A 53939-nucleotide genomic window follows, 5' to 3' on the forward strand; every position below is an offset into this window, starting at 1 on the left:
AATAAAGCATTAATTTTATTTTAAAAAGCTCTAGTAGTTATTGTGCGATCATTTTTAATTCATGGTTATTGTAATACATGTTATATATCACATAGTAATACATGTTTAGTTTAAGTTGTATTGTATTGTTTATATGTATTTAGTATATTGTTTAAAAATAGCAATTCATCTCAGAACATTCAAATATAAAAGTAACTCCACTTCCTTTAAAATGTAAGTATTATAGATATATTAATAGTATTCAGTAATGTTTTTTTTTTCTTTTTTAAAGTTAGTACGTGAAGGAATACGTCTCGCGTATACTAAGGTTGTAAAATATAAGCAAATATTAAATTAATTGCTCCAAGCAATTATATCCGTCCTTTCCTCTCTTACAATTTATATAGGAAAGGGATCGAACATACTCGTCTGACATTAAGAATTAAAATAAAAAGCCAAGCCGTGCATTAGATTTTGCATATTTTGTAGTGGTTAGTAGGCATGTTGGCCACAAAAAATATCGATATGTCGAAGGAAAAAATATCCATATTTTTTGCAATAAGTATAAGATATATCGATATTTTACAAAAAAATGTATGTATATTTTTAATTGAAAATAAACGTAGTCAAATATTAGCCTAAAAAATATTTTTTTCTAAAACTCTTAAGGAATAACGGTATTTTTGATAAACCATTAAAATTAAGTACCAGAATTCACTAAACGTTTAAAAGTAAGTTCCGATTTGAAAGTTTTTTTTAATTGTACTTAATCTTCTGAAATTATATCATCTAAAAAATATCGATATATCGACAAAAAAATATCGATATTTTTTCTGCATCCCTAGCGGCTAGTTATTTAAATTTTTGTGTTGATAGTGCTGTATGGAGATAGCTGATACACGATTTTAAAGTTCTTCAAGTCGTAAAAATGTCGAAGAAGCGAAGATCAGTTAGCGGGTCTCAAAAAACCAAATCACAGACTGATCCAGACGTACCGGATCAAAATACAGAAAATATAATCAATGATGTAGTCAGGTACATTATTCTTAAAGCTGACGAAAAGTCATTTTATACCAGATCCGAATTAAATCAAAATGTAATTCACAAAAAGGGCCAATGCGTGGATAGTGTTATACAACAAGCAATTAAGGTTCTGGAAAATGTTGGTATTATTATTGTTATATGGATGTTGTTGATATTGTTTTGCATACATTTTTAGGTATATGGTTACACACTTACTGAATATGATGATGTAAAAATGAAAAAAAAAATTTATTTTTTAATTAGTATGTTGCCTTCTGTAAATTATTCCGATGAAGAGGAAGAATGTGTTTCTAGTTATGAAACTGGTTCAAATGTACCAAATGCTGCTCACAAGATACTGACTCTATTAATTTTATCCCATATATTTATGACAAACGCGCCAGTATCAGACAGTGAGCTCTACGATACCATTCCTTTATTGTTTTTATATTGTTGATTTATTATTTCAGAATCCCTTTATAGTTTCCTGAAGTCCTTGGATATTGATGTAGAAGTTGAGCATCCATTTTTCGGTAAAGTCAAAGAATATATAAGAGAAACCTTGATAAAGAATTATTACCTTCACTGTGAGTTTGATGAGAAAACGAAAATACAAACTTTCCAATGGGGGATTCGAGCTGAAATTGAAATCTCAAAGATGAAGGTTTTACAGTTCGTGTGTGAGGTAACTATTTCAGTTGACTTATAAGCACATTGTCAGGTTATTATTGATTTACAGATGTATGGAAATAAGCAACCAAAAGACTGGCCAGAACATTACAGAGCGGCCGAGAATCAGTTCAAAGAAAGAGAAGAGCTAAAGGAAGAAACAAGGGATGAATCAAGCTAGTCACCGATACTGGTAGAACTACAATATAAAGTTTATTTGTATACAAAAATTGTATCTTCTTAACTAATACAATATAAATAAAAAGATATAGGAAAATGTTAAATCTCATTGGTCCTTACATTGCGTTGTAAGCTGGGCCGCGACCTCCTTCTGGGACCACCCAGTTATTCTGGCTGGGGTCCTTGATGTTGCACGTCTTACGGTGGATGGCCCTCTCCAGAATCGAGTGGCACAAACTCATACACACCAGCGGGACAATAACAATCTTCGAGTCCGTCGAAGATGCCTAAGTTTCGTTTGACAGGATTTTGCGAGTTTAAAGTGTTGCATAACATAATTTGTGTTATACACTATATGTACGCTTTTAGTTGACTTTAAAAGATTCCAGTTGTGTTTTGATGACATTTGGGTGATTATTTTATGAACTTTTAAACAATTCATTAATAAAAAAAACTTATTTTTGTGTAATGCTCTAATTTTTCATTAGGTACAATCCTTTTAACTAACTTTCGGCAAGGTAATAAAACCCGTGGCAAAGCTACTACTAAGCATCCTCCAGGAAAAGTGAGATTGGGGATACTGTGAAAACTGCCGGTGCCCTGGTGAGATCCTATTGCCGTCTTCGAAGTGATGCTTTATGAACGGATGGTGTTTGAACCTGCGAAGAAACGAACATTACCGCATTACCGATCTTTGGATATTCAGTACTTTTGGAATTCCTTGTACGGGCTCAGGTACAGATTGATGTAATCCAAACCCGACGGCGATCAGGGATACCTCGTCGTTAAATGATACAGAAAGGATCCTCCGTAGGTGTTCTTATCCAAGGGCCAGCCGATGGTGTGCTCCGCGCATCCGGTTTATGTTTGAATCATTCGTCGCGATATCTTTAACGCTCCCGTCATCGTTGTACAGGACTTCGGAAGGTGCATAACCCGGGCCCACTGCCTCAGCTTGCTCTCCCAACCACTGAATAACGTGTCCCAGCGGGACGATATAGTTCCCGTGATTAAACATCGGAGTTCCTGACGAAATATCATTTATTCAATATATAAATCGATTTAAGACAAAGAATCCAACCTGGCAGGGCTGGTACCGGAATCCTACCGGTGCTAGTTAATAGACCGAACTTATCCTCCGTTAGGGGAGTGTTCAGAGGCGCGCCCTTCTCTTTCCAGTCCCATTTATGGGGCCTTCTCGACGATGATTACCTAAAAATCTATGTTCCGTATAGACCACCGATCAAGTGTGCTATGACTTCGATTCCACCGACCCTGATTTTCTTCCCTTCCGCGTCCAACAGTTGTTTGGCTCGTATAGTCGCGCTTATTCCAGTTGCACCATCGCCGACTATCAGAATATCAGTTTACATCTAGAATGTGTAATTTAAGAAAAATTAATCCTTTCAAGGTAAGTAATAATTTTAGCATGACATGTCAGACAGAAATTGTGAAGAATATATATTATAAATTTAAATAGTGTAGATACTTAAAGTGGTAGAAAAAAATAGTGTTTTAAGCTGGGCATATATTTTTTCAGACTATTGAAGAAGAATTAACAGACTGTAACAGGAATAAAGCCAAAGCCAAGTCTCTTTGAAACAATTTTTTTGTTTTAATATGGACAAATTCTATGCATATTTATAATCAGACTTATATACAGACAGGTAAAATAATAAAAATGATATCAATAAAATAATTGGTTATATAATGTTTAATTCATAATAATATATATTGTACAATTTTCTTAATATGTCACTCAAATTACCAATATTAATCTACGGGATAACGATGTCTTCTTTTCTTACTTAAATGGTAGTTGTTAAAAATAGAACCTTTTTTATTTATTATTATAGCAATAATATAGAATAAATTATGTTTTAATGAAAAAACAGCTGAATCATAGTGCATTTTATATTAAAATTACCTTTCCATCTTGGATCTTCTTCTCTTGGATGAATGAAATATAGTGTGTTATCTTAGAAAATTGATCCGAATATATTCCTATTTAACCCAACTGCTGGACTAGAAAATATGATTAGTTATATTTAAGAGTTCAAAGTTTACTTCACAATATACTATAAATAAAATAAAGCTCCAGACAATAATTGTATCATTACATATAATCATTTTAAGCTATAAAATTTAAAATATCTTATAAAATTTATTTTCGACAAATTAATTAAATATTCCGAATTAAAATGAAATTTTAGATATTTTCAACGAATTCCCTAAATGCAAACTCATTTTCTTTTATTTTAACAGGGAATTGTATAATTAAAGGTAACAGAAATACCTTACTCAAAAAATCAAAGTCCAACTCAGAGGTTCAAACAAAATATATCAAAATAAACTGAGCTCAGTGCAATTTTTATTTATTAACCTTTGCCAACAAAGTAACTTATATCTATAAATGTAATTTTATGAAAATCGGTCTTATAACATAAATATAATACTAAATAACACATAAAGTCACAGTTCAGAATCCTTTTTCTCATCTTCTATGTTGATTGTCTCCTATATATCAATCTTGGAATAATTCTATGTCCAAAATATTACTACAATATTAAATAAGTGTATTTTCATCTGTAATAAGATTGTGGGAAAATAAAAATGATACGGCAAGACCGATTGTTTAGAAACAGACATTTGACAAGATTGTAGAAATTTGTTTTTTGGGTTGCCGAGCGAATTTAAACCAAATAAAATTACCTGACATCTGTGGAATTTTCGAAAAATTTATCTAGTAATCCTAGTTAATAGAGCACATTCAATCCATATTTAGCTACTAGGTCACGAGAATTTTTGATATTTACGCCTTCACCCAAGCACATCTAAATAATAATGTAAGGAAAAAGGCTTTAAAAAACTCTGTATCAATAATTTCTTACAAAAGCTTATATTGTTCCCAATCATAAGACTGCGTAGTGTTGTTCATTCTCAAGGAACTCAGTATATTGTACTTCTAAGTTTAAAAGGTGACCTAATTTTAAGATTTGTTGGAATTGGCATCATCCTGAAAATAGACTATAAAAATACACTTGATATCATAAAAACTAATTTAAATTACCTCTGACATGCCTTGTACTTTACCAATAAGACCGTTGTCAAAATCTACCACATTGTCAAACATTCTATCAATCATATCGAAAATAGTCTACAATTTTGTTTTCCTATTTTTATTTTTGGACTTTGTTGGTTGCTGGAGAGGAGTTTTAGAGTTTTCTTGCTGTTTGTGTGTTTACCCTTCAATCTCAGGAATATTCACTAAACCAGGTAACATTTTCAGAAGCGATCCTTTTTCGATCTTCCTGATCCAGCGACTTCTAAATCATCAACCGTGCATTTTGTTGTAAATGATTTCTTATGGGCTGGCCCAGACTATCTCCAAGTTAACCTCCAAATTACGTTTTTGAGCAGCTTCATACACAATAAAAATGGGTAATTTTATCATTTGATTTTGTTCTTTGCAATTACCTGAAATAAAGGTAAGTTATCTAATCATCATTTTCTATAATAAATTGTCTACCCATTGCTTCAAATGAGAACTCCTCCTTGTTTTGTTAATATAATTTAGAGCTTGCAATGCAGCTTCATTACGAGCATTTTTTATCGTTTGCGCCTCTCCATAAAATTTGACGTCGTTGACGTTAAAATGGACTTTGAAAGGTCCCTTCGTGTCAGAATCATTTCTTCTAACATGAAGAGTATCATTAAAATGAACCGTGTCATTCATTTTATGCAAATAAGATTTTTTCTCTGAAATGTCTGGTGATGCAGTCTTGCCTTCTATTTGTTCCTAAAAGGCACCTTATTTATATGTCTATATTTAACTAAACAATATTGAATACCAAAATATCATTAATTATAGAGTATTGTACAGACATCCTTACCTTTAATGCTAAATTGTTTAGTAAAGCTACAGGTGTTTCTTCAGGTTCTTTTCACTCTTTTTGATCTTCAAAGAATGATGTTGATATTCTGTATTTTTCAGAGCCCTCTGTGCAGCTTTCCTTTGAGCATTCTTCAAGCTTTTACCATCCACTGCTTAATTTTCATTTCCTAAATAGAAAGCGATGGTAAAAACTGTATTGTGCAGAGGTCAATGAAATTTTTGATATATAATTGCATCTAATAATTTCACATTAATATACCTCTTCGTTAATTAATTCATATGAAAATGTAATATCATTACATTCAGCAATTCGTGACTAGAACTTAATGCGGATTTGTCTTCTGCTGGTTCACTAGTCAAACCTAAAACTCGGTTTGTTTCTGGCACAGAGGGATTATTTTTCCACGTTTCCGAATAAAGATACCACGATGAGGTATCTATTATTCTTCAAAGTTAAAAGCGTCCCAGATATAGATCCTTTTATACCAGTGAATTAACTATAAACATTGCTATTTACCAACAATAGAGTCCCTGTCGCCAAAAATATTTTTATATCATTTAATAACAATCCATAACTTAAGCTTAACAAGGAAAATAATAGTAGTATACAATTAAAGCAAATCATACTCAAATAATATAAAGAGAAAACATATATAACCGGGGAAACACACTAGAACTAACCTTAACATAATAATATAGAGCTGTAGGGGGTAAAAAAAATTCGATATTCTTGATAAAAACTATCGATATTATTAGTAAAAATATAGATAATTTTGGCTAATCTATTGATTTGGTTTATATTGGTTTATTTTTTTTAATACCGTAGTTATTGCACTAAAGATTTCGGTATTTTTTTTCCTCCCATATATTGATTTTTTAAAATTATTTTCTATCGATATGTTTTCTGGCCGCGGACATATTTAAAAATATCAATTAACATATTAAAATACAATAAAATATTTGTGGGGTATTATTCCATTTCATAGAAAAATTCCATTCTTTTTTACAGATCCACAGAACATTCAAATATAAAAGTAATACTACTTCGTTTAAAATTAAATTATAAATTGCATGTTATTGCATGTAATTATTATAATACTATACAGTAATTTTTTTTTCTTGTCTTTTTTAAAGTTAGTTTATTATTAAGCCTACTGACTGGCGAGTGGCCAACTTAGAAATTATCCCAGAAGACATCCCGTCTTACCCAGCCTGGTTACTGGCGTGACTGGGATCATTTTCCTTGTCGGATTTTGTACTCTTACCTAAGGGCATTCACAAACATCACAAATTTACTTACATGCCCCAGCAGAATTCGAACTCGCGACTATCGCAACAGGGGGACCATCCTGTCGCCTTTACTACTGCGGCAACTAAGCCAGCTATTAAATCGTTTATCATGAAAAAATATTTTATAAAATAAATAAACTTTTTTATAACTATTAATTTGTGATATGTATGGTTGCAGAATGTATGAGCAAATTTAAAAAATTCCCTTATTTCTCATATGATTTATCTACCAAATACTTCATTATAATGAATCAAAAATTATGGATAAATGATACAGGGTTTTGTAGAAGGGTCGGGGTCAGGATATAATGAGTCAAGTAATAAGGGGTCAAGTTAATGGTAGGTTTTATCAGGATAAACGATATAAATGTGCATGTATTTTGATTTTGTTGATTTGACATTTAGCATGATTTTTTTATTATTGAAATTCACGCCATTTCCTTTAGCTTGTAGGATTGGTTGCATATATCACTTTAATTCTCAACTCCCCACTCTAAACGTTTTTTCCGCTCTATTCTAGGTTTTATTTGAATTAAATATTGGGTTTATTTTGTGTTATGTCAGTTCTATTGCTGCTTTTTAACGTTATTATTCGGTTTCTTTAATAATAACAGGATAACAGTGCATTTAATTTGATTTGTGCTTTTAATGTGAAGATTTATGGTTTTTATATGAAAAAAATCAAAATACCGTGGGGTAAGGTAATGCTCTAAAACTGATTTTGTTTATAATGTATTTTTAATGTGCAGGAATGGTTGATGGTGAACTGAAATCTTGATTCTTGATGTATTGAAACATTTTCGTACCACCGATCAAATCACCTTCAGAGACAGTAGTGTTGTATATTTTAATTGTTATGATAATATTTTACGTATATCAAATTACTAGAAGAAATTAAACTAAAAGTTTTTAATATACGAACAGTTTTTACTTCATTGAATATTCCATATTTATGTTTATTATATAAAAGGGAAGAATAAGAATATATATGTATATTTGCTTTTAGGTGCGCTGATTGTTATTCTACAATTTTAAAAATAATCTCACTTATGACGCCTTTGTTATAATGTATAAATTTTAAATTTTTCAATACTTAGGTTTTATTAAATGGAATTTGAAAATGGTTAGTAAGTGTTAGCTCATGATATATTTTGCGTATACTTTAATATGCAGACGTAAATTACTTCAATGATTATTATAAATCAAATATATTTTCGGGCATATATTGAAGATATTTTTAAGACAAATGTTAGTAACATCATTTTTAAATTACTCACTTAACTTTATTATGGGAGAAACATGATTAACTTAAAAAATAGTGGTCGAATCGACTGTTTTTATTCGATAGTTACCAACACTAATTCAATTTTAGTTGGGGCAGTAAGGAAATGCACTTTTTTATTAGAACATAATTAGCGTTGGGAACTATGGCTAATCAGTCGCTAGTTTCGGTTCGACTGATTGTATTACTTTTTACTATCGATTGTTTTTGAGTCGTGTACTTTTAGTTACTATTTTCGGTTCTACTAGTTTCATTCGACTGCTTTTTAACGTTCTGACTCTGTCGTCCTAGGCGCGACCTTGACAAAAATGTATACCGAATTTATGCTTTCCTAGATTTATATATAATATATTTAGTTTTATGATTTTTTTGGTAGTTTGCTTCTAAATAAAAATATATTGTATATTAATATAGCAACACTTTGGAACGATATTTTTCAAGATTGTTAATGTAATAGGGTAAAAAATTAAAATTGTGAATGACAAATAAGTAATAGGTAATATTTCTTTTGATTGACTTTTTGGTGTGTATCTAACACCCTCGGTTTTTGTTAGAAAATATTTCTGTCCGATAATAAATAAAGCATTAATTTTATTTTAAAAAGCTCTAGTAGTTATTGTGCGATCATTTTTAATTCATGGTTATTGTAATACATGTTATATATCACATAGTAATACATGTTTAGTTTAAGTTGTATTGTATTGTTTATATTTATTTAGTATATTGTTTAAAAATAGCAATTCATCTCAGAACATTCAAATATAAAAGTAACTCCACTTCCTTTAAAATGTAAGTATTATAGATATATTAATAGTATTCAGTAATGTTTTTCTTTTTCTTTTTTAAAGTTAGTACGTGAAGGAATACGTCTCGCGTATACTAAGGTTGTAAAATATAAGCAAATATTAAATTAATTGCTCCAAGCAATTATATCCGTCCTTTCCTCTCTTACAATTTATATAGGAAAGGGATCGAACATACTCGTCTGACATTAAGAATTAAAATAAAAAGCCAAGCCGTGCATTAGATTTTGCATATTTTGTAGTGGTTAGTAGGCATGTTGGCCACAAAAAATATCGATATGTCGAAGGAAAAAATATATATATTTTTTGCAATAAGTATAAGATATATCGATATTTTACAAAAAAATGTATGTATATTTTTAATTGAAAATAAACGTAGTCAAATATTAGCCTAAAAAATATTTTTTTCTAAAACTCTTAAGGAATAACGGTATTTTTGATAAACCATTAAAATTAAGTACCAGAATTCACTAAACGTTTAAAAGTAAGTTCCGATTTGAAAGTTTTTTTTAATTGTACTTAATCTTCTGAAATTATATCATCTAAAAAATATCGATATATCGACAAAAAAATATCGATATTTTTTCTGCATCCCTAGCGGCTAGTTATTTAAATTTTTGTGTTGATAGTGCTGTATGGAGATAGCTGATACACGATTTTAAAGTTCTTCAAGTCGTAAAAATGTCGAAGAAGCGAAGATCAGTTAGCGGGTCTCAAAAAACCAAATCACAGACTGATCCAGACGTACCGGATCAAAATACAGAAAATATAATCAATGATGTAGTCAGGTACATTATTCTTAAAGCTGACGAAAATTCATTTTATACCAGATCCGAATTAAATCAAAATGTAATTCACAAAAAGGGCCAATGCGTGGATAGTGTTATACAACAAGCAATTAAGGTTCTGGAAAATGTTGGTATTATTATTGTTATATGGATGTTGTTGATATTGTTTTGCATACATTTTTAGGTATATGGTTACACACTTACTGAATATGATGATGTAAAAATGAAAAAAAAAATTTATTTTTTAATTAGTATGTTGCCTCCTGTAAATTATTCCGATGAAGAGGAAGAATGTGTTTCTAGTTATGAAACTGGTTCAAATGTACCAAATGCTGCTCACAAGATACTGACTCTATTAATTTTATCCCATATATTTATGACAAACGCGCCAGTATCAGACAGTGAGCTCTACGATACCATTCCTTTATTGTTTTTATATTGTTGATTTATTATTTCAGAATCCCTTTATAGTTTCCTGAAGTCCTTGGATATTGATGTAGAAGTTGAGCATCCATTTTTCGGTAAAGTCAAAGAATATATAAGAGAAACCTTGATAAAGAATTATTACCTTCACTGTGAGTTTGATGAGAAAACGAAAATACAAACTTTCCAATGGGGGATTCGAGCTGAAATTGAAATCTCAAAGATGAAGGTTTTACAGTTCGTGTGTGAGGTAACTATTTCAGTTGACTTATAAGCACATTGTCAGGTTATTATTGATTTACAGATGTATGGAAATAAGCAACCAAAAGACTGGCCAGAACATTACAGAGCGGCCGAGAATCAGTTCAAAGAAAGAGAAGAGCTAAAGGAAGAAACAAGGGATGAATCAAGCTAGTCACCGATACTGGTAGAACTACAATATAAAGTTTATTTGTATACAAAAATTGTATCTTCTTAACTAATACAATATAAATAAAAAGATATAGGAAAATGTTAAATCTCATTGGTCCTTACATTGCGTTGTAAGCTGGGCCGCGACCTCCTTCTGGGACCACCCAGTTATTCTGGCTGGGGTCCTTGATGTTGCACGTCTTACGGTGGATGGCCCTCTCCAGAATCGAGTGGCACAAACTCATACACACCAGCGGGACAATAACAATCTTCGAGTCCGTCGAAGATGCCTAAGTTTCGTTTGACAGGATTTTGCGAGTTTAAAGTGTTGCATAACATAATTTGTGTTATACACTATATGTACGCTTTTAGTTGACTTTAAAAGATTCCAGTTGTGTTTTGATGACATTTGGGTGATTATTTTATGAACTTTTAAACAATTCATTAATAAAAAAAACTTATTTTTGTGTAATGCTCTAATTTTTCATTAGGTACAATCCTTTTAACTAACTTTCGGCAAGGTAATAAAACCCGTGGCAAAGCTACTACTAAGCATCCTCCAGGAAAAGTGAGATTGGGGATACTGTGAAAACTGCCGGTGCCCTGGTGAGATCCTATTGCCGTCTTCGAAGTGATGCTTTATGAACGGATGGTGTTTGAACCTGCGAAGAAACGAACATTACCGCATTACCGATCTTTGGATATTCAGTACTTTTGGAATTCCTTGTACGGGCTCAGGTACAGATTGATGTAATCCAAACCCGACGGCGATCAGGGATACCTCGTCGTTAAATGATACAGAAAGGATCCTCCGTAGGTGTTCTTATCCAAGGGCCAGCCGATGGTGTGCTCCGCGCATCCGGTTTATGTTTGAATCATTCGTCGCGATATCTTTAACGCTCCCGTCATCGTTGTACAGGACTTCGGAAGGTGCATAACCCGGGCCCACTGCCTCAGCTTGCTCTCCCAACCACTGAATAACGTGTCCCAGCGGGACGATATAGTTCCCGTGATTAAACATCGGAGTTCCTGACGAAATATCATTTATTCAATATATAAATCGATTTAAGACAAAGAATCCAACCTGGCAGGGCTGGTACCGGAATCCTACCGGTGCTAGTTAATAGACCGAACTTATCCTCCGTTAGGGGAGTGTTCAGAGGCGCGCCCTTCTCTTTCCAGTCCCATTTATGGGGCCTTCTCGACGATGATTACCTAAAAATCTATGTTCCGTATAGACCACCGATCAAGTGTGCTATGACTTCGATTCCACCGACCCTGATTTTCTTCCCTTCCGCGTCCAACAGTTGTTTGGCTCGTATAGTCGCGCTTATTCCAGTTGCACCATCGCCGACTATCAGAATATCAGTTTACATCTAGAATGTGTAATTTAAGAAAAATTAATCCTTTCAAGGTAAGTAATAATTTTAGCATGACATGTCAGACAGAAATTGTGAAGAATATATATTATAAATTTAAATAGTGTAGATACTTAAAGTGGTAGAAAAAAATAGTGTTTTAAGCTGGGCATATATTTTTTCAGACTATTGAAGAAGAATTAACAGACTGTAACAGGAATAAAGCCAAAGCCAAGTCTCTTTGAAACAATTTTTTTGTTTTAATACGGACAAATTCTATGCATATTTATAATCAGACTTATAGACAGACAGGTAAAATAATAAAAATGATATCAATAAAATAATTGGTTATATAATGTTTAATTCATAATAATATATATTGTACAATTTTCTTAATATGTCACTCAAATTACCAATATTAATCTACGGGATAACGATGTCTTCTTTTCTTACTTAAATGGTAGTTGTTAAAAATAGAACCTTTTTTATTTATTATTATAGCAATAATATAGAATAAATTATGTTTTAATGAAAAAACAGCTGAATCATAGTGCATTTTATATTAAAATTACCTTTCCATCTTGGATCTTCTTCTCTTGGATGAATGAAATATAGTGTGTTATCTTAGAAAATTGATCCGAATATATTCCTATTTAACCCAACTGCTGGACTAGAAAATATGATTAGTTATATTTAAGAGTTCAAAGGTTACTTCACAATATACTATAAATAAAATAAAGCTCCAGACAATAATTGTATCATTACATATAATCATTTTAAGCTATAAAATTTAAAATATCTTATAAAATTTATTTTCGACAAATTAATTAAATATTCCGAATTAAAATGAAATTTTAGATATTTTCAACGAATTCCCTAAATGCAAACTCATTTTCTTTTATTTTAACAGGGAATTGTATAATTAAAGGTAACAGAAATACCTTACTCAAAAAATCAAAGTCCAACTCAGAGGTTCAAACAAAATATATCAAAATAAACTGAGCTCAGTGCAATTTTTATTTATTAACCTTTGCCAACAAAGTAACTTATATCTATAAATGTAATTTTATGAAAATCGGTCTTATAACATAAATATAATACTAAATAACACATAAAGTCACAGTTCAGAATCCTTTTTCTCATCTTCTATGTTGATTGTCTCCTATATATCAATCTTGGAATAATTCTATGTCCAAAATATTACTACAATATTAAATAAGTGTATTTTCATCTGTAATAAGATTGTGGGAAAATAAAAATGATACGGCAAGACCGATTGTTTAGAAACAGACATTTGACAAGATTGTAGAAATTTGTTTTTTGGGTTGCCGAGCGAATTTAAACCAAATAAAATTACCTGACATCTGTGGAATTTTCGAAAAATTTATCTAGTAATCCTAGTTAATAGAGCACATTCAATCCATATTTAGCTACTAGGTCACGAGAATTTTTGATATTTACGCCTTCACCCAAGCACATCTAAATAATAATGTAAGGAAAAAGGCTTTAAAAAACTCTGTATCAATAATTTCTTACAAAAGCTTATATTGTTCCCAATCATAAGACTGCGTAGTGTTGTTCATTCTCAAGGAACTCAGTATATTGTACTTCTAAGTTTAAAAGGTGACCTAATTTTAAGATTTGTTGGAATTGGCATCATCCTGAAAATAGACTATAAAAATACACTTGATATCATAAAAACTAATTTAAATTACCTCTGACATGCCTTGTACTTTACCAATAAGACCGTTGTCAAAATCTACCACATTGTCAAACATTCTATCAATCATATCGAAAATAGTCTACAATTTTGTTTTCCTATTTTTATTTTTGGACTTTGTTGGTTGCTGGAGAGGAGTTTTAGAGTTTTCTTGCTGTTTGTGTGTTTACCCTTCAATCTCAGGAATATTCACTAAACCAGGTAACATTTTCAGAAGCGATCCTTTTTCGATCTTCCTGATCCAGCGACTTCTAAATCATCAACCGTGCATTTTGTTGTAAATGATTTCTTATGGGCTGGCCCAGACTATCTCCAAGTTAACCTCCAAATTACGTTTTTGAGCAGCTTCATACACAATAAAAATGGGTAATTTTATCATTTGATTTTGTTCTTTGCAAATACCTGAAATAAAGGTAAGTTATCTAATCATCATTTTCTATAATAAATTGTCTACCCATTGCTTCAAATGAGAACTCCTCCTTGTTTTGTTAATATAATTTAGAGCTTGCAATGCAGCTTCATTACGAGCATTTTTTATCGTTTGCGCCTCTCCATAAAATTTGACGTCGTTGACGTTAAAATGGACTTTGAAAGGTCCCTTCGTGTCAGAATCATTTCTTCTAACATGAAGAGTATCATTAAAATGAACCGTGTCATTCATTTTATGCAAATAAGATTTTTTCTCTGAAATGTCTGGTGATGCAGTCTTGCCTTCTATTTGTTCCTAAAAGGCACCTTATTTATATGTCTATATTTAACTAAACAATATTGAATACCAAAATATCATTAATTATAGAGTATTGTACAGACATCCCTACCTTTAATGCTAAATTGTTTAGTAAAGCTACAGGTGTTTCTTCAGGTTCTTTTCACTCTTTTTGATCTTCAAAGAATGATGTTGATATTCTGTATTTTTCAGAGCCCTCTGTGCAGCTTTCCTTTGAGCATTCTTCAAGCTTTTATCATCCACTGCTTAATTTTCATTTCCTAAATAGAAAGCGATGGTAAAAACTGTATTGTGCAGAGGTCAATGAAATTTTTGATATATAATTGCATCTAATAATTTCACATTAATATACCTCTTCGTTAATTAATTCATATGAAAATGTAATATCATTACATTCAGCAATTCGTGACTAGAACTTAATGCGGATTTGTCTTCTGCTGGTTCACTAGTCAAACCTAAAACTCGGTTTGTTTCTGGCACAGAGGGATTATTTTTCCACGTTTCCGAATAAAGATACCACGATGAGGTATCTATTATTCTTCAAAGTTAAAAGCGTCCCAGATATAGATCCTTTTATACCAGTGAATTAACTATAAACATTGCTATTTACCAACAATAGAGTCCCTGTCGCCAAAAATATTTTTATATCATTTAATAACAATCCATAACTTAAGCTTAACAAGGAAAATAATAGTAGTATACAATTAAAGCAAATCATACTCAAATAATATAAAGAGAAAACATATATAACCGGGGAAACACACTAGAACTAACCTTAACATAATAATATAGAGCTGTAGGGGGTAAAAAAAATTTCGACATTCTTGATAAAAACTATCGATATTATTAGTAAAAATATAGATAATTTTGGCTAATCTATTGATTTGGTTTATATTGGTTTATTTTTTTTAATACCGTAGTTATTGCACTAAAGATTTCGGTATTTTTTTTCCTCCCATATATTGATTTTTTTTAATTATTTTCTATCGATATGTTTTCTGGCCGCGGACATATTTAAAAATATCAATTAACATATTAAAATACAATAAAATATTTGTGGGGTATTATTCCATTTCATAGAAAAATTCCATTCGTTTTTACAGATCCACAGAACATTCAAATATAAAAGTAATACTACTTCGTTTAAAATTAAATTATAAATTGCATGTTATTGCATGTAATTATTATAATACTATACAGTAATTTTTTTTTCTTGTCTTTTTTAAAGTTAGTTTATTATTAAGCCTATTGACTGGCGAGTTATTATTAAGCCTATTGACTTAGAAATTATCCCAGAAGACATCCCGTCTTACCCAGCCTGGTTACTGGCGTGACTGGGATCATTTTCCTTGTCGGATTTTGTACTCTTATCTAAGGGCATTCACAAACATCACAAATTTACTTACATGCCCCAGCAGAATTCGAACTCGCGACTATCGCAACAGGGGGACCATCCTGTCGCCTTTACTACTGCGGCAACTAAGCCAGCTATTAAATCGTTTATCATGAAAAAATATTTTATAAAATAAATAAACTTTTTTATAACTATTAATTTGTGATATGTATGGTTGCAGAATGTATGAGCAAATTTAAAAAATTCCCTTATTTCTCATATGATTTATCTACCAAATACTTCATTATAATGAATCAAAAATTATGGATAAATGATACAGGGTTTTGTAGAAGGGTCGGGGTCAGGATATAATGAGTCAAGTAATAAGGGGTCAAGTTAATGGTAGGTTTTATCAGGATAAACGATATAAATGTGCATGTATTTTGATTTTGTTGATTTGACATTTAGCATGATTTTTTTATTATTGAAATTCACGCCATTTCCTTTAGCTTGTAGGATTGGTTGCATATATCACTTTAATTCTCAACTCCCCACTCTAAACGTTTTTTCCGCTCTATTCTAGGTTTTATTTGAATTAAATATTGGGTTTATTTTGTGTTATGTCAGTTCTATTGCTGCTTTTTAACGTTATTATTCAGTTTCTTTAATAATAACAGGATAACAGTGCATTTAATTTGATTTGTGCTTTTAATGTGAAGATTTATGGTTTTTATATGAAAAAAATCAAAATACCGTGGGGTAAGGTAATGCTCTAAAACTGATTTTGTTTATAATGTATTTTTAATATGCAGGAATGGTTGATGGTGAACTGAAATCTTGATTCTTGATGTATTGAAACATTTTCGTACCACCGATCAAATCACCTTCAGAGACAGTAGTGTTGTATATTTTAATTGTTATGATAATATTTTACGTATATCAAATTACTAGAAGAAATTAAACTAAAAGTTTTTAATATACGAACAGTTTTTACTTCATTGAATATTCCATATTTATGTTTATTATATAAAAGGGAAGAATAAGAATATATATGTATATTTGCTTTTAGGTGCGCTGATTGTTATTCTACAATTTTAAAAATAATCTCACTTATGACGCCTTTGTTATAATGTATAAATTTTAAATTTTTCAATACTTAGGTTTTATTAAATGGAATTTGAAAATGGTTAGTAAGTGTTAGCTCATGATATATTTTGCGTATACTTTAATATGCAGACGTAAATTACTTCAATGATTATTATAAATCAAATATATTTTCGGGCATATATTGAAGATATTTTTAAGACAAATGTTAGTAACATCATTTTTAAATTACTCACTTAACTTTATTATGGGAGAAACATGATTAACTTAAAAAATAGTGGTCGAATCGACTGTTTTTATTCGATAGTTACCAACACTAATTCAATTTTAGTTGGGGCAGTAAGGAAATGCACTTTTTTATTAGAACATAATTAGCGTTGGGAACTATGGCTAATCAGTCGCTAGTTTCGGTTCGACTGATTGTATTACTTTTTACTATCGATTGTTTTTGAGTCGTGTACTTTTAGTTACTATTTTCGGTTCTACTAGTTTCATTCGACTGCTTTTTAACGTTCTGACTCTGTCGTCCTAGGCGCGACCTTGACAAAAATGTATACCGAATATATGCTTTCCTAGATTTATATATAATATATTTAGTTTTATGATTTTTTTGGTAGTTTGCTTCTAAATAAAAATATATTGTATATTAATATAGCAACACTTTGGAACGATATTTTTCAAGATTGTTAATGTAATAGGGTAAAAAATTAAAATTGTGAATGACAAATAAGTAATAGGTAATATTTCTTTTGATTGACTTTTTGGTGTGTATCTAACACCCTCGGTTTTTGTTAGAAAATATTTCTGTCCGATAATAAATAAAGCATTAATTTTATTTTAAAAAGCTCTAGTAGTTATTGTGCGATCATTTTTAATTCATGGTTATTGTAATACATGTTATATATCACATAGTAATACATGTTTAGTTTAAGTTGTATTGTATTGTTTATATTTATTTAGTATATTGTTTAAAAATAGCAATTCATCTCAGAACATTCAAATATAAAAGTAACTCCACTTCCTTTAAAATGTAAGTATTATAGATATATTAATAGTATTCAGTAATGTTTTTCTTTTTCTTTTTTAAAGTTAGTACGTGAAGGAATACGTCTCGCGTATACTAAGGTTGTAAAATATAAGCAAATATTAAATTAATTGCTCCAAGCAATTATATCCGTCCTTTCCTCTCTTACAATTTATATAGGAAAGGGATCGAACATACTCGTCTGACATTAAGAATTAAAATAAAAAGCCAAGCCGTGCATTAGATTTTGCATATTTTGTAGTGGTTAGTAGGCATGTTGGCCACAAAAAATATCGATATGTCGAAGGAAAAAATATATATATTTTTTGCAATAAGTATAAGATATATCGATATTTTACAAAAAAATGTATGTATATTTTTAATTGAAAATAAACGTAGTCAAATATTAGCCTAAAAAATATTTTTTTCTAAAACTCTTAAGGAATAACGGTATTTTTGATAAACCATTAAAATTAAGTACCAGAATTCACTAAACGTTTAAAAGTAAGTTCCGATTTGAAAGTTTTTTTTAATTGTACTTAATCTTCTGAAATTATATCATCTAAAAAATATCGATATATCGACAAAAAAATATCGATATTTTTTCTGCATCCCTAGCGGCTAGTTATTTAAATTTTTGTGTTGATAGTGCTGTATGGAGATAGCTGATACACGATTTTAAAGTTCTTCAAGTCGTAAAAATGTCGAAGAAGCGAAGATCAGTTAGCGGGTCTCAAAAAACCAAATCACAGACTGATCCAGACGTACCGGATCAAAATACAGAAAATATAATCAATGATGTAGTCAGGTACATTATTCTTAAAGCTGACGAAAATTCATTTTATACCAGATCCGAATTAAATCAAAATGTAATTCACAAAAAGGGCCAATGCGTGGATAGTGTTATACAACAAGCAATTAAGGTTCTGGAAAATGTTGGTATTATTATTGTTATATGGATGTTGTTGATATTGTTTTGCATACATTTTTAGGTATATGGTTACACACTTACTGAATATGATGATGTAAAAATGAAAAAAAAAATTTATTTTTTAATTAGTATGTTGCCTCCTGTAAATTATTCCGATGAAGAGGAAGAATGTGTTTCTAGTTATGAAACTGGTTCAAATGTACCAAATGCTGCTCACAAGATACTGACTCTATTAATTTTATCCCATATATTTATGACAAACGCGCCAGTATCAGACAGTGAGCTCTACGATACCATTCCTTTATTGTTTTTATATTGTTGATTTATTATTTCAGAATCCCTTTATAGTTTCCTGAAGTCCTTGGATATTGATGTAGAAGTTGAGCATCCATTTTTCGGTAAAGTCAAAGAATATATAAGAGAAACCTTGATAAAGAATTATTACCTTCACTGTGAGTTTGATGAGAAAACGAAAATACAAACTTTCCAATGGGGGATTCGAGCTGAAATTGAAATCTCAAAGATGAAGGTTTTACAGTTCGTGTGTGAGGTAACTATTTCAGTTGACTTATAAGCACATTGTCAGGTTATTATTGATTTACAGATGTATGGAAATAAGCAACCAAAAGACTGGCCAGAACATTACAGAGCGGCCGAGAATCAGTTCAAAGAAAGAGAAGAGCTAAAGGAAGAAACAAGGCATGAATCAAGCTAGTCACCGATACTGGTAGAACTACAATATAAAGTTTATTTGTATACAAAAATTGTATCTTCTTAACTAATACAATATAAATAAAAAGATATAGGAAAATGTTAAATCTCATTGGTCCTTACATTGCGTTGTAAGCTGGGCCGCGACCTCCTTCTGGGACCACCCAGTTATTCTGGCTGGGGTCCTTGATGTTGCACGTCTTACGGTGGATGGCCCTCTCCAGAATCGAGTGGCACAAACTCATACACACCAGCGGGACAATAACAATCTTCGAGTCCGTCGAAGATGCCTAAGTTTCGTTTGACAGGATTTTGCGAGTTTAAAGTGTTGCATAACATAATTTGTGTTATACACTATATGTACGCTTTTAGTTGACTTTAAAAGATTCCAGTTGTGTTTTGATGACATTTGGGTGATTATTTTATGAACTTTTAAACAATTCATTAATAAAAAAAACTTATTTTTGTGTAATGCTCTAATTTTTCATTAGGTACAATCCTTTTAACTAACTTTCGGCAAGGTAATAAAACCCGTGGCAAAGCTACTACTAAGCATCCTCCAGGAAAAGTGAGATTGGGGATACTGTGAAAACTGCCGGTGCCCTGGTGAGATCCTATTGCCGTCTTCGAAGTGATGCTTTATGAACGGATGGTGTTTGAACCTGCGAAGAAACGAACATTACCGCATTACCGATCTTTGGATATTCAGTTCTTTTGGAATTCCTTGTACGGGCTCAGGTACAGATTGATGTAATCCAAACCCGACGGCGATCAGGGATACCTCGTCGTTAAATGATACAGAAAGGATCCTCCGTAGGTGTTCTTATCCAAGGGCCAGCCGATGGTGTGCTCCGCGCATCCGGTTTATGTTTGAATCATTCGTCGCGATATCTTTAACGCTCCCGTCATCGTTGTACAGGACTTCGGAAGGTGCATAACCCGGGCCCACTGCCTCAGCTTGCTCTCCCAACCACTGAATAACGTGTCCCAGCGGGACGATATAGTTCCCGTGATTAAACATCGGAGTTCCTGACGAAATATCATTTATTCAATATATAAATCGATTTAAGACAAAGAATCCAACCTGGCAGGGCTGGTACCGGAATCCTACCGGTGCTAGTTAATAGACCGAACTTATCCTCCGTTAGGGGAGTGTTCAGAGGCGCGCCCTTCTCTTTCCAGTCCCATTTATGGGGCCTTCTCGACGATGATTACCTAAAAATCTATGTTCCGTATAGACCACCGATCAAGTGTGCTATGACTTCGATTCCACCGACCCTGATTTTCTTCCCTTCCGCGTCCAACAGTTGTTTGGCTCGTATAGTCGCGCTTATTCCAGTTGCACCATCGCCGACTATCAGAATATCAGTTTACATCTAGAATGTGTAATTTAAGAAAAATTAATCCTTTCAAGGTAAGTAATAATTTTAGCATGACATGTCAGACAGAAATTGTGAAGAATATATATTATAAATTTAAATAGTGTAGATACTTAAAGTGGTAGAAAAAAATAGTGTTTTAAGCTGGGCATATATTTTTTCAGACTATTGAAGAAGAATTAACAGACTGTAACAGGAATAAAGCCAAAGCCAAGTCTCTTTGAAACAATTTTTTTGTTTTAATACGGACAAATTCTATGCATATTTATAATCAGACTTATAGACAGACAGGTAAAATAATAAAAATGATATCAATAAAATAATTGGTTATATAATGTTTAATTCATAATAATATATATTGTACAATTTTCTTAATATGTCACTCAAATTACCAATATTAATCTACGGGATAACGATGTCTTCTTTTCTTACTTAAATGGTAGTTGTTAAAAATAGAACCTTTTTTATTTATTATTATAGCAATAATATAGAATAAATTATGCTTTAATGAAAAAACAGCTGAATCATAGTGCATTTTATATTAAAATTACCTTTCCATCTTGGATCTTCTTCTCTTGGATGAATGAAATATAGTGTGTTATCTTAGAAAATTGATCCGAATATATTCCTATTTAACCCAACTGCTGGACTAGAAAATATGATTAGTTATATTTAAGAGTTCAAAGGTTACTTCACAATATACTATAAATAAAATAAAGCTCCAGACAATAATTGTATCATTACATATAATCATTTTAAGCTATAAAATTTAAAATATCTTATAAAATTTATTTTCGACAAATTAATTAAATATTCCGAATTAAAATGAAATTTTAGATATTTTCAACGAATTCCCTAAATGCAAACTCATTTTCTTTTATTTTAACAGGGAATTGTATAATTAAAGGTAACAGAAATACCTTACTCAAAAAATCAAAGTCCAACTCAGAGGTTCAAACAAAATATATCAAAATAAACTGAGCTCAGTGCAATTTTTATTTATTAACCTTTGCCAACAAAGTAACTTATATCTATAAATGTAATTTTATGAAAATCGGTCTTATAACATAAATATAATACTAAATAACACATAAAGTCACAGTTCAGAATCCTTTTTCTCATCTTCTATGTTGATTGTCTCCTATATATCAATCTTGGAATAATTCTATGTCCAAAATATTACTACAATATTAAATAAGTGTATTTTCATCTGTAATAAGATTGTGGGAAAATAAAAATGATACGGCAAGACCGATTGTTTAGAAACAGACATTTGACAAGATTGTAGAAATTTGTTTTTTGGGTTGCCGAGCGAATTTAAACCAAATAAAATTACCTGACATCTGTGGAATTTTCGAAAAATTTATCTAGTAATCCTAGTTAATAGAGCACATTCAATCCATATTTAGCTACTAGGTCACGAGAATTTTTGATATTTACGCCTTCACCCAAGCACATCTAAATAATAATGTAAGGAAAAAGGCTTTAAAAAACTCTGTATCAATAATTTCTTACAAAAGCTTATATTGTTCCCAATCATAAGACTGCGTAGTGTTGTTCATTCTCAAGGAACTCAGTATATTGTACTTCTAAGTTTAAAAGGTGACCTAATTTTAAGATTTGTTGGAATTGGCATCATCCTGAAAATAGACTATAAAAATACACTTGATATCATAAAAACTAATTTAAATTACCTCTGACATGCCTTGTACTTTACCAATAAGACCGTTGTCAAAATCTACCACATTGTCAAACATTCTATCAATCATATCGAAAATAGTCTACAATTTTGTTTTTCTATTTTTATTTTTGGACTTTGTTGGTTGCTGGAGAGGAGTTTTAGAGTTTTCTTGCTGTTTGTGTGTTTACCCTTCAATCTCAGGAATATTCACTAAACCAGGTAACATTTTCAGAAGCGATCCTTTTTCGATCTTCCTGATCCAGCGACTTCTAAATCATCAACCGTGCATTTTGTTGTAAATGATTTCTTATGGGCTGGCCCAGACTATCTCCAAGTTAACCTCCAAATTACGTTTTTGAGCAGCTTCATACACAATAAAAATGGGTAATTTTATCATTTGATTTTGTTCTTTGCAATTACCTGAAATAAAGGTAAGTTATCTAATCATCATTTTCTATAATAAATTGTCTACCCATTGCTTCAAATGAGAACTCCTCCTTGTTTTGTTAATATAATTTAGAGCTTGCAATGCAGCTTCATTACGAGCATTTTTTATCGTTTGCGCCTCTCCATAAAATTTGACGTCGTTGACGTTAAAATGGACTTTGAAAGGTCCCTTCGTGTCAGAATCATTTCTTCTAACATGAAGAGTATCATTAAAATGAACCGTGTCATTCATTTTATGCAAATAAGATTTTTTCTCTGAAATGTCTGGTGATGCAGTCTTGCCTTCTATTTGTTCCTAAAAGGCACCTTATTTATATGTCTATATTTAACTAAACAATATTGAATACCAAAATATCATTAATTATAGAGTATTGTACAGACATCCTTACCTTTAATGCTAAATTGTTTAGTAAAGCTACAGGTGTTTCTTCAGGTTCCTTTCACTCTTTTTGATCTTCAAAGAATGATGTTGATATTCTGTATTTTTCAGAGCCCTCTGTGCAGCTTTCCTTTGAGCATTCTTCAAGCTTTTACCATCCACTGCTTAATTTTCATTTCCTAAATAGAAAGCGATGGTAAAAACTGTATTGTGCAGAGGTCAATGAAATTTTTGATATATAATTGCATCTAATAATTTCACATTAATATACCTCTTCGTTAATTAATTCATATGAAAATGTAATATCATTACATTCAGCAATTCGTGACTAGAACTTAATGCGGATTTGTCTTCTGCTGGTTCACTAGTCAAACCTAAAACTCGGTTTGTTTCTGGCACAGAGGGATTATTTTTCCACGTTTCCGAATAAAGATACCACGATGAGGTATCTATTATTCTTCAAAGTTAAAAGCGTCCCAGATATAGATCCTTTTATACCAGTGAATTAACTATAAACATTGCTATTTACCAACAATAGAGTCCCTGTCGCCAAAAATATTTTTATATCATTTAATAACAATCCATAACTTAAGCTTAACAAGGAAAATAATAGTAGTATACAATTAAAGCAAATCATACTCAAATAATATAAAGAGAAAACATATATAACCGGGGAAACACACTAGAACTAACCTTAACATAATAATATAGAGCTGTAGGGGGTAAAAAAAATTTCGATATTCTTGATAAAAACTATCGATATTATTAGTAAAAATATAGATAATTTTGGCTAATCTATTGATTTGGTTTATATTGGTTTATTTTTTTTAATACCGTAGTTATTGCACTAAAGATTTCGGTATTTTTTTTCCTCCCATATATTGATTTTTTAAAATTATTTTCTATCGATATGTTTTCTGGCCGCGGACATATTTAAAAATATCAATTAACATATTAAAATACAATAAAATATTTGTGGGGTATTATTCCATTTCATAGAAAAATTCCATTCTTTTTTACAGATCCACAGAACATTCAAATATAAAAGTAATACTACTTCGTTTAAAATTAAATTATAAATTGCATGTTATTGCATGTAATTATTATAATACTATACAGTAATTTTTTTTTCTTGTCTTTTTTAAAGTTAGTTTATTATTAAGCCTATTGACTGGCGAGTTATTATTAAGCCTATTGACTTAGAAATTATCCCAGAAGACATCCCGTCTTACCCAGCCTGGTTACTGGCGTGACTGGGATCATTTTCCTTGTCGGATTTTGTACTCTTATCTAAGGGCATTCACAAACATCACAAATTTACTTACATGCCCCAGCAGAATTCGAACTCGCGACTATCGCAACAGGGGGACCATCCTGTCGCCTTTACTACTGCGGCAACTAAGCCAGCTATTAAATCGTTTATCATGAAAAAATATTTTATAAAATAAATAAACTTTTTTATAACTATTAATTTGTGATATGTATGGTTGCAGAATGTATGAGCAAATTTAAAAAATTCCCTTATTTCTCATATGATTTATCTACCAAATACTTCATTATAATGAATCAAAAATTATGGATAAATGATACAGGGTTTTGTAGAAGGGTCGGGGTCAGGATATAATGAGTCAAGTAATAAGGGGTCAAGTTAATGGTAGGTTTTATCAGGATAAACGATATAAATGTGCATGTATTTTGATTTTGTTGATTTGACATTTAGCATGATTTTTTTATTATTGAAATTCACGCCATTTCCTTTAGCTTGTAGGATTGGTTGCATATATCACTTTAATTCTCAACTCCCCACTCTAAACGTTTTTTCCGCTCTATTCTAGGTTTTATTTGAATTAAATATTGGGTTTATTTTGTGTTATGTCAGTTCTATTGCTGCTTTTTAACGTTATTATTCAGTTTCTTTAATAATAACAGGATAACAGTGCATTTAATTTGATTTGTGCTTTTAATGTGAAGATTTATGGTTTTTATATGAAAAAAATCAAAATACCGTGGGGTAAGGTAATGCTCTAAAACTGATTTTGTTTATAATGTATTTTTAATATGCAGGAATGGTTGATGGTGAACTGAAATCTTGATTCTTGATGTATTGAAACATTTTCGTACCACCGATCAAATCACCTTCAGAGACAGTAGTGTTGTATATTTTAATTGTTATGATAATATTTTACGTATATCAAATTACTAGAAGAAATTAAACTAAAAGTTTTTAATATACGAACAGTTTTTACTTCATTGAATATTCCATATTTATGTTTATTATATAAAAGGGAAGAATAAGAATATATATGTATATTTGCTTTTAGGTGCGCTGATTGTTATTCTACAATTTTAAAAATAATCTCACTTATGACGCCTTTGTTATAATGTATAAATTTTAAATTTTTCAATACTTAGGTTTTATTAAATGGAATTTGAAAATGGTTAGTAAGTGTTAGCTCATGATATATTTTGCGTATACTTTAATATGCAGACGTAAATTACTTCAATGATTATTATAAATCAAATATATTTTCGGGCATATATTGAAGATATTTTTAAGACAAATGTTAGTAACATCATTTTTAAATTACTCACTTAACTTTATTATGGGAGAAACATGATTAACTTAAAAAATAGTGGTCGAATCGACTGTTTTTATTCGATAGTTACCAACACTAATTCAATTTTAGTTGGGGCAGTAAGGAAATGCACTTTTTTATTAGAACATAATTAGCGTTGGGAACTATGGCTAATCAGTCGCTAGTTTCGGTTCGACTGATTGTATTACTTTTTACTATCGATTGTTTTTGAGTCGTGTACTTTTAGTTACTATTTTCGGTTCTACTAGTTTCATTCGACTGCTTTTTAACGTTCTGACTCTGTCGTCCTAGGCGCGACCTTGACAAAAATGTATACCGAATATATGCTTTCCTAGATTTATATATAATATATTTAGTTTTATGATTTTTTTGGTAGTTTGCTTCTAAATAAAAATATATTGTATATTAATATAGCAACACTTTGGAACGATATTTTTCAAGATTGTTAATGTAATAGGGTAAAAAATTAAAATTGTGAATGACAAATAAGTAATAGGTAATATTTCTTTTGATTGACTTTTTGGTGTGTATCTAACACCCTCGGTTTTTGTTAGAAAATATTTCTGTCCGATAATAAATAAAGCATTAATTTTATTTTAAAAAGCTCTAGTAGTTATTGTGCGATCATTTTTAATTCATGGTTATTGTAATACATGTTATATATCACATAGTAATACATGTTTAGTTTAAGTTGTATTGTATTGTTTATATTTATTTAGTATATTGTTTAAAAATAGCAATTCATCTCAGAACATTCAAATATAAAAGTAACTCCACTTCCTTTAAAATGTAAGTATTATAGATATATTAATAGTATTCAGTAATGTTTTTCTTTTTCTTTTTTAAAGTTAGTACGTGAAGGAATACGTCTCGCGTATACTAAGGTTGTAAAATATAAGCAAATATTAAATTAATTGCTCCAAGCAATTATATCCGTCCTTTCCTCTCTTACAATTTATATAGGAAAGGGATCGAACATACTCGTCTGACATTAAGAATTAAAATAAAAAGCCAAGCCGTGCATTAGATTTTGCATATTTTGTAGTGGTTAGTAGGCATGTTGGCCACAAAAAATATCGATATGTCGAAGGAAAAAATATCCATATTTTTTGCAATAAGTATAAGATATATCGATATATTACAAAAAAATGTATGTATATTTTTAATTGAAAATAAACATAGTCAAATATTAGCCTAAAAAATATTTTTTTCTAAAACTCTTAAGGAATAACGGTATTTTTGATAAACCATTAAAATTAAGTACCAGAATTCACTAAACGTTTAAAAGTAAGTTCCGATTTGAAAGTTTTTTTTAATTGTACTTAATCTTCTGAAATTATATCATCTAAAAAATATCGATATATCGACAAAAAAATATCGATATTTTTTCTGCATCCCTAGCGGCTAGTTATTTAAATTTTTGTGTTGATAGTGCTGTATGGAGATAGCTGATACACGATTTTAAAGTTCTTCAAGTCGTAAAAATGTCGAAGAAGCGAAGATCAGTTAGCGGGTCTCATAAAACCAAATCACAGACTGATCCAGACGTACCGGATCAAAATACAGAAAATATAATCAATGATGTAGTCAGGTACATTATTCTTAAAGCTGACGAAAATTCATTTTATACCAGATCCGAATTAAATCAAAATGTAATTCACAAAAAGGGCCAATGCGTGGATAGTGTTATACAACAAGCAATTAAGGTTCTGGAAAATGTTGGTATTATTATTGTTATATGGATGTTGTTGATATTGTTTTGCATACATTTTTAGATATATGGTTACACACTTACTGAATATGATGATGTAAAAATGAAAAAAAAAATTTTTTTTTAATTAGTATGTTGCCTTCTGTAAATTATTCCGATGAAGAGGAAGAATGTGTTTCTAGTTATGAAACTGGTTCAAATGTACCAAATGCTGCTCACAAGATACTGACTCTATTAATTTTATCCCATATATTTATGACAAACGCGCCAGTATCAGACAGTGAGCTCTACGATACCATTCCTTTATTGTTTTTATATTGTTGATTTATTATTTCAGAATCCCTTTATAGTTTCCTGAAGTCCTTGGATATTGATGTAGAAGTTGAGCATCCATTTTTCGGTAAAGTCAAAGAATATATAAGAGAAACCTTGATAAAGAATTATTACCCTCACTGTGAGTTTGATGAGAAAACGAAAATACAAACTTTCCAATGGGGGATTCGAGCTGAAATTGAAATCTCAAAGATGAAGGTTTTACAGTTCGTGTGTGAGGTAACTATTTCAGTTGACTTATAAGCACATTGTCAGGTTATTATTGATTTACAGATGTATGGAAATAAGCAACCAAAAGACTGGCCAGAACATTACAGAGCGGCCGAGAATCAGTTCAAAGAAAGAGAAGAGCTAAAGGAAGAAACAAGGGATGAATCAAGCTAGTCACCGATACTGGTAGAACTACAATATAAAGTTTATTTGTATACAAAAATTGTATCTTCTTAACTAATACAATATAAATAAAAAGATATAGGAAAATGTTAAATCTCATTGGTCCTTACATTGCGTTGTAAGCTGGGCCGCGACCTCCTTCTGGGACCACCCAGTTATTCTGGCTGGGGTCCTTGATGTTGCACGTCTTACGGTGGATGGCCCTCTCCAGAATCGAGTGACACAAACTCATACACACCAGCGGGACAATAACAATCTTCGAGTCCGTCGAAGATGCCTAAGTTTCGTTTGACAGGATTTTGCGAGTTTAAAGTGTTGCATAACATAATTTGTGTTATACACTATATGTACGCTTTTAGTTGACTTTAAAAGATTCCAGTTGTGTTTTGATGACATTTGGGTGATTATTTTATGAACTTTTAAACAATTCATTAATAAAAAAAACTTATTTTTGTGTAATGCTCTAATTTTTCATTAGGTACAATCCTTTTAACTAACTTTCGGCAAGGTAATAAAACCCGTGGCAAAGACTACTAAGCATCCTCCAGGAAAAGTGAGATTGGGGATACTGTGAAAACTGCCGGTGCCCTGGTGAGATCCTATTGCCGTCTTCGAAGTGATGCTTTATGAACGGATGGTGTTTGAACCTGCGAAGAAACGAACATTACCGCATTACCGATCTTTGGATATTCAGTACTTTTGGAATTCCTTGTACGGGCTCAGGTACAGATTGATGTAATCCAAACCCGACGGCGATCAGGGATACCTCGTCGTTAAATGATACAGAAAGGATCCTCCGTAGGTGTTCTTATCCAAGGGCCAGCCGATGGTGTGCTCCGCGCACCCGGTTTATGTTTGAATCATTCGTCGCGATATCTTTAACGCTCCCGTCATCGTTGTACAGGACTTCGGAAGGTGCATAACCCGGGCCCACGGCCTCAGCTTGCTCTCCCAACCACTGAATAACGTGTCCCAGCGGGACGATATAGTTCCCGTGATTAAACATCGGAGTTCCTGACGAAATATCATTTATTCAATATATAAATCGATTTAAGATAAAGAATCCAACCTGGCAGGGCTGGTACCGGAATCCTACCGGTGCTAGGTAATAGACCGAACTTATCCTCCGTTAGGGGAGTGTTCAGAGGCGCGCCCTTCTCTTTCCAGTCCCATTTATAGGGCCTTCTCGACGATGATTACCTAAAAATCTATGTTCCGTATAGACCACCGATCAAGTGTGCTATGACTTCGATTCCACCGACCCTGATTTTCTTCCCTTCCGCGTCCAACAGTTGTTTGGCTCGTATGGTCGCGCTTATTCCAGTTGGACCATCGCCGACTATCAGAATATCAGTTTACATCTAGAATGTGTAATTTAAGAAAAATTAATCCTTTCAAGGTAAGTAATAATTTTAGCATGACATGTCAGACAGAAATTGTGAAGAATATATATTATAAATTTAAATAGTGTAGATACTTAAAGTGGTAGAAAAAATAGTGTTTTAAGCTGGGCATATATTTTTTCAGACTATTGAAGAAGAATTAACAGACTGTAACAGGAATAAAGCCAAAGCCAAGTCTCTTTGAAACAATTTTTTTGTTTTAATACGGACAAATTCTATGCATATTTATAATCAGACTTATAGACAGACAGGTAAAATAATAAAAATGATATCAATAAAATAATTGGATATATAATGTTTAATTCATAATAATATATATTGTACAATTTTCTTAATATGTCACTCAAATTACCAATATTAACCTACGGGATAACGATGTCTTCTTTTCTTACTTAAATGGTAGTTGTTAAAAATAGAACCTTTTTTATTTATTATTATAGCAATAATATAGAATAAATTATGTTTTAATGAAAAAACAGCTGAATCATAGTGCATTTTATATTAAAATTACCTTTCCATCTTGGATCTTCTTCTCTTGGATGAATGAAATATAGTGTGTTATCTTAGAAAATTGATCCGAATATATTCCTATTTAATCCAACTGCTGGACTAGAAAATATGATTAGTTATATTTAAGAGTTCAAAGGTTACTTCACAATATACTATAAATAAAATAAAGCTCCAGACAATAATTGTATCATTACATATAATCATTTTAAGCTATAAAATTTAAAATATCTTATAAAATTTATTTTCGACAAATTAATTAAATATTCCGAATTAAAATGAAATTTTAGATATTTTCAACGAATTCCCTAAATGCAAACTCATTTTCTTTTATTTTAACAGGGAATTGTATAATTAAAGGTAACAGAAATACCTTACTCAAAAAATCAAAGTCCAACTCAGAGGTTCAAACAAAATATATCAAAATAAACTGAGCTCAGTGCAATTTTTATTTATTAACCTTTGCCAACAAAGTAACTTATATCTATAAATGTAATTTTATGAAAATCGGTCTTATAACATAAATATAATACTAAATAACACATAAAGTCACAGTTCAGAATCCTTTTTCTCATCTTCTATGTTGATTGTCTCCTATATATCAATCTTGGAATAATTCTATGTCCAAAATATTACTACAATATTAAATAAGTGTATTTTCATCTGTAATAAGATTGTGGGAAAATAAAAATGATACGGCAAGACCGATTGTTTAGAAACAGACATTTGACAAGATTGTAGAAATTTGTTTTTTGGGTTGCCGAGCGAATTTAAACCAAATAAAATTACCTGACATCTGTGGAATTTTCGAAAAATTTATCTAGTAATCCTAGTTAAAAGAGCACATTCAATCCATATTTAGCTACTAGGTCACGAGAATTTTTGATATTTACGCCTTCACTCAAGCACATCTAAATAATAATGTAAGGAAAAAGGCTTTAAAAAACTCTGTATCAATAATTTCTTACAAAAACTTATATTGTTCCCAATCATAAGACTGCGTAGTGTTGTTCATTCTCAAGGAACTCAGTATATTGTACTTCTAAGTTTAAAAGGTGACCTAATTTTAAGATTTGTTGGAATTGGCATCATCCTGAAAATAGACTATAAAAATACACTTGATATCATAAAAACTAATTTAAATTACCTCTGACATGCCTTGTACTTTACCAATAAGACCGTTGTCAAAATCTACCACATTGTCAAACATTCTATCAATCATATCGAAAATAGTCTACAATTTTGTTTTCCTATTTTTATTTTTGGACTTTGTTGGTTGCTGGAGAGGAGTTTTAGAGTTTTCTTGCTGTTTGTGTGTTTACCCTTCAATCTCAGGAATATTCACTAAACCAGGTAACATTTTCAGAAGCGATCCTTTTTCGATCTTCCTGATCCAGCGACTTCTAAATCATCAACCGTGCATTTTGTTGTAAATGATTTCTTATGGGCTGGCCCAGACTATCTCCAAGTTAACCTCCAAATTACGTTTTTGAGCAGCTTCATACACAATAAAAATGGGTAATTTTATCATTTGATTTTGTTCTTTGCAATTACCTGAAATAAAGGTAAGTTATTTAATCATCATTTTCTATAATAAATTGTCTACTCATTGCTTCAAATGAGAACTCCTCCTTGTTTTGTTAATATAATTTAGAGCTTGCAATGCAGCTTCATTACGAGCATTTTTTATCGTTTGCGCCTCTCCATAAAATTTGACGTCGTTGACGTTAAAATGGACTTTGAAAGGTCCCTTCGTGTCAGAATCATTTCTTCTAACATGAAGAGTATCATTAAAATGAACCGTGTCATTCAGTTTATGCAAATAAGATTTTTTCTCTGAAATGTCTGGTGATGCAGTCTTGCCTTCTATTTGTTCCTAAAAGGCACCTTATGAATATGAATATGAATATGAATTGAATAAATATTGAATACCAAAATATCATTAATTATAGAGTATTGTACAGACATCCCTACCTTTAATGCTAAATTGTTTAGTAAAGCTACAGGTGTTTCTTCAGGTTCTTTTCACTCTTTTTGATCTTCAAAGAATGATGTTAATATTCTGTATTTTTCAGAGCCCTCTGTGCAGCTTTCCTTTGAGCATTCTTCAAGCTTTTACCATCCACTGCTTAATTTTCATTTCCTAAATAGAAAGCAATGGTAAAAACTGTATTGTGAGGTCAATGAAATTTTTGATATATAATTGCATCTAATAATTTCACATTAATATACCTCTTCGTTAATTAATTCATATGAAAATGTAATATCATTACATTCAGCAATTCGTGAATAGAACTTAATGCGGATTTGTCTTCTGCTGGTTCACTAGTCAAACCTAAAACTCGGTTTGTTTCTGGCACAGAGGGATTATTTTTCCACGTTTCCGAATAAAGATACCACGATGAGGTATCTATTATTCTTCAAAGTTAAAAGCGTCCCAGATATAGATCCTTTTATACCAGTGAATTAACTATAAACAATGCTATTTACCAACAATAGAGTCCCTGTCGCCAAAAATATTTTTATATCATTTAATAACAATCCATAACTTAAGCTTAACAAGGAAAATAATAGTAGTATACAATTAAAGCAAATCATACTCAAATAATATAAAGAGAAAACATATATAACCGGGGAAACACACTAGAACTAACCTTAACATAATAATATAGAGCTGTAGGGGGTAAAAAAAATTTCGATATTCTTGATAAAAACTATCGATATTATTAGTAAAAATATAGATAATTTTGGCTAATCTATTGATTTGGTTTATATTGGTTTATTTTTTTTAATACCGTAGTTATTGCACTAAAGATTTCGGTATTTTTTTTCCTCCCATATATTGATTTTTTAAAATTATTTTCTATCGATATGTTTTCTGGCCGCGGACATATTTAAAAATATCAATTAACATATTAAAATACAATAAAATATTTGTGGGGTATTATTCCATTTCATAGAAAAATTCCATTCTTTTTTACAGATCCACAGAACATTCAAATATAAAAGTAATACTACTTCGTTTAAAATTAAATTATAAATTGCATGTTATTGCATGTAATTATTATAATACTATACAGTAATTTTTTTTTTCTTGTCTTTTTTAAAGTTAGTTTATTATTAAGCCTACTGACTGGCGAGTGGCCAACTTAGAAATTATCCCAGAAGACATCCCGTCTTACCCAGCCTGGTTACTGGCGTGACTGGGATCATTTTCCTTGTCGGATTTTGTACTCTTACCTAAGGGCATTCACAAACATCACAAATTTACTTACATGCCCCAGCAGAATTCGAACTCGCGACTATCGCAACAGGGGGACCATCCTGTCGCCTTTACTACTGCGGCAACTAAGCCAGCTATTAAATCGTTTATCATGAAAAAATATTTTATAAAATAAATAAACTTTTTTATAACTATTAATTTGTGATATGTATGGTTGCAGAATGTATGAGCAAATTTAAAAAATTCCCTTATTTCTCATATGATTTATCTACCAAATACTTCATTATAATGAATCAAAAATTATGGATAAATGATCCAGGGTTTTGTAGAAGGGTCGGGGTCAGGATATAATGAGTCAAGTAATAAGGGGTCAAGTTAATGGTAGGTTTTATCAGGATAAACGATATAAATGTGCATGTATTTTGATTTTGTTGATTTGACATTTAGCATGATTTTTTTATTATTGAAATTCACGCCATTTCCTTTAGCTTGTAGGATTGGTTGCATATATCACTTTAATTCTCAACTCCCCACTCTAAACGTTTTTTCCGCTCTATTCTAGGTTTTATTTGAATTAAATATTGGATTTATTTTGTGTTATGTCAGTTCTATTGCTGCTTTTTAACGTTATTATTCGGTTTCTTTAATAATAACAGGATAACAGTGCATTTAATTTGATTTGTGCTTTTAATGTGAAGATTTATGGTTTTTATATGAAAAAAATCAAAATACCGTGGGGTAAGGTAATGCTCTAAAACTGATTTTGTTTATAATGTATTTTTAATGTGCAGGAATGGTTGATGGTGAACTGAAATCTTGATTCTTGATGTATTGAAACATTTTCGTACCACCGATCAAATCACCTTCAGAGACAGTAGTGTTGTATATTTTAATTGTTATGATAATATTTTACGTATATCAAATTACTAGAAGAAATTAAACTAAAAGTTTTTAATATACGAACAGTTTTTACTTCATTGAATATTCCATATTTATGTTTATTATATAAAAGGGAAGAATAAGAATATATATGTATATTTGCTTTTAGGTGCGCTGATTGTTATTCTACAATTTTAAAAATAATCTCACTTATGACGCCTTTGTTATAATGTATAAATTTTAAATGTTTCAATACTTAGGTTTTATTAAATGGAATTTGAAAATGGTTAGTAAGTGTTAGCTCATGATATATTTTGCGTATACTTTAATATGCAGACGTAAATTACTTCAATGATTATTATAAATCAAATATATTTTCGGGCATATATTGAAGATATTTTTAAGACAAATGTTAGTAACATCATTTTTAAATTACTCACTTAAATTTATTATGGGAGAAACATGATTAACTTAAAAAATAGTGGTCGAATCGACTGTTTTTATTCGATAGTTACCAACACTAATTCAATTTTAGTTGGGGCAGTAAGGAAATGCACTTTTTTATTAGAACATAATTAGCGTTGGGAACTATGGCTAATCAGTCGCTAGTTTCGGTTCGACTGATTGTATTACTTTTTACTATCGACTGTTTTTGAGTCGTGTACTTTTAGTTACTATGTTCGGTTCTACTAGTTTCATTCGACTGCTTTTTAACGTTCTGACTCTGTCGTCCTAGGCGCGACCTTGACAAAAATGTATACCGAATTTATGCTTTCCTAGATTTATATATAATATATTTAGTTTTATGATTTTTTTGGTAGTTTGCTTCTAAATAAAAATATATTGTATATTAATATAGCAACACTTTGGAACGATATTTTTCAAGATTGTTAATGTAATAGGGTAAAAAATTAAAATTGTGAATGACAAATAAGTAATAGGTAATATTTCTTTTGATTGACTTTTTGGTGTGTATCTAACACCCTCGGTTTTTGTTAGAAAATATTTCTGTCCGATAATAAATAAAGCATTAATTTTATTTTAAAAAGCTCTAGTAGTTATTGTGCGATCATTTTTAATTCATGGTTATTGTAATACATGTTATATATCACATAGTAATACATGTTTAGTTTAAGTTGTATTGTATTGTTTATATTTATTTAGTATATTGTTTAAAAATAGCAATTCATCTCAGAACATTCAAATATAAAAGTAACTCCACTTCCTTTAAAATGTAAGTATTATAGATATATTAATAGTATTCAGTAATGTTTTTCTTTTTCTTTTTTAAAGTTAGTACGTGAAGGAATACGTACATCTCCGTCTCGCGTATACTAAGGTTGTAAAATATAAGCAAATATTAAATTAATTGCTCCAAGCAATTATATCCGTCCTTTCCTCTCTTACAATTTATATAGGAAAGGGATCGAACATACTCGTCTGACATTAAGAATTAAAATAAAAAGCCAAGCCGTGCATTAGATTTTGCATATTTTGTAGTGGTTAGTAGGCATGTTGGCCACAAAAAATATCGATATGTCGAAGGAAAAAATATCCATATTTTTTGCAATAAGTATAAGATATATCGATATTTTACAAAAAAATGTATGTATATTTTTAATTGAAAATAAACATAGTCAAATATTAGCCTAAAAAATATTTTTTTCTAAAACTCTTAAGGAATAACGGTATTTTTGATAAACAATTAAAATTAAGTACCAGAATTCACTAAAGTTTAAAAGTAAGTTCCGATTTGAAAGTTTTTTTTAATTGTACTTAATCTTCTGAAATTATATCATCTAAAAAATTTCGATATATCGACAAAAAAATATCGATATTTTTTCTGCATCCCTAGCGGCTAGTTATTTAAATTTTTGTGTTGATAGTGCTGTATGGAGATAGCTGATACACGATTTTAAAGTTCTTCAAGTCGTAAAAATGTCGAAGAAGCGAAGATCAGTTAGCGGGTCTCAAAAAACCAAATCACAGACTGATCCAGACGTACCGGATCAAAATACAGAAAATATAATCAATGATGTAGTCAGGTACATTATTCTTAAAGCTGACGAAAATTCATTTTATACCAGATCCGAATTAAATCAAAATGTAATTCACAAAAAGGGCCAATGCGTGGATAGTGTTATACAACAAGCAATTAAGGTTCTGGAAAATGTTGGTATTATTATTGTTATATGGATGTTGTTGATATTGTTTTGCATACATTTTTAGATATATGGTTACACACTTACTGAATATGATGATGTAAAAATGAAAAAAAAAATTTATTTTTTAATTATTATGTTGCCTTCTGTAAATTATTCCGATGAAGAGGAAGAATGTGTTTCTAGTTATGAAACTGGTTCAAATGTACCAAATGCTGCTCACAAGATACTGACTCTATTAATTTTATCCCATATATTTATGACAAACGCGCCAGTATCAGACAGTGAGCTCTACGATACCATTCCTTTATTGTTTTTATATTGTTGATTTATTATTTCAGAATCCCTTTATAGTTTCCTGAAGTCCTTGGATATTGATGTAGAAGTTGAGCATCCATTTTTCGGTAAAGTCAAAGAATATATAAGAGAAACCTTGATAAAGAATTATTACCTTCACTGTGAGTTTGATGAGAAAACGAAAATACAAACTTTCCAATGGGGGATTCGAGCTGAAATTGAAATCTCAAAGATGAAGGTTTTACAGTTCGTGTGTGAGGTAACAATTTCAGTTGACTTATAAGCACATTGTCAGGTTATTATTGATTTACAGATGTATGGAAATAAGCAACCAAAAGACTGGCCAGAACATTACAGAGCGGCCGAGAATCAGTTCAAAGAAAGAGAAGAGCTAAAGGAAGAAACAAGGGATGAATCAAGCTAGTCACCGATACTGGTAGAACTACAATATAAAGTTTATTTGTATACAAAAATTGTATCTTCTTAACTAATACAATATAAATAAAAAGATATAGGAAAATGTTAAATCTCATTGGTCCTTACATTGCGTTGTAAGCTGGGCCGCGACCTCCTTCTGGGACCACCCAGTTATTCTGGCTGGGGTCCTTGATGTTGCACGTCTTACGGTGGATGGCCCTCTCCAGAATCGAGTGACACAAACTCATACACACCAGCGGGACAATAACAATCTTCGAGTCCGTCGAAGACGCCTAAGTTTCGTTTGACAGGATTTTGCGAGTTTAAAGTGTTGCATAACATAATTTGTGTTATACACTATATGTACGCTTTTAGTTGACTTTAAAAGATTCCAGTTGTGTTTTGATGACATTGGGTGATTATTTTATGAACTTTTAAACAATTCATTAATAAAAAAAACTTATTTTTGTGTAATGCTCTAATTTTTCATTAGGTACAATCCTTTTAACTAACTTTCGGCAAGGTAATAAAACCCGTGGCAAAGACTACTAAGCATCCTCCAGGAAAAGTGAGATTGGGGATACTGTGAAAACTGCCGGTGCCCTGGTGAGATCCTATTGCCGTCTTCGAAGTGATGCTTTATGAACGGATGGTGTTTGAACCTGCGAAGAAACGAACATTACCGCATTACCGATCTTTGGATATTCAGTACTTTTGGAATTCCTTGTACGGGCTCAGGTACAGATTGATGTAATCCAAACCCGACGGCGATCAGGGATACCTCGTCGTTAAATGATACAGAAAGGATCCTCCGTAGGTGTTCTTATCCAAGGGCCAGCCGATGGTGTGCTCCGCGCACCCGGTTTATGTTTGAATCATTCGTCGCGATATCTTTAACGCTCCCTTCATCGTTGTACAGGACTTCGGAAGGTGCATAACCCGGGCCCACGGCCTCAGCTTGCTCTCCCAACCACTGAATAACGTGTCCCAGCGGGACGATATAGTTCCCGTGATTAAACATCGGAGTTCCTGACGAAATATCATTTATTCAATATATAAATCGATTTAAGATAAAGAATCCAACCTGGCAGGGCTGGTACCGGAATCCTACCGGTGCTAGGTAATAGACCGAACTTATCCTCCGTTAGGGGAGTGTTCAGAGGCGCGCCCTTCTCTTTCCAGTCCCATTTATAGGGCCTTCTCGACGATGATTACCTAAAAATCTATGTTCCGTATAGACCACCGATCAAGTGTGCTATGACTTCGATTCCACCGACCCTGATTTTCTTCCCTTCCGCGTCCAACAGTTGTTTGGCTCGTATAGTCGCGCTTATTCCAGTTGGACCATCGCCGACTATCAGAATATCAGTTTACATCTAGAATGTGTAATTTAAGAAAAATTAATCCTTTCAAGGTAAGTAATAATTTTAGCATGACATGTCAGACAGAAATTGTGAAGAATATATATTATAAATTTAAATAGTGTAGATACTTAAAGTGGTAGAAAAAAATAGTGTTTTAAGCTGGGCATATATTTTTTCAGACTATTGAAGAAGAATTAACAGACTGTAACAGGAATAAAGCCAAAGCCAAGTCTCTTTGAAACAATTTTTTTGTTTTAATACGGACAAATTCTATGCATATTTATAATCAGACTTATAGACAGACAGGTAAAATAATAAAAATGATATCAATAAAATAATTGGTTATATAATGTTTCATTCATAATAATATATATTGTACAATTTTCTTAATATGTCACTCAAATTATCAATATTAATCTACGGGATAACGATGTCTTCTTTTCTTACTTAAATGGTAGTTGTTAAAAATAGAAACTTTTTTATTTATTATTATAGCAATAATATAGAATAAATTATGTTTTAATGAAAAAACAGCTGAATCATAGTGCATTTTATATTAAAATTACCTTTCCATCTTGGATCTTCTTCTCTTGGATGAATGAAATATAGTGTGTTATCTTAGAAAATTGATCCGAATATATTCCTATTTAAACCAACTGCTGGACTAGAAAATATGATTAGTTATATTTAAGAGTTCAAAGGTTACTTCACAATATACTATAAATAAAATAAAGCTCCAGACAATAATTGTATCATTACATATAATCATTTTAAGCTATAAAATTTAAAATATCTTATAAAATTTATTTTCGACAAATTAATTAAATATTCCGAATTAAAATGAAATTTTAGATATTTTCAACGAATTCCCTAAATGCAAACTCATTTTCTTTTATTTTAACAGGGAATTGTATAATTAAAGGTAACAGAAATACCTTACTCAAAAAATCAAAGTCCAACTCAGAGGTTCAAACAAAATATATCAAAATAAACTGAGCTCAGTGCAATTTTTATTTATTAACCTTTGCCAACAAAGTAACTTATATCTATAAATGTAATTTTATGAAAATCGGTCTTATAACATAAATATAATACTAAATAACACATAAAGTCACAGTTCAGAATCCTTTTTCTCATCTTCTATGTTGATTGTCTCCTATATATCAATCTTGGAATAATTCTATGTCCAAAATATTACTACAATATTAAATAAGTGTATTTTCATCTGTAATAAGATTGTGGGAAAATAAAAATGATACGGCAAGACCGATTGTTTAGAAACAGACATTTGACAAGATTGTAGAAATTTGTTTTTTGGGTTGCCGAGCGAATTTAAACCAAATAAAATTACCTGACATCTGTGGAATTTTCGAAAAATTTATCTAGTAATCCTAGTTAATAGAGCACATTCAATCCATATTTAGCTACTAGGTCACGAGAATTTTTGATATTTACGCCTTCACCCAAGCACATCTAAATAATAATGTAAGGAAAAAGGCTTTAAAAAACTCTGTATCAATAATTTCTTACAAAAGCTTATATTGTTCCCAATCATAAGACTGCGTAGTGTTGTTCATTCTCAAGGAACTCAGTATATTGTACTTCTAAGTTTAAAAGGTGACCTAATTTTAAGATTTGTTGGAATTGGCATCATCCTGAAAATAGACTATAAAAATACACTTGATATCATAAAAACTAATTTAAATTACCTCTGACATGCCTTGTACTTTACCAATAAGACCGTTGTCAAAATCTACCACATTGTCAAACATTCTATCAATCATATCGAAAATAGTCTACAATTTTGTTTTCCTATTTTTATTTTTGGACTTTGTTGGTTGCTGGAGAGGAGTTTTAGAGTTTTCTTGCTGTTTGTGTGTTTACCCTTCAATCTCAGGAATATTCACTAAACCAGGTAACATTTTCAGAAGCGATCCTTTTTCGATCTTCCTGATCCAGCGACTTCTAAATCATCAACCGTGCATTTTGTTGTAAATGATTTCTTATGGGCTGGCCCAGACTATCTCCAAGTTAACCTCCAAATTACGTTTTTGAGCAGCTTCATACACAATAAAAATGGGTAATTTTATCATTTGATTTTGTTCTTTGCAATTACCTGAAATAAAGGTAAGTTATCTAATCATCATTTTCTATAATAAATTGTCTACTCATTGCTTCAAATGAGAACTCCTCCTTGTTTTGTTAATATAATTTAGAGCTTGCAATGCAGCTTCATTACGAGCATTTTTTATCGTTTGCGCCTCTCCATAAAATTTGACGTCGTTGACGTTAAAATGGACTTTGAAAGGTCCCTTCGTGTCAGAATCATTTCTTCTAACATGAAGAGTATCATTAAAATGAACCGTGTCATTCAGATTATGCAAATAAGATTTTTTCTCTGAAATGTCTGGTGATGCAGTTTTGCCTTCTATTTGTTCCTAAAAGGCACCTTATTTATATGTCTATATTTAACTAAACAATATTGAATACCAAAATATCATTAATTATAGAGTATTGTACAGACATCCCTACCTTTAATGCTAAATTGTTTAGTAAAGCTACAGGTGTTTCTTCAGGTTCTTTTCACTCTTTTTGATCTTCAAAGAATGATGTTGATATTCTGTATTTTTCAGAGCCCTCTGTGTAGCTTTCCTTTGAGCATTCTTCAAGCTTTTACCATCCATTGCTTAATTTTCATTTCCTAAATAGAAAGCGATGGTAAAAACTGTATTGTGCAGAGGTCAATGAAATTTTTGATATATAATTGCATCTAATAATTTCACATTAATATACCTCTTCGTTAATTAATTCATATGAAAATGTAATATCATTACATTCAGCAATTCGTGACTAGAACTTAATGAGGATTTGTCTTCTGCTGGTTCACTAGTCAAACCTAAAACTCGGTTTGTTTCTGGCACAGAGGGATTATTTTTCCACGTTTCCGAATAAAGATACCACGATGAGGTATCTATTATTCTTCAAAGTTAAAAGCGTCCCAGATATAGATCCTTTTATACCAGTGAATTAACTATAAACATTGCTATTTACCAACAATAGAGTCCCTGTCGCCAAAAATATTTTTATATCATTTAATAACAATCCATAACTTAAGCTTAACAAGGAAAATAATAGTAGTATACAATTAAAGCAAATCATACTCAAATAATATAAAGAGAAAACATATATAACCGGGGAAACACACTAAAACTAACCTTAACATAATAATATAGAGCTGTAGGAGGTAAAAAAAATTTCGATATTCTTGATAAAAACTATCGATATTATTAGTAAAAATATAGATAATTTTGGCTAATCTATTGATTTGGTTTATATTGGTTTATTTTTTTTAATACCGTAGTTATTGCACTAAAGATTTCGGTATTTTTTTTCCTCCCATATATTGATTTTTTAAAATTATTTTCTATCGATATGTTTTCTGGCCGCGGACATATTTAAAAATATCAATTAACATATTAAAATACAATAAAATATTTGTGGGGTATTATTCCATTTCATAGAAAAATTCCATTCTTTTTTACAGATCCACAGAACATTCAAATATAAAAGTAATACTACTTCGTTTAAAATTAAATTATAAATTGCATGTTATTGCATGTAATTATTATAATACTGTACAGTAATTTTTTTTTCTTGTCTTTTTTAAAGTTAGTTTATTATTAAGCCTACTGACTGGCGAGTGGCCAACTTAGAAATTATCCCAGAAGACATCCCGTCTTACCCAGCCTGGTTACTGGCGTGACTGGGATCATTTTCCTTGTCGGATTTTGTACTCTTACCTAAGGGCATTCACAAACATCACAAATTTACTTACATGCCCCAGCAGAATTCGAACTCGCGACTATCGCAACAGGGGGACCATCCTGTCGCCTTTACTACTGCGGCAACTAAGCCAGCTATTAAATCGTTTATCATGAAAAAATATTTTATAAAATAAATAAACTTTTTTATAACTATTAATTTGTGATATGTATGGTTGCAGAATGTATGAGCAAATTTAAAAAATTCCCTTATTTCTCATATGATTTATCTACCAAATACTTCATTATAATGAATCAAAAATTATGGATAAATGATCCAGGGTTTTGTAGAAGGGTCGGGGTCAGGATATAATGAGTCAAGTAATAAGGGGTCAAGTTAATGGTAGGTTTTATCAGGATAAACGATATAAATGTGCATGTATTTTGATTTTGTTGATTTGACATTTAGCATGATTTTTTTATTATTGAAATTCACGCCATTTCCTTTAGCTTGTAGGATTGGTTGCATATATCACTTTAATTCTCAACTCCCCACTCTAAACGTTTTTTCCGCTCTATTCTAGGTTTTATTTGAATTAAATATTGGGTTTATTTTGTGTTATGTCAGTTCTATTGCTGCTTTTTAACGTTATTATTCGGTTTCTTTAATAATAACAGAATAACAGTGCATTTAATTTGATTTGTGCTTTTAATGTGAAGATTTATGGTTTTTATATGAAAAAAATCAAAATACCGTGGGGTAAGGTAATGCTCTAAAACTGATTTTGTTTATAATGTATTTTTAATGTGCAGGAATGGTTGATGGTGAACTGAAATCTTGATTCTTGATGTATTGAAACATTTTCGTACCACCGATCAAATCACCTTCAGAGACAGTAGTGTTGTATATTTTAATTGTTATGATAATATTTTACGTATATCAAATTACTAGAAGAAATTAAACTAAAAGTTTTTAATATACGAACAGTTTTTACTTCATTGAATATTCCATATTTATGTTTATTATATAAAAGGGAAGAATAAGAATATATATGTATATTTGCTTTTAGGTGCGCTGATTGTTATTCTACAATTTTAAAAATAATCTCACTTATGACGCCTTTGTTATAATGTATAAATTTTAAATGTTTCAATACTTAGGTTTTATTAAATGGAATTTGAAAATGGTTAGTAAGTGTTAGCTCATGATATATTTTGCGTATACTTTAATATGCAGACGTAAATTACTTCAATGATTATTATAAATCAAATATATTTTCGGGCATATATTGAAGATATTTTTAAGACAAATGTTAGTAACATCATTTTTAAATTACTCACTTAACTTTATTATGGGAGAAACATGATTAACTTAAAAAATAGTGGTCGAATCGACTGTTTTTATTCGATAGTTACCAACACTAATTCAATTTTAGTTGGGGCAGTAAGGAAATGCACTTTTTTATTAGAACATAATTAGCGTTGGGAACTATGGCTAATCAGTCGCTAGTTTCGGTTCGACTGATTGTATTACTTTTTACTATCGACTGTTTTTGAGTCGTGTACTTTTAGTTACTATTTTCGGTTCTACTAGTTTCATTCGACTGCTTTTTAACGTTCTTACTCTGTCGTCCTAGGCGCGACCTTGACAAAAATGTATACCGAATTTATGGTTTCCTAGATTTATATATAATATATTTAGTTTTATGATTTTTTTGGTAGTTTGCTTCTAAATAAAAATATATTGTATATTAATATAGCAACACTTTGGAACGATATTTTTCAAGATTGTTAATGTAATAGGGTAAAAAATTAAAATTGTGAATGACAAATAAGTAATAGGTAATATTTCTTTTGATTGACTTTTTGGTGTGTATCTAACACCCTCGGTTTTTGTTAGAAAATATTTCTGTCCGATAATAAATAAAGCATTAATTTTATTTTAAAAAGCTCTAGTAGTTATTGTGCGATCATTTTTAATTCATGGTTATTGTAATACATGTTATATATCACATAGTAATACATGTTTAGTTTAAGTTGTATTGTATTGTTTATATTTATTTAGTATATTGTTTAAAAATAGCAATTCATCTCAGAACATTCAAATATAAAAGTAACTCCACTTCCTTTAAAATGTAATTAAGTATTATAGATATATTAATAGTATTCAGTAATGTTTTTCTTTTTCTTTTTTAAAGTTAGTACGTGAAGGAATACGTACATCTCCGTCTCGCGTATACTAAGGTTGTAAAATATAAGCAAATATTAAATTAATTGCTCCAAGCAATTATATCCGTCCTTTCCTCTCTTACAATTTATATAGGAAAGGGATCGAACATACTCGTCTGACATTAAGAATTAAAATAAAAAGCTAAGCCGTGCATTAGATTTTGCATATTTTGTAGTGGTTAGTAGGCATGTTGGCCACAAAAAATATCGATATGTCGAAGGAAAAAATATCCATATTTTTTGCAATAAGTATAAGATATATCGATATTTTACAAAAAAATGTATGTATATTTTTAATTGAAAATAAACATAGTCAAATATTAGCCTAAAAAATATTTTTTTCTAAAACTCTTAAGGAATAACGGTATTTTTGATAAACCATTAAAATTAAGTACCAGAATTCACTAAACGTTTAAAAATAAGTTCCGATTTGAAAGTTTTTTTTAATTGTACTTAATCTTCTGAAATTATATCATCTAAAAAATATCGATATATCGACAAAAAAATATCGATATTTTTTCTGCATCCCTAGCGGCTAGTTATTTAAATTTTTGTGTTGATAGTGCTGTATGGAGATAGCGGATACACGATTTTAAAGTTCTTCAAGTCGTAAAAATGTCGAAGAAGCGAAGATCAGTTAGCGGGTCTCAAAAAACCAAATCACAGACTGATCCAGACGTACCGGATCAAAATACAGAAAATATAATCAATGATGTAGTCAGGTACATTATTCTTAAAGCTGACGAAAATTCATTTTATACCAGATCCGAATTAAATCAAAATGTAATTCACAAAAAGGGCCAATGCGTGGATAGTGTTATACAACAAGCAATTAAGGTTCTGGAAAATGTTGGTATTATTATTGTTATATGGATGTTGTTGATATTGTTTTGCATACATTTTTAGGTATATGGTTACACACTTACTGAATATGATGATGTAAAAATGAAAAAAAAAATTTATTTTTTAATTAGTATGTTGCCTTCTGTAAATTATTCCGATGAAGAGGAAGAATGTGTTTCTAGTTATGAAACTGGTTCAAATGTACCAAATGCTGCTCACAAGATACTGACTCTATTAATTTTATCCCATATATTTATGACAAACGCGCCAGTATCAGACAGTGAGCTCTACGATACCATTCCTTTATTGTTTTTATATTGTTGATTTATTATTTCAGAATCCCTTTATAGTTTCCTGAAGTCCTTGGATATTGATGTAGAAGTTGAGCATCCATTTTTCGGTAAAGTCAAAGAATATATAAGAGAAACCTTGATAAAGAATTATTACCTTCACTGTGAGTTTGATGAGAAAACGAAAATACAAACTTTCCAATGGGGGATTCGAGCTGAAATTGAAATCTCAAAGATGAAGGTTTTACAGTTCGTGTGTGAGGTAACTATTTCAGTTGACTTATAAGCACATTGTCAGGTTATTATTGATTTACAGATGTATGGAAATAAGCAACCAAAAGACTGGCCAGAACATTACAGAGCGGCCGAGAATCAGTTCAAAGAAAGAGAAGAGCTAAAGGAAGAAACAAGGGATGAATCAAGCTAGTCACCGATACTGGTAGAACTACAATATAAAGTTTATTTGTATACAAAAATTGTATCTTCTTAACTAATACAATATAAATAAAAAGATATAGGAAAATGTTAAATCTCATTGGTCCTTACATTGCGTTGTAAGCTGGGCCGCGACCTCCTTCTGGGACCACCCAGTTATTCTGGCTGGGGTCCTTGATGTTGCACGTCTTACGGTGGATGGCCCTCTCCAGAATCGAGTGACACAAACTTATACACACCAGCGGGACAATAACAATCTTCGAGTCCGTCGAAGACGCCTAAGTTTCGTTTGACAGGATTTTGCGAGTTTAAAGTGTTGCCTAACATAATTTGTGTTATACACTATATGTACGCTTTTAGTTGACTTTAAAAGATTCCAGTTGTGTTTTGATGACATTTGGGTGATTATTTTATGAACTTTTAAACAATTCATTAATAAAAAAAACTTATTTTTGTGTAATGCTCTAATTTTTCATTAGGTACAATCCTTTTAACTAACTTTCGGCAAGGTAATAAAACCCGTGGCAAAGACTACTAAGCATCCTCCAGGAAAAGTGAGATTGGGGATACTGTGAAAACTGCCGGTGCCCTGGTGAGATCCTATTGCCGTCTTCGAAGTGATGCTTTATGAACGGATGGTGTTTGAACCTGCGAAGAAACGAACATTACCGCATTACCGATCTTTGGATATTCAGTACTTTTGGAATTCCTTGTACGGGCTCAGGTACAGATTGATGTAATCCAAACCCGACGGCGATCAGGGATACCTCGTCGTTAAATGATACAGAAAGGATCCTCCGTAGGTGTTCTTATCCAAGGGCCAGCCGATGGTGTGCTCCGCGCACCCGGTTTATGTTTGAATCATTCGTCGCGATATCTTTAACGCTCCCGTCATCGTTGTACAGGACTTCGGAAGGTGCATAACCCGGGCCCACGGCCTCAGCTTGCTCTCCCAACCACCGAATAACGTGTCCCAGCGGGACGATATAGTTCCCGTGATTAAACATCGGAGTTCCTGACGAAATATCATTTATTCAATATATAAATCGATTTAAGATAAAGAATCCAACCTGGCAGGGCTGGTACCGGAATCCTACCGGTGCTAGGTAATAGACCGAACTTATCCTCCGTTAGGGGAGTGTTCAGAGGCGCGCCCTTCTCTTTCCAGTCCCATTTATAGGGCCTTCTCGACGATGATTACCTAAAAATCTATGTTCCGTATAGACCACCGATCAAGTGTGCTATGACTTCGATTCCACCGACCCTGATTTTCTTCCCTTCCGCGTCCAACAGTTGTTTGGCTCGTATAGTCGCGCTTATTCCAGTTGGACCATCGCCGACTATCAGAATATCAGTTTACATCTAGAATGTGTAATTTAAGAAAAATTAATCCTTTCAAGGTAAGTAATAATTTTAGCATGACATGTCAGACAGAAATTGTGAAGAATATATATTATAAATTTAAATAGTGTAGATACTTAAAGTGGTAGAAAAAATAGTGTTTTAAGCTGGGCATATATTTTTTCAGACTATTGAAGAAGAATTAACAGACTGTAACAGGAATAAAGCCAAAGCCAAGTCTCTTTGAAACAATTTTTTTGTTTTAATACGGACAAATTCTATGCATATTTATAATCAGACTTATAGACAGACAGGTAAAATAATAAAAATGATATCAATAAAATAATTGGTTATATAATGTTTAATTCATAATAATATATATTGTACAATTTTCTTAATATGTCACTCAAATTACCAATATTAACCTACGGGATAACGATGTCTTCTTTTCTTACTTAAATGGTAGTTGTTAAAAATAGAACCTTTTTTATTTATTATTATAGCAATAATATAGAATAAATTATGTTTTAATGAAAAAACAGCTGAATCATAGTGTATTTTATATTAAAATTACCTTTCCATCTTGGATCTTCTTCTCTTGGATGAATGAAATATAGTGTGTTATCTTAGAAAATTGATCCGAATATATTCCTATTTAACCCAACTGCTGGACTAGAAAATATGATTAGTTATATTTAAGAGTTCAAAGGTTACTTCACAATATACTATAAATAAAATAAAGCTCCAGACAATAATTGTATCATTACATATAATCATTTTAAGCTATAAAATTTAAAATATCTTATAAAATTTGTTTTCGACAAATTAATTAAATATTCCGAATTAAAATGAAATTTTAGATATTTTCAACGAATTCCCTAAATGCAAACTCATTTTCTTTTATTTTAACAGGGAATTGTATAATTAAAGGTAACAGAAATACCTTACTCAAAAAATCAAAGTCCAACTCAGAGGTTCAAACAAAATATATCAAAATTAACTGAGCTCAGTGCAATTTTTATTTATTAACCTTTGCCAACAAAGTAACTTATATCTATAAATGTAATTTTATGAAAATCGGTCTTATAACATAAATATAATACTAAATAACACATAAAGTCACAGTTCAGAATCCTTTTTCTCATCTTCTATGTTGATTGTCTCCTATATATCAATCTTGGAATAATTCTATGTCCAAAATATTACTACAATATTAAATAAGTGTATTTTCATCTGTAATAAGATTGTGGGAAAATAAAAATGATACGGCAAGACCGATTGTTTAGAAACAGACATTTGACAAGATTGTAGAAATTTGTTTTTTGGGTTGCCGAGCGAATTTAAACCAAATAAAATTACCTGACATCTGTGGAATTTTCGAAAAATTTATCTAGTAATCCTAGTTAAAAGAGCACATTCAATCCATATTTAGCTACTAGGTCACGAGAATTTTTGATATTTACGCCTTCACTCAAGCACATCTAAATAATAATGTAAGGAAAAAGGCTTTAAAAAACTCTGTATCAATAATTTCTTACAAAAGCTTATATTGTTCCCAATCATAAGACTGCGTAGTGTTGTTCATTCTCAAGGAACTCAGTATATTGTACTTCTAAGTTTAAAAGGTGACCTAATTTTAAGATTTGTTGGAATTGGCATCATCCTGAAAATAGACTATAAAAATACACTTGATATCATAAAAACTAATTTAAATTACCTCTGACATGCCTTGTACTTTACCAATAAGACCGTTGTCAAAATCTACCACATTGTCAAACATTCTATCAATCATATCGAAAATAGTCTACAATTTTGTTTTTCTATTTTTATTTTTGGACTTTGTTGGTTGCTGGAGAGGAGTTTTAGAGTTTTCTTGCTGTTTGTGTGTTTACCCTTCAATCTCAGGAATATTCACTAAACCAGGTAACATTTTCAGAAGCGATCCTTTTTCGATCTTCCTGATCCAGCGACTTCTAAATCATCAACCGTGCATTTTGTTGTAAATGATTTCTTATGGGCTGGCCCAGACTATCTCCAAGTTAACCTCCAAATTACGTTTTTGAGCAGCTTCATACACAATAAAAATGGGTAATTTTATCATTTGATTTTGTTCTTTGCAAATACCTGAAATAAAGGTAAGTTATCTAATCATCATTTTCTATAATAAATTGTCTACCCATTGCTTCAAATGAGAACTCCTCCTTGTTTTGTTAATATAATTTAGAGCTTGCAATGCAGCTTCATTACGAGCATTTTTTATCGTTTGCGCCTCTCCATAAAATTTGACGTCGTTGACGTTAAAATGGACTTTGAAAGGTCCCATCGTGTCAGAATCATTTCTTCTAACATGAAGAGTATCATTAAAATGAACCGTGTCATTCAGTTTATGCAAATAAGATTTTTTCTCTGAAATGTCTGGTGATGCAGTCTTGCCTTCTATTTGTTCCTAAAAGGCACCTTATGAATATGAATATGAATATGAATTGAATAAATATTGAATACCAAAATATCATTAATTATAGAGTATTGTACAGACATCCCTACCTTTAATGCTAAATTGTTTAGTAAAGCTACAGGTGTTTCTTCAGGTTCTTTTCACTCTTTTTGATCTTCAAAGAATGATGTTGATATTCTGTATTTTTCAGAGCCCTCTGTGCAGCTTTCCTTTGAGCATTCTTCAAGCTTTTACCATCCACTGCTTAATTTTCATTTCCTAAATAGAAAGCAATGGTAAAAACTGTATTGTGAGGTCAATGAAATTTTTGATATATAATTGCATCTAATAATTTCACATTAATATACCTCTTCGTTAATTAATTCATATGAAAATGTAATATCATTACATTCAGCAATTCGTGACTAGAACTTAATGAGGATTTGTCTTCTGCTGGTTCACTAGTCAAACCTAAAACTCGGTTTGTTTCTGGCACAGAGGGATTATTTTTCCACGTTTCCGAATAAAGATACCACGATGAGGTATCTATTATTCTTCAAAGTTAAAAGCGTCCCAGATATAGATCCTTTTATACCAGTGAATTAACTATAAACATTGCTATTTACCAACAATAGAGTCCCTGTCGCCAAAAATATTTTTATATCATTTAATAACAATCCATAACTTAAGCTTAACAAGGAAAATAATAGTAGTATACAATTAAAGCAAATCATACTCAAATAATATAAAGAGAAAACATATATAACCGGGGAAACACACTAGAACTAACCTTAACATAATAATATAGAGCTGTAGGGGGTAAAAAAAATTCGATATTCTTGATAAAAACTATCGATATTATTAGTAAAAATATAGATAATTTTGGCTAATCTATTGATTTGGTTTATATTGGTTTATTTTTTTTAATACCGTAGTTATTGCACTAAAGATTTCGGTATTTTTTTTCCTCCCATATATTGATTTTTTAAAATTATTTTCTATCGATATGTTTTCTGGCCGCGGACATATTTAAAAATATCAATTAACATATTAAAATACAATAAAATATTTGTGGGGTATTATTCCATTTCATAGAAAAATTCCATTCTTTTTTACAGATCCACAGAACATTCAAATATAAAAGTAATACTACTTCGTTTAAAATTAAATTATAAATTGCATGTTATTGCATGTAATTATTATAATACTATACAGTAATTTTTTTTCTTGTCTTTTTTAAAGTTAGTTTATTATTAAGCCTACTGACTGGCGAGTGGCCAACTTAGAAATTATCCCAGAAGACATCCCGTCTTACCCAGCCTGGTTACTGGCGTGACTGGGACCATTTTCCTTGTCGGATTTTGTACTCTTACCTAAGGGCATTCACAAACATCACAAATTTACTTACATGCCCCAGCAGAATTCGAACTCGCGACTATCGCAACAGGGGGACCATCCTGTCGCCTTTACTACTGCGGCAACTAAGCCAGCTATTAAATCGTTTATCATGAAAAAATATTTTATAAAATAAATAAACTTTTTTATAACTATTAATTTGTGATATGTATGGTTGCAGAATGTATGAGCAAATTTAAAAAATTCCCTTATTTCTCATATGATTTATCTACCAAATACTTCATTATAATGAATCAAAAATTATGGATAAATGATCCAGGGTTTTGTAGAAGGGTCGGGGTCAGGATATAATGAGTCAAGTAATAAGGGGTCAAGTTAATGGTAGGTTTTATCAGGATAAACGATATAAATGTGCATGTATTTTGATTTTGTTGATTTGACATTTAGCATGATTTTTTTATTATTGAAATTCACGCCATTTCCTTTAGCTTGTAGGATTGGTTGCATATATCACTTTAATTCTCAACTCCCCACTCTAAACGTTTTTTCCGCTCTATTCTAGGTTTTATTTGAATTAAATATTGGGTTTATTTTGTGTTATGTCAGTTCTATTGCTGCTTTTTAACGTTATTATTCGGTTTCTTTAATAATAACAGAATAACAGTGCATTTAATTTGATTTGTGCTTTTAATGTGAAGATTTATGGTTTTTATATGAAAAAAATCAAAATACCGTGGGGTAAGGTAATGCTCTAAAACTGATTTTGTTTATAATGTATTTTTAATGTGCAGGAATGGTTGATGGTGAACTGAAATCTTGATTCTTGATGTATTGAAACATTTTCGTACCACCGATCAAATCACCTTCAGAGACAGTAGTGTTGTATATTTTAATTGTTATGATAATATTTTACGTATATCAAATTACTAGAAGAAATTAAACTAAAAGTTTTTAATATACGAACAGTTTTTACTTCATTGAATATTCCATATTTATGTTTATTATATAAAAGGGAAGAATAAGAGAATATATATGTATATTTGCTTTTAGGTGCGCTGATTGTTATTCTACAATTTTAAAAATAATCTCACTTATGACGCCTTTGTTATAATGTATAAATTTTAAATGTTTCAATACTTAGGTTTTATTAAATGGAATTTGAAAATGGTTAGTAAGTGTTAGCTCATGATATATTTTGCGTATACTTTAATATGCAGACGTAAATTACTTCAATGATTATTATAAATCAAATATATTTTCGGGCATATATTGAAGATATTTTTAAGACAAATGTTAGTAACATCATTTTTAAATTACTCACTTAACTTTATTATGGGAGAAACATGATTAACTTAAAAAATAGTGGTCGAATCGACTGTTTTTATTCGATAGTTACCAACACTAATTCAATTTTAGTTGGGGCAGTAAGGAAATGCACTTTTTTATTAGAACATAATTAGCGTTGGGAACTATGGCTAATCAGTCGCTAGTTTCGGTTCGACTGATTGTATTACTTTTTACTATCGACTGTTTTTGAGTCGTGTACTTTTAGTTACTATTTTCGGTTCTACTAGTTTCATTCGACTGCTTTTTAACGTTCTGACTCTGTCGTCCTAGGCGCGACCTTGACAAAAATGTATACCGAATTTATGCTTTCCTAGATTTATATATAATATATTTAGTTTTATGATTTTTTTGGTAGTTTGCTTCTAAATAAAAATATATTGTATATTAATATAGCAACACTTTGGAACGACATTTTTCAAGATTGTTAATGTAATAGGGTAAAAAATTAAAATTGTGAATGACAAATAAGTAATAGGTAATATTTCTTTTGATTGACTTTTTGGTGTGTATCTAACACCCTCGGTTTTTGTTAGAAAATATTTCTGTCCGATAATAAATAAAGCATTAATTTTATTTTAAAAAGCTCTAGTAGTTATTGTGCGATCATTTTTAATTCATGGTTATTGTAATACATGTTATATATCACATAGTAATACATGTTTAGTTTAAGTTGTATTGTATTGTTTATATTTATTTAGTATATTGTTTAAAAATAGCAATTCATCTCAGAACATTCAAATATAAAAGTAACTCCACTTCCTTTAAAATGTAAGTATTATAGATATATTAATAGTATTCAGTAATGTTTTTCTTTTTCTTTTTTAAAGTTAGTACGTGAAGGAATACGTACATCTCCGTCTCGCGTATACTAAGGTTGTAAAATATAAGCAAAAATTAAATTAATTGCTCCAAGCAATTATATCCGTCCTTTCCTCTCTTACAATTTATATAGGAAAGGGATCGAACATACTCGTCTGACATTAAGAATTAAAATAAAAAGCCAAGCCGTGCATTAGATTTTGCATATTTTGTAGTGGTTAGTAGGCATGTTGGCCACAAAAAATATCGATATGTCGAAGG

At 30.9% G+C, this 53939-nt stretch overlaps 7 protein-coding genes, 1 long non-coding RNA gene and 2 pseudogenes across 10 annotated transcripts; 6 read left to right on the forward strand and 4 right to left on the reverse strand.

Annotated features, from left to right (window-relative positions):
• The first annotated feature begins 862 nt into the window (after nt 1–862).
• On the forward strand, nt 863–1875 carry LOC143206121 (non-structural maintenance of chromosomes element 3 homolog). The gene is made up of 4 exons (XM_076418990.1): nt 863–1141; nt 1199–1415; nt 1473–1687; nt 1742–1875. Exons 1-4 carry the CDS (start codon nt 908–910, stop codon nt 1850–1852), a joined length of 777 nt encoding a protein of 258 aa, XP_076275105.1. The 5' UTR covers nt 863–907; the 3' UTR covers nt 1853–1875.
• A 7887-nt stretch (nt 1876–9762) lies between these two features.
• Nucleotides 9763–10820, forward strand: LOC143206126 (non-structural maintenance of chromosomes element 3 homolog). The gene is made up of 4 exons (XM_076418994.1): nt 9763–10036; nt 10094–10310; nt 10368–10582; nt 10637–10820. The coding sequence occupies exons 1-4, from the start codon at nt 9803–9805 to the stop codon at nt 10745–10747; spliced, it is 777 nt and encodes a 258-aa protein (XP_076275109.1). The 5' UTR covers nt 9763–9802; the 3' UTR covers nt 10748–10820.
• Nucleotides 10821–18670: 7850 nt separating this feature from the next.
• Nucleotides 18671–19744, forward strand: LOC143206125 (non-structural maintenance of chromosomes element 3 homolog). Its single transcript, XM_076418993.1, has 4 exons — nt 18671–18944; nt 19002–19218; nt 19276–19490; nt 19545–19744. The coding sequence occupies exons 1-4, from the start codon at nt 18711–18713 to the stop codon at nt 19653–19655; spliced, it is 777 nt and encodes a 258-aa protein (XP_076275108.1). The 5' UTR covers nt 18671–18710; the 3' UTR covers nt 19656–19744.
• A 3802-nt stretch (nt 19745–23546) lies between these two features.
• LOC143206120 (uncharacterized) lies at nt 23547–23932 on the reverse strand. The gene is made up of 2 exons (XR_013008142.1): nt 23809–23932; nt 23547–23716 (listed from the first exon to the last, which is right to left on the reverse strand). It is a non-coding gene; the product is annotated as an uncharacterized LOC143206120 (long non-coding RNA).
• A 3662-nt stretch (nt 23933–27594) lies between these two features.
• On the forward strand, nt 27595–28580 carry LOC143206127 (non-structural maintenance of chromosomes element 3 homolog). The gene is made up of 4 exons (XM_076418995.1): nt 27595–27852; nt 27910–28125; nt 28183–28397; nt 28452–28580. Exons 2-4 carry the CDS (start codon nt 27978–27980, stop codon nt 28560–28562), a joined length of 474 nt encoding a protein of 157 aa, XP_076275110.1. The 5' UTR covers nt 27595–27852; nt 27910–27977; the 3' UTR covers nt 28563–28580.
• A 675-nt stretch (nt 28581–29255) lies between these two features.
• On the reverse strand, nt 29256–29763 carry LOC143206123 (electron transfer flavoprotein-ubiquinone oxidoreductase, mitochondrial pseudogene; annotated as a pseudogene). Its single transcript, XR_013008144.1, has 2 exons — nt 29641–29763; nt 29256–29585 (listed from the first exon to the last, which is right to left on the reverse strand). The product of XR_013008144.1 is annotated as an electron transfer flavoprotein-ubiquinone oxidoreductase, mitochondrial pseudogene (transcript).
• A 6717-nt stretch (nt 29764–36480) lies between these two features.
• On the forward strand, nt 36481–37528 carry LOC143206128 (non-structural maintenance of chromosomes element 3 homolog). The gene is made up of 4 exons (XM_076418996.1): nt 36481–36755; nt 36813–37029; nt 37087–37301; nt 37356–37528. Exons 1-4 carry the CDS (start codon nt 36522–36524, stop codon nt 37464–37466), a joined length of 777 nt encoding a protein of 258 aa, XP_076275111.1. The 5' UTR covers nt 36481–36521; the 3' UTR covers nt 37467–37528.
• An 811-nt stretch (nt 37529–38339) lies between these two features.
• Nucleotides 38340–38670, reverse strand: LOC143206124 (electron transfer flavoprotein-ubiquinone oxidoreductase, mitochondrial-like; the record flags this gene model as incomplete). The annotated part of the gene is made up of 2 exons (XM_076418992.1): nt 38340–38488; nt 38544–38670. Coding segments are annotated over 2 exons (276 nt in total), but the record flags the coding sequence as incomplete, so codon positions are not given.
• A 6711-nt stretch (nt 38671–45381) lies between these two features.
• On the forward strand, nt 45382–46457 carry LOC143206129 (non-structural maintenance of chromosomes element 3 homolog). Its single transcript, XM_076418998.1, has 4 exons — nt 45382–45662; nt 45720–45936; nt 45994–46208; nt 46263–46457. Exons 1-4 carry the CDS (start codon nt 45429–45431, stop codon nt 46371–46373), a joined length of 777 nt encoding a protein of 258 aa, XP_076275113.1. The 5' UTR covers nt 45382–45428; the 3' UTR covers nt 46374–46457.
• Nucleotides 46458–47056: 599 nt separating this feature from the next.
• LOC143206122 (electron transfer flavoprotein-ubiquinone oxidoreductase, mitochondrial pseudogene) lies at nt 47057–47574 on the reverse strand (annotated as a pseudogene). The gene is made up of 2 exons (XR_013008143.1): nt 47452–47574; nt 47057–47396 (listed from the first exon to the last, which is right to left on the reverse strand). The product of XR_013008143.1 is annotated as an electron transfer flavoprotein-ubiquinone oxidoreductase, mitochondrial pseudogene (transcript).
• Nucleotides 47575–53939: the final 6365 nt, after the last annotated feature.

The sequence above is a fragment of the Rhynchophorus ferrugineus genome, unplaced genomic scaffold (genome assembly GCF_030347505.1).
Source record: "Rhynchophorus ferrugineus isolate W39M unplaced genomic scaffold, kcgeb_rfMv2 rfM555, whole genome shotgun sequence".
NCBI lineage: Eukaryota > Metazoa > Arthropoda > Insecta > Coleoptera > Curculionidae > Rhynchophorus > Rhynchophorus ferrugineus.

What these genes read in the sequence shown, in the direction of transcription:
- LOC143206121 (XM_076418990.1), top strand. Translation starts at nt 908, where the DNA reads ATGTCGAAGAAGCGAAGATCAGTTAGCGGGTCTCAAAAAACCAAATCA. An exon ending in AAACGCGCCAGTATCAGACA is followed by an intron (nt 1,416 to 1,472) that starts GTGAGCTCTACG and finishes TTATTATTTCAG; the next exon opens with AATCCCTTTATAGTTTCCTG. An exon ending in TTTTACAGTTCGTGTGTGAG is followed by an intron (nt 1,688 to 1,741) that starts GTAACTATTTCA and finishes ATTGATTTACAG; the next exon opens with ATGTATGGAAATAAGCAACC.
- LOC143206126 (XM_076418994.1), top strand. Translation starts at nt 9,803, where the DNA reads ATGTCGAAGAAGCGAAGATCAGTTAGCGGGTCTCAAAAAACCAAATCA. An exon ending in AAACGCGCCAGTATCAGACA is followed by an intron (nt 10,311 to 10,367) that starts GTGAGCTCTACG and finishes TTATTATTTCAG; the next exon opens with AATCCCTTTATAGTTTCCTG. An exon ending in TTTTACAGTTCGTGTGTGAG is followed by an intron (nt 10,583 to 10,636) that starts GTAACTATTTCA and finishes ATTGATTTACAG; the next exon opens with ATGTATGGAAATAAGCAACC.
- LOC143206125 (XM_076418993.1), top strand. Translation starts at nt 18,711, where the DNA reads ATGTCGAAGAAGCGAAGATCAGTTAGCGGGTCTCAAAAAACCAAATCA. An exon ending in CAATTAAGGTTCTGGAAAAT is followed by an intron (nt 18,945 to 19,001) that starts GTTGGTATTATT and finishes ATACATTTTTAG; the next exon opens with GTATATGGTTACACACTTAC. An exon ending in TTTTACAGTTCGTGTGTGAG is followed by an intron (nt 19,491 to 19,544) that starts GTAACTATTTCA and finishes ATTGATTTACAG; the next exon opens with ATGTATGGAAATAAGCAACC.
- LOC143206127 (XM_076418995.1), top strand. Translation starts at nt 27,978, where the DNA reads ATGTTGCCTTCTGTAAATTATTCCGATGAAGAGGAAGAATGTGTTTCT. An exon ending in AAACGCGCCAGTATCAGACA is followed by an intron (nt 28,126 to 28,182) that starts GTGAGCTCTACG and finishes TTATTATTTCAG; the next exon opens with AATCCCTTTATAGTTTCCTG. An exon ending in TTTTACAGTTCGTGTGTGAG is followed by an intron (nt 28,398 to 28,451) that starts GTAACTATTTCA and finishes ATTGATTTACAG; the next exon opens with ATGTATGGAAATAAGCAACC.
- LOC143206128 (XM_076418996.1), top strand. Translation starts at nt 36,522, where the DNA reads ATGTCGAAGAAGCGAAGATCAGTTAGCGGGTCTCAAAAAACCAAATCA. An exon ending in AAACGCGCCAGTATCAGACA is followed by an intron (nt 37,030 to 37,086) that starts GTGAGCTCTACG and finishes TTATTATTTCAG; the next exon opens with AATCCCTTTATAGTTTCCTG. An exon ending in TTTTACAGTTCGTGTGTGAG is followed by an intron (nt 37,302 to 37,355) that starts GTAACAATTTCA and finishes ATTGATTTACAG; the next exon opens with ATGTATGGAAATAAGCAACC.
- LOC143206129 (XM_076418998.1), top strand. Translation starts at nt 45,429, where the DNA reads ATGTCGAAGAAGCGAAGATCAGTTAGCGGGTCTCAAAAAACCAAATCA. An exon ending in CAATTAAGGTTCTGGAAAAT is followed by an intron (nt 45,663 to 45,719) that starts GTTGGTATTATT and finishes ATACATTTTTAG; the next exon opens with GTATATGGTTACACACTTAC. An exon ending in AAACGCGCCAGTATCAGACA is followed by an intron (nt 45,937 to 45,993) that starts GTGAGCTCTACG and finishes TTATTATTTCAG; the next exon opens with AATCCCTTTATAGTTTCCTG.